At 38.0% G+C, this 60,948-nt stretch overlaps 4 protein-coding genes across 5 annotated transcripts; 1 reads left to right on the top strand and 3 right to left on the bottom strand.

The window, feature by feature from the left end:
* Window positions 1-758: 758 nt before the first annotated feature.
* On the bottom strand, window positions 759-3,511 carry LOC134804332 (uncharacterized). Its single transcript, XM_063777341.1, has 3 exons — window positions 3,326-3,511; window positions 2,980-3,147; window positions 759-2,704 (listed from the first exon to the last, which is right to left on the bottom strand). The coding sequence occupies exons 1-3, from the start codon at window positions 3,382-3,384 to the stop codon at window positions 1,447-1,449; spliced, it is 1,485 nt and encodes a 494-aa protein (XP_063633411.1). The 5' UTR covers window positions 3,385-3,511; the 3' UTR covers window positions 759-1,446.
* Window positions 3,512-4,020: 509 nt separating this feature from the next.
* On the top strand, window positions 4,021-13,115 carry LOC134804516 (cytoplasmic 60S subunit biogenesis factor ZNF622). Its single transcript, XM_063777599.1, has 6 exons — window positions 4,021-4,681; window positions 4,913-5,113; window positions 5,448-5,602; window positions 6,937-7,077; window positions 9,844-9,972; window positions 10,224-13,115. Exons 1-6 carry the CDS (start codon window positions 4,214-4,216, stop codon window positions 10,333-10,335), a joined length of 1,206 nt encoding a protein of 401 aa, XP_063633669.1. The 5' UTR covers window positions 4,021-4,213; the 3' UTR covers window positions 10,336-13,115.
* Window positions 13,116-18,469: 5,354 nt separating this feature from the next.
* LOC134805236 (arginase-1) lies at window positions 18,470-34,651 on the bottom strand. Of its 2 annotated transcripts, XM_063778543.1 has the most exons (7): window positions 34,498-34,651; window positions 33,469-33,620; window positions 32,270-32,473; window positions 31,772-31,958; window positions 30,213-30,323; window positions 25,551-25,678; window positions 18,470-20,166 (listed from the first exon to the last, which is right to left on the bottom strand). In XM_063778543.1, exons 2-7 carry the CDS (start codon window positions 33,602-33,604, stop codon window positions 19,925-19,927), a joined length of 1,008 nt encoding a protein of 335 aa, XP_063634613.1. In that variant the 5' UTR covers window positions 33,605-33,620; window positions 34,498-34,651; the 3' UTR covers window positions 18,470-19,924. The 2 variants fall into 2 exon arrangements, with proteins under 2 accessions (XP_063634613.1, XP_063634612.1); XM_063778542.1 differs by lacking the exon at window positions 34,498-34,651 and having other exon boundaries at window positions 33,469-33,634.
* A 4,727-nt stretch (window positions 34,652-39,378) lies between these two features.
* LOC134805044 (uncharacterized) lies at window positions 39,379-40,298 on the bottom strand. Its single transcript, XM_063778332.1, has one exon. It carries the CDS (start codon window positions 40,270-40,272, stop codon window positions 39,379-39,381), a length of 894 nt encoding a protein of 297 aa, XP_063634402.1. The 5' UTR covers window positions 40,273-40,298.
* Between the last annotated feature and the right edge of the window lie 20,650 nt (window positions 40,299-60,948).

Genomic DNA, 60,948 nt, shown 5'->3' with positions numbered 1-60,948 from the left:
AGACTTCCGCTTGTAAATTGTAACTTGTAGCTTTATAAAATAGGCCACTGGTGGCGGTTTCCGAAGGTTGCAGTTTACAATATACCACAAAGAGCGCAAAGAAATAGCGCCATATGGATCAGCTGATAAACACTTTTTTTCTTTAATTTATACTTTAATAACAATCAATAATATCAAGGACCACGATATCACGCATGTCACCCCGCACCTCAACATGCGCAAGCTACAACATGCACTAGACTAGGGGCCCATTTCTCAAAAGCTGGTAACTTGTAATCATAGAAGGTAGGATCGTATAGAAGTGGTATACGCGTGCCTCCGTGAGGGACAAAACATACGCAAATGCGACACTGTGATTGGTTGAATTCATTTGTTGCCTACCATAATCCATACAAAAAAACGGTGGGGAACAAATAAAATGTAAGACTGTCACAAGGACAAACAATAATAGCTCTTTTGCTGCTACTCCTACTGAAAGATACATAAGACTATCCTGTTCGGTCACTTCTCCCCATAGATTCATGCTTGTAATACAAGCGGAAGTCCCTTTCTAACAAAAGCTGTGAAAAAGTGCCTGCTGCTGCAGTTTGTTCATGACGGCCAAAGGGCCAATCCAAACACGACGATGCCTGGTTTACTTACCTCTAGTATAATTTATTTATATAATAACAATAAATCTGTATACATTTTAGTGGTAGGTTCATATCTAAACATAAAATAAGATTTCCAGTTTATTAATAAGCTATATAATTATAATTAATAAAACCCTTGTATACATGTTATTTCTTAGCCTAGTAGAGTTAACTTGGAATACTTATTGCTTATAGTTTCAGTGTTGCACTTCCCTATATTTGAATTATTATGAACTGTATTATTTATAATCTCATTTGGTCACGTTACTGCAAGTCATGTGTCACACCGTGAGTGTTTTTCTATGTGTGAGTATTCCTCCCATTAGACGGAGATGAAGGATGAAGTCTGGAAGGCACTGAGCAAACCATTGCCTTCAATTTTATGATTGACCGAAAACTATATTGGTGAAATAGTTATTTACGATACAAGTGGGGAAAAGAGGAAATTCGAAACGAGTAGCGATAAATTAATACACGTTTTAAATCGACACGAGTTGCGAATTACCTATTCGCACGTGTATCGTACAACGTTTTACAGTACATATGGCCCTTTAAACTTTTGACATACGCACGGAAAGTGCTGTTTCCCCCACTAGTGCGGGAAAGTAGGACCATATGTACTGTAAAATATACTTTTTAAGTTTTACAGTTTCTTTTATGTTTCGATCAAATCTATTACATTTCTTCAATCCTTTTGATTTGCAAGAGTGATAGAGAGAGAAATAGATGAATGAATGATGTTAATGTTGTGGTAAAGGTAGTCAGACTTAATTCTCAGTATACACCTTCATATAAAGCCAATTTCTATATTAGCTTAATTAACTCCTTTGTTAGAATTACTTGCATCATTGGAAAACAAATTTACTAATGAGTCAATTGTAATTTTTTTTATAACAGCTGCTAATATTCCTTTTACATAGTTCCCAGTATAATTAACTTCATTGTCAAAATTGCTGGCAAGTGAATGGAATGTATTGTTCATAAGAGTTTTAATCTTTCTGTTTATGAGCATATGCTCCTCATTGTCAAGAATCTTTGTATTCCTTTCCAAATCCTGGTTTGTTTTTTGTACTTGTTCATTCAAGTTATTTACACGGTCAGTTAATTCCTGTTTCACATTTTCAAGGTGCTTAATAGTTTCATCCTTTTCTCTAATCAACTGTTCCAAATCAGATATTTTCTTAAAAACTTGGTCACTTTGGGACTTTTCCATGTTTTGTGTATATTTCGTTTCCATTGTCCTTACAACACTCTTTAGATGAGTAAGTTTGTGTATGATGAGTTCTATTTCTGCACAAGTGTCATCACCATTAATATTATCTATGACAGGCACCTGCATATGCAATGGTACCATATATCCATTAACATAAGTAAATATTTGATTATTGACTAAAGGTACACTTGTTACTGTTATTTGACGACATTCATTCCTGTTGTTTGCTTCTGCATTATTTTGACCTGCCTGTACTGAAATACTTTTATTGATGTCTGGCATTGATATATTATTATGTTCTTTCCCAATGCTGACTTCTGGTAAAACTTTTGATTGATCTGCTGGACCATGCTGGTTGGGAGTGTTTGTTACTTCTATTGAAGTTGGTTTTTTTACAGGACTTCCTGGTAATGATGGTAATATTGCATGGCCTACATTAGCAATTCTGTTCAGAATGGAGGCTTTATCAATCTGTGATGTGGCAGACATGGCAGTGCTATCCTCAGTTGTACTGCTATTTCCAGTTTCATCAGTGGCTTCATCACTCTCAAGTATTTCTACCTCAGGTTTAAATTCAGGACTTATGTAAGGCTTTATAGCAACATTTTCTTTTTTAAATAGTTCTTTGACTCGTTCAATATTTTTGTCATTAAAACACAACCCCCAATATTTTTTATGATTGTCATAGTATGATATCATGGCCCCTGATGACATAGTTACTTCTAGCTGTGGTGTGATTGTTGTGCAGGATAGTGTAGATTTATCTGGGCTGTAAAGTATCATTTTACACAAACCACTTTTTACTATTTTCATCATAGCAAAACCAACCTTCCCTTTACATTTGTGGTTTCCTTGTACCCTGAAATAAACCATTTATATGATTGAAATGCTATTTTGATAATAGATAATTAACATTATGCCTGCTATTTTATTAATTCCAAGTCCTACAATGTCAGTGTTTTCATTGTACAATAAAATTAGCATTGGTGGCACATCAAAGTGTTAGAGTTAACTACTATTGTGTAACTAAAATCAATGTGTTTGTTGAGTTGCTAATTAATCATGAGGCGGGATGCGTGGCAGCCTTCTTCTATTGTTCATTATGTTGTAATAAAACCGAAAAAATCAACTCACCATTCATAAGCGATGATTGAGCATGAAAACACACATTGTGAAGTACTAGCATCATCAGGCTTACTACACTCTTCTGTCTTCTTTAGTTGAGGAGGTTTGTATTTGAGGGAAGGATTAACTGCTGCGTCATTACTGGAATCTTCTTTGAAAATGCTTGCCAGGGTAGTACTGCAGAAACAGGTATTCAAAATATTTAAATTAAGGCTTGATTATAGGTGACACACAAACTAAAAGCACTAGACATTCTAGTATCAATAATAATTAATACAGTCGGGGGGTGGATAGTGGATTGGTTGGATACTGTTGATTATAGAAACGAGTTATTATAAATTATAGTTGTGTTTACCTTGCGACTGGAGTAAAGTATCCATCGTCTACCTCGTCAGGTTCCAACATAATAGACATCTTCCTTTACGCTTGTAAAGTGCCAAAAAGTAAACAAATAACTTACGTTATTTTACAGTCATTATCAACTTTACGGTATTATCATCAACAGGATATTCAGAATATTGTGCATGTAGCAAGCAAATAGAAAATGTAATCAATGAAATGTCATTTTGCCAAAGACAATGGATTTTGACGTTTCTGACAGAACCAGAACTTCATAGAACAGAGGAAACCGCGTGCCTTGTTGGACGTGTTGCCTTCCTGTCACACTTAAGTACGACTTCATAAGTGCGACAGAGAGACTACACGTCGAACGTGGTTCGCGGTAGGCCCTCTGATGATACGTATATTATTATATCTATGGATGTTACCAACCCGACGTTTGGAATTTTCATTCGGTTTCCGAACGGAAATGACAGATGGCACTTGGATGGCACGGGACGTCGCTCTACAAATGCGTAATGCTGTCTCGCTTGCACATGTCATTCCGTACGGAAAATTCCGAACGTCTGCGGCCATTCGCCACTGTGTATAGCAAGTCTTTTGTACCCGTAGTACGTTATCAATATGTATGTCTCGTTCTATCATGCTAAAACCCCGTAAAAAGAAACGGTAACGATATATTAATGAATTACTAATTTTCTACGTTTTAGATTATTTTGTGGGCTACTGCACTGCTACTTGGTCTACTACGACATTGTACCGACCACGTTGACCTTATCATTCCATATGATAAGCGTGTTCCTATAGTTCCTTCGAAATAATTATTTTGCAAAACCTATAGAAATAATTTTCACTTGTACCCAAAAGTGTTCATAGAGCTGTGATCTTTCTTACCGTGATAACCATGCCTGATTCATTTTCGTGCATTACCTGCCAAGTGTTATTTAAAAGCCCAGAATTGCAGCGGGAGCATTACAAGTCTGACTGGCACCGATATAATTTGAAGAGGAAGGTTGCCGCGATTCCCTCTGTAACCTTGGAAGAGTTCGAAACGCGAGTGAAGGAACACAGGGAGCAAGCGCAGGACGAGAACCGTGATGATTCACATTATTGCAAGTGTTGCTCAAAGTTATTCAATACGACCAACGCTTACAACAACCACCTGAACAGCAAGAAGCACAAGTTAGCGCAAGAGAAAGCTCCGGAGGTGTCTGACCACAGTAACCACTCTGACACTGATAGTTTCGTAAAGGTAGATGCGCCGGAAGCTGCAGGAGCTGCTAAAAGCTCTGATGACAGGGTTAAGTTTACACTCGTCAATACCCGTGGGTCCGGAGACGAGGATGCCGAAACAGCGTCAGATATAGAGGAGGTATGCTCAAATTGTACAATAACAGCTTGATAGACTCTAAACAATAGCACCTTCAGATCATCAGGCATGGCAGGAATGTAGTCACAAAGCATAGTCAGGGCCGAGTCTGAATGAGATCCTAATCTAAATATTGGATATCCTATGCTAGTTTGGCCACACATCAGCTTTTTACAACAAAAAATCTAATTATTTTTAAGTTGTCCTTATTTTAATAATATTTTTTATTTTCAGCTTGATTCTGATGAGTGGGATGAATGCCGCATTAAAGGTAGTGATTCACTCATCAAGCCACAAGATTGTCTGTTTTGCTCTCACCACAGCAGGAGCATGGTGAAGAATTTAAAACACATGTCTGAGGCACATTCATTCTTCATTCCCGATGTGGAGTACTGTGTCGATGTCAGAGGTCTACTGCTGTACTTGGGAGAGAAGGTAACTCATTCAACATAAATTCATTTACATATTCTATACCTACATAAATACATATAGAGGTGTTGATTTATTTCGAAAAAATCACAAAATAAATTAGACATACACATGTAAAACACTACTATTCAGTTATCTATTATATCAAAGACTTAAATATAACTAGTTGCTTATTCATACAAGTTATAAATATAAATTTTTTAAATGTCTGATTTAGGGTGGATTGCATGTTTTTTTTACCATGGACAATTAACATTCTGATCAACATTAAATGGCAACCGGCCCTTACTGGTCCATGAACATGATTACATGTACAAATATATGTACTATATTATTTCAGATCTCTCAAGGATATATGTGCCTTTGGTGTAACGAGACTGGTCGTACATTCTACTCGATGGAAGCTGCCCGTGGACATATGGTGGACAAAGGCCACTGCAAGATGCTACATGAAGGTGTGGCTTTGGCAGAATACGCAGACTATTATGATTATAGGTAAGAATTGGCCTGTTCTCTTTTTTTTTCAAGATTAGGGATTAGTTCGCCCTTTTACTATATTTATGTTCTATCTGATGTACCGTTCTTCCTCTCTTCCATACAATAAAGTGTTTTACATAAGCGTCAAATCAACCAGATGTCATGGGATAAGATGACCCTACTGTAGAGTTGATCAAGTCTTTCCTTTTGATAATTTGGTTTGATAGGCTTAGAAAACCGAAAACCTGCTAATTCATGACACGTCTTAGAGAGGAAACCAATAAAAATGGACTCTCCTCCTCATATTATCGCACTTTCCTGAGTATACTAGATATGGTTATGTAAAATATCCTGTGGATGGTGGCTGGATGCCTTGACTGTCCAATGTTAAAATATTGGGTCAGTATTGTGACGGGTTGATTCTTTTTTGTTTTAATTATGTATTTACACATGTACTAACATCTAGTTCTTTAAGTTTCAATGTAAATAGACTCTCTTATTCATAAACGCGCTACAAGGTTGTCACTTTGAGTTATGTATTTGTAAGAAAGGGATCAAACAATTTAACTAAATCAGGCCTGTAAAGTTTTATGAATAAGGCTTGAATAAGGGGGTAACACCTTCGAGCAACACGGAAGGGAGGCGGCATTCGCACTATTTCCCCTCTGCCGAGGTACAAGATTAGCGCGTCAATCTAATCTACCGCGGGTAATAAAACTAGTTGCACTTGGATTTTTCACTAGACCGAGTCCAGACGCGCGCGTGAACACTGCTGCACAAAAATGCCTGTTTGCTCAGTTTTTTGTTATAAAAAGAGGTCGGGGACATCAAGTTTACAAAAAGAAAGTGTTACATTTCACATGTAATATTTTTTTTACATATCATACGTTTAATTACATTCAAACACAATTATTATATTTTAGTCTCATGATATTGTTGGATTTATCGATTTTGCTCGCTCAGTACAAATTGCGGATTGGTCGAGCGACAAATCCGACTTCTCATCTCTCAGAATACAATAACATACTTCAACGAAAATGTGTTAGTGTGCGTGTTGTGACACTTGTCACTCGTACACAAAAAGAGATCGAGGTTTGCAAGATTTGTCTTTGACGTGTGTCATTTTCCATGTATTTGTGTCGTCATTACAGATTGGATTTTGTATGTAAGTGTGTGAGAAGTGCGACTGTGTGCACCTTTCCCCCCGCGAAAAATGGCAGAAAGATTTGTACGGTGAGATATCGCTTGGGCCCCTCCCTTCCGATGTGTCGGAAGCCGGTGTTGCTCGAAGGGTAACACAATATGGATTTTAAAATCTGAAATAAACAATTTTTATTTAATTTTATTTTCAGTGCCTCTTACCCTGATCAGAAGGAAGGGGATGAAGACATGATTGTGGATGAGGAGGTGGAAGGCCCGGCGACACTGGAAGGTGACGATTTCCAGTTGGTGCTACCATCAGGTGTTACTGTTGGCCATCGGTCACTTATGAGGTATGATACAAAACATTTACGATATAAACACACTCTATTCTACTCTATTCTATTCTATTCTATTCTATTTACAATGCACATGCTTTAATAGTGCTTTATTATGAGTCTGCATAGGCACATAAAGTTCTAATACATTCCAACACAAGGTAGATGAGTTCTTTTGCTGCGGTGTGTGAGGAGGATACTTTAGGAGCACACCTGCTGCATTTAGAATTTCATTTTAGTAGCTTACATTTCAATCTTGTATAACAAGTGTATAACATATGACTAATTTGCTTTAGTTTTAAGTGCTTTTATACATGTGTCGTTCCATGCAAGAGTGTACAGTCAGCAAAGCCATTAGTTGAGCAGTAGTAGCTTATAGTAGGTTAGGGTAGTAGATTATTAATATTGCTAGTAAAAAAATTACATGTAAAAGTGCCTCTGTGGCCTATTTGCTGATTAAATGTTTGATGTTAGGATAATAGTTTGGCTGACTGTACATTATTATATTTATTATTGATGCCTCTAGTGCAGTGGTGGGCAAACTTTCTTCATGAGGGGCAAAAACCTGAAGGAATTTCAGAGGAGGGCCAGATTTACAGCAAAAATGTATTTTTATTATATTGCTGGCCATATTATACATTTTTTTAAATGACCGGCGGCGGGCCAGATAAAATCCTATCGCGGGCCGGACCTGGCCCGCGGGTCGTACTTTGCCCACCACTGCTCTAGTGCCAATTATCCTACAGTCCCCTAGGAACGATGCATATTAAAGTAGTAGCCACACTAGTCACAGTAGAGTGCACTTGAGCAGTAATTTATTGAACTCATTTTGTGCAATATTGAGTTTCTGTGTTGCAAAATGGCGAGACCAGTGAAGTGTTTCAAACAAAGCAGGCAATCAAAACGGTATTATAATTTTTCGTAATTTGACCATATGATCGTCATGCCTGCCTATTGGATAATAATATACTTATTAGGTATAATGTCGAATTGTCGATATTAAAATTCTTTTCTTGTTGTGTTATGCTGTCGATATTGGTTGCTATAATGTGTGCTTTGCTGCTTAGGTATAGAAATGAATGATTATGGTTGATCAATTGGCACAATCATTTTCTAAACTGCCGGCCTAGCCAAGGTTACAATCGCTATCGCTTCGACAACGAAAAGCTTTATGTCTCTCTATCACTCTTCCATATTAGTGCGACAGTGACAGTTGCGTTTCGATCACTACGGAGCGTAAGCGATTGGCATCTTGGCTACACGGCCTGGTACATACACAGTCAACATCAAAAGTAGAGTATGAAACAAGCCGCCAAAAGTATGCCACCCTGCCATCCCTGAAATGTATTTTAAATAAAGATAAATCTTTAAAGAGAGATATTTTTTTTGTTAAGCTTTTATATTTTGTCAGATACTTTAGACGCGTAAACTGATGCTTAAAAACCCACAATTTATAATGTCAGGAACATAAAAAAAGTCTGTTTGGATTTGGATCGATTGCAGCATCATCGCCGTTAAGCTTCGCGCGTTAATTCTCACTATTTCCTGTCGTCCCGAGTTCACACTTGGTACAAAAGCAACATTCCCGTTATATTTTTGCATGTCTTGATTTTCCTTGTAAACTCTCCTGCATTTGCGATTGGTCATTGGGGTTAAAAGATGGATGAAATAAGATTATAATTGGTTGCTACGCTCTTGTGTGTTCTTATCTTAATATAAAAAAATGTACCGCCAGCAAAGCTAATCTCTGCGATCCTCTGTATAAAACCCCTGTTTACCCAACCCACCTTTTGACGACGGGCGGTAAAAAAACTTTCAAGTACGCAAATCTCCGCTTGCATAATATATGTATGTACCCTTATTCAGCACTTTCTGTATGATTTTAGTATTTAATAGCTTAGGAAGAGGATGGATGTATGCGCAGTTGTGATTTTATGAAATCAGTGAAACAGTGCTCGCATACTCGTATAATGTGCATAATTTACGTTAAGTATGTAAAGACTGGTTTATGCTATTAATAATGAAATTTTATTTTTATGTTTATATTATAATTTATTAGTCCATATAATTAAGACAATATTGAAGTTAGACTTGATTAGATATTAGATATGGAAATCAAAATATTAATAACATTAATATAAATTAAGTTCAAGAAGTAATATTTGTATCAAAGTAGAATTTCATCAAAGATTGAAAGTAACCTCAAGTCACGGTATTAATAACCAAATTTTACTCAAGTGGTACCTTTTCCCTGTCACTGTCACAAATATATGACGCATTCACAAAATCACATGAACGCGACATTTCCAAGCTTTCCCTGGGCTACATTGACAGCTCGCTAGCAAATCAAAGGGCCTACCGTGAACACCGAAGTTCGCAAATTGCGGACTCTTTCTCTTTTACTCCAATTAGACGTAATAAAAGTGACAGAGAAAGATGTCCGCAATTTGCGAATTGCGATGTTCGTGGTAGGCCCCCAGGTAGCTTAATACTCGTATTAGGCTACCTATATGTAGCTTTTTAAGCGAGTGTGTTTTACTTGTTTACATAAAACTAAGTCTTAAAGAATAATAATGATTAAAGTAAACCCTTGGCAAGTGTTGACCACAGAGTACACAGACACCGCATTATGAAATGTTTACGAAAGGAGCGAGGTCTGCACATATGAATGCATTTTAATGGCTACTGACTTATAAGTAAATAAAGATACAGCTACTACTACTACGTCGAAAATTGTTTGTCTGTGTCAAACTAGAGTGGTAAGCAGAAAGCTTGTTTTAGGTACTACAAGCAAAACCTGACGCACAGCAGCGGGGCGCTGGTGAAGAAGTCGGACCGCAAGCTGCACCGGCTGCTGGGCGTGTACCGCGCGCTCGGCTGGGCGCCGCACGACCAGGCGCTCGCTGCCAAGTAAGTTACTACTTCATCGGTTAACACTTTAACTGCCAAAGACGTCTACTGACGCACAAGGTTACCGTTGAATAATATAAAATAACCTAATAACCAAATGTATGGCTGTCGCCGCTACAGGCGTAAGCGTAGATCAAATTATAGACGGTTATATAATCAATTCTGTAATTATTGAACTTTGTACTTGATACTATTTGGTATATTTTATTAGTAAGTTTGCTATAGTACAGATGGTTGTGGTGTTGTTGCAGGAACGCGCGCGACATCCATTTCATGAAGCGCGTGCAGGCCAAGTGGCAGATGAAGATGTCCCTCAAAAGCAACAAGTTCCAGAAACATTACCGCGCGCAAGTCAACTTCTAACCTGCCCCACTATCACCGTGTTTATATTATTTTACTGAGTACGACACAAATCCGTTGTTGTACAGATCAAAGTTTTCAACCACACCATAGTCTACCATAATAAATTCATACGAACACATTCATACGAAGTACATACCGTCAGGGGTGCGAAACTCCTCCCTTCGGGCAAACTAGGCTCTGTTCGGCTAATGCTGTAATATAACCCCAAAGGGTTACGCATGGAAACCATTTCGCCAAACCGGAAAGTTATTCGAAAACCGCAGTCCCGCTGTCCCTTGCTGGGATCATTCTCGTGTCATTCTAAAGAACGCGTTCAATAGGCAAGATGACTAATTTTCATTTAAGGTATCAATCAATCAGGTTTGTTTTTAGGATCAAATGTATATATTGGACCCATTGCATTAAAGCAATACAAAAGTCAGAAATGATAGTCAAAGTGCGACAGTCGTACTTCATTTCGCGAAACGCCCCGAACAAAACGATATGTGACCGTGACGTCAAGGTCATAGAGAGTCCATCTTGAAGTATGAACAAAACAAGAAAATTGCGATTTTGTCGGTGAAATATTGCGTTTATGTATATAGTTTCCATACAATATTTTTTCGGATAAAATGTGAGGAATCGAATGGTATCCTTATGTTTGTCGTTTTTGGAAGTTGAAAAAAAAAAAACTTATATTTTGAATCTTTCAGGTGCTGTACTTTTGTATTATTTCCAATATTTTTTTTTAATATCCACAATATTGTGATAAATTGCTCATTTGCTATCTATTTGACTAGATTTTGTTGTAAAATTCAACATGTGTCATCATCCCTATTATTACGGTTGACACATCTTGACGTCCCTTTGCATGCACGACCACAGATAACATAATGGCTTGAATTTTGAAAACCCTAAATAGCCCAAAGGGATAGTGCCATATCGTTAGGTTACAAGCAAAACTCACTAATTACCACCACAAGTTCATAGCCATAGTGAACCATATTAGTACTAAAAGAAGGTCGATTTTTGTTAAATTTTTTTTTAGTAAATAGTGACTTTTGCTTGTCACCTGACTATATATTAGAAAGGGATAGAACGATTCGACCCTGAACCGCTGTCAAGCTTCGGTTTTGTAGGAAGTTTCCTTTCTGTACGGTAGTACCTACTATTATTTATTCTGTGATACCGTCTCAGTTAAGCGGTACATCATTGCAACGGTTACTCACTGCGCATTTATGTGACGTGTGATGTGACGCGACGAACCGCTTGTAACGTTCCGTGTACATATATTTTCATATAGACTTAAATTTAGACCGTACCAATCATAGGAAAAAAATGAATATAGAGGAACATTAATAACCTCATTTTTTTTATCACAATCATCTTATGAAACCTGCGTATATTTTATACCAAATATTTATTGACTTGCAACGGCCTTCATTGTTCCATTTGGATGACACACGCTGTACGTTGTTTTAATTCATAATGCTTAATAAATAACTACCAAACGTATATTGTGAAGTTTCTGAACTGAACATGTATAAATGAATACTTGTGTTCTATAATGATGCAATAAATAATATGTAAGATAATTTTGATGTTATCAAATCGACCATAATGAAATAAATTATATACATATAGTTCCATGAAATTGTCTACCGTTTGTCCCGTACAAAAACGCGAATTTTCTGAAGATTTGCAAGTATGAGTTTCCTTTTCTATGACAAATGGTCAAAAATATGCACAGAAAAATAATCGCCTGCTTTAAATGCCGAAAAAAAAGTCGCAACACAGGAAATAAAATGCGTTTGTACGGGACAGCCCGTGGAATGCTCCATGTTCATCTCGATTGTGACCGTAGCACTCCATAAGACACGGTGTCGCTTCCAGTATGGATCACACGAAGGCCCATGTGGTTCAGTGACCTCGACCCCTTTCCTCTTAACCATGTAGACGTGTAACATTAGGTGCTCAATTTAACTTTATATGGACAAGTTGGTGGAAATTGTATTTTATAGACGCATTACCTTTGCTCCACGAGCACTTTAATAAACAAATTTATACCTACCTTGTTTTGGGATATATTTCTGCGAACGAAACATATCAAAGAATCTGAGCCCCACTGTCTTTGCGTACGTGCTGATTTGACAAATTAGTACGGAGTACGGACTCACACACGGTGAAGCCTTCGTGAAATAACACCCCATTGGTTTGATGTCTATGGAAACATTTAAGAGTCCCCACTGTCCCCAGCAAGCTCAGCATAATTTCACCTTCCCATAGAAACGGAGTTTCGTTCTCATTTTAAAACTACGTGTTAAATTGTAATGAAACTTTGCACATACAATGACGAGCTGTAATTTTTTGTATAGCTCCAGAATTTTTTGTATAGCTCCAGTTTAAAAAAACAGATGAAATAGAGCAAAAACAAGTTTTGTATGAAAACGTTAATTTCGTTGTATTTTTTTAACTATGGTATCTGAAGCTACATAAACTAATTACAGAACTAGGTATACCTTATCCTATTGTAAGTAAAAAGTTTCAGAGCAATCTAGCTAGTCGTTTTAAAATGAGAGCGTAACTACGTTTGTATGGAGAACCAAGCTTGCTGGGGACCGTTAATTTCAAATAGTAAAGTCTTGTTTCTTAAACAATGGCTTTAAATAAATATGCTGCACTGAATGTCCCTCACAACGGAATCCATAGCAAAATGTTATTCATATTTTATCGAAATATACGTTTTGTAGATAAACATGTAATGAACCACGAAATGTTCTAAATAGATCATAACTATCAAAGCTTGTTTTACTGACCACTTTTTTACCATATGCATGATATTTTATTTTATGAACTGGGGCGCATTTTATAAAAAAAATAATAATAATGCGTTTAATCTCAAGCTTACTTACAACTAAATACATTTTTACAAGTCTAAAGCGGCAACATTGGCCTAAACGCCGTCCGTCCGTCTCGGGCAAATGTATCGCAATACTCGCTTATTTTTGGGGTAAGAAAAGTGTGTTGCAGTCTGCAGGATTCAGGAAAGGTTCTCAATGATCTAATAAGGCTGGCGCCCAGCCCGTTATGAATTAAATGTTAATGGGGTTGGCCACTGTCAAAGGTTTGCATAGATGGCGCCATCATAGCTTGCCCCTTTTTCTATGAGATTTGACTTAAACGGCTGGCATCCAGGGTATTAAAAAAACTAAAAAATTGACACAATTCTAGGGATTGACAGGGCAAGCTATGATGGCGCCATCTGCTTAAAATTTCCACCGGCCAACCCCATTAAATAGTTCTTTGTGTTTCAAATGTGAAAAGGTGTTGTTTAACCCATCGTGCCAATATTGATACCTGAGCGAGCGAAAAATTCCAATTTCGACAACGTTGCGAGGCACAAAATTTTTCACCACACGAACGGAGTAAAATACTAACTGCAAAACATTACAAATCAAATCCAAATGAACGCTATTAAATATTTAATATTTAAATTCATCACTTAAAAATCAATTCTACCAGCCATCATGAGGGAACAACTCTAGATTAGAATCAAATTACTTTGCCACTCTTGTCGATAAAATGCAACTATCTCATCAGTTTTGAAGAATAAATAAAGATGCCCGTGCCCTTACGTACGTGTGGTGAAAAAATAAAAATAACCTGATTATTCTATAGGTTTCACGAATTTGGTCCTTAGTTATGTTTTCGTACCGTAAAATGTACATACTTTGCTTCAGAATTTGCGGTTTATTCCCATTTGTCCCCGCCCACGTGACCGCCGCCGCCGAACATAAGGCGGGGATAGATGGGAAAACCCCTATTCACACCTGTGCCCGGCGGAGACACGTTTTAAAATGATTATACTATCTTGGTAGGTAAGTTGATAATAGGGTTTCTGCTCGAGAATTCTCGAGGCGAGAAATCTCGAAAAATTTGTCCTAAGTCGAGACGGAAAAAAAACACTCCATGCCTCGAGAACTCGTGAAATAAATCTCATGTGAAAAGTAATAAGTTTTTGGCAAAAATTTCATTTTTGGTACAAGCTTTTATCGCTGACTGTACTTTTCTTTCCACAGGCAACTAATGCTCATCGAGACAATTCTAAAAACCCCAAACACAATTAGGTTTCGTTGTTTTATCACATAGTTCCTATGGCCACCTCCGGTCTCCATCATCAGATCAGTTCGATGACACCATAATATTGCATTGTCACCCGACTTACGTATGTATGCAAAACTTCAGCTCAATCGGACACCGGGAAGTGAATCAAATTTAACTTGCAAGATTTCATTACAGACAACGGTCAGGTGAAACTAAATAAAAGCTTGTAAAAAGAAAACACGCGTATAACACGTGATAAGTATGTCTAAAGTGTTATTCTTTAAATAAAAGTAAACAATGTTTTTTTTTTACATTTTCAGGTACTTGAAACATTTATTAGGTAGTTAACCAAACAAATATAAAAACTGCCTTGATCCGTCCCCTATCCTATCGTTTTGGCTTCAACCGATTTACATGTTTTAAAACTTATGAACTGTCACGACGTGTCTTTTTATTAAAAAAACGCTTTAAAAAAGATTATAACGTGTACCTACTTATGAAAGCAAAATAATGTAAACTATCGTATATGATTTGTAATTGTTACATATTTGCGGGGATTTAATTTTTAAAACTGTTTTTTCGATAAAAAGACTGTCATAATCACTTTCTTCTTTCTAATGCTAAAAACGAATTATAGGGCCATGTAAATAACAAATATACTAAATTACTATTGATAAATCAAATCATCTAATATATATTAGCAAAATATCACAATTTTAGCAGCTTCATTGTTACGTTGACTAGGTATTTCGTAGTAAAACTTCTGTAAGTTTGTCACATCGAGTTAAATTTGTTGACTTGAATATTATTTCCTAATAAAATACCACAGGTATTGTGGTTTGATTTCATTTTGTTAAATACCTAAATAAATACATTATAGCATATCACATCGCCGGTGCGCACGCCTGCACCTATAGTTTTTTTTGTTTGTTGTTGAATTTTTGATTATTAAGTGCAATTTATGGTAACTAAAAATTTACCCTATGTTTGATTATTGACCTCACCTACGATTCCTATGAGTCTGATTTGTAATAAAGCAAAAAATGAAAATAACATGGTGTTTTTTAAACTTCCAAAATTTCTCGAGAAATCTTGGTCGAGAATTCCCGTGCCTCGAGAAATTAAAAAGGTCGAGAAACCAGAAACCCTAGTTGATAATAATGCCGATTTTATTTACCATCACGTTGACAACACTCAAATGAGGTTGTGATATAGTTTTCATATAGGTTCATACATGGATAACTGATGGAGTGCAATATCCAGTGAGGGGCAAAATAGGCACGTTACGGTGCCAATTTTCACAATCTATTTCTGTAGCCTTACCACGACTGCCTTAGCAGTGTCAAATTGACATATTGGCTAACGTCTGCATAACTTACTTTCTATACATCTCGCTCGCACTAATAAGCGAGTACGAGCGAGATGCATAGAAAGTAAATTACGCACATGCTAGCGAATATATCAGTGTCAAACTGGTGGTAGCCGTACTTTCATTCGTCGTTTACGAAACATTGAAATTGGGTTGTGTCAAAAACCTTAGTATCAAACGTCGGCCGCGGCCGGCCGGTTTGAACAAAGCGTATCGTAACTCATCTCGTGCGTTGTGCCGGTTGAGCTGCGTCCGTATTGTTTTTATTTATTGTAGCTGTATTTGCGATTTAAAAATGTTTTATTGCTACATATTTGGTCACAACCGTTGCTTTCACGTACGTCCGAATCCAACAATATTTTATACTAGCTTCTTCCCGCGACTTCGTCTGCGTGTAATGATAATGATGAATGATAAAAATTACTCTGTCGTTCCCCGAGCCTCAAACTATCTCCATACCAAATTTCATCTAAATCACTTCAGCAGTTTAAGTGTGAAGAGGTAAGAGACAGACATACAGAGCTACTTTCACATTTATAATAGTCCCTACTATTTTAAATGTGAAAGTATTACTTTTCGGTGAAGGAAAACATCGTGAGGAAACCGGACTAATCCCAATAAGGCCTAGTTTCCCCTCTGGATTGGAAGGTTGGATGGCAGTCGCTATCGTAAAACGAGTGCCTACTAGGGATGTACCGACTAGTCGCCGACTAGTAGGGAAAGCCGACTATCCGGCCACATTTGTAGTCGGCGATTAGTCGGCGACTAGTCGGCAAAAATGGCCGATTAGTCGGCACTTTATTAGTGAAAGAAAAACAGGAAAAAAAGATATCAAGAGTCAATATTTACCATATGTTTTATGTTTTATGTCTATTTTACTAAAATACCTATTCAGGATGCATACAAAAACTTTTGTTCATATAATTGACCGTTTGATCGTTATCGTTATGTTGGTGGCCTGGGCTGGTGTTTTCCTCTACAGGTCGATCTCCACTGATTCTCGTGTAATTTCATGGCCAAGTTCGATAGTTACTTAAATGTTTTTTTTTTAATGGTGGAGCCATGGGAAACTTTTAATGTTATTGCAAAATTTAGAGACTTAGCCACAGGGTACGTTGTTCGTAAAGACGCTGACCACAGGAGATAGGTCATAACTGGCGACTATGTACGGGAAAGAGAGCCTTGGAAATACCTCCTACAAGCTGTACTGACGGTCTGCTCAGGATCGCAAATAAAAGAAAGACAGAAATTGAACGAGGATTCTTGTGATAGGTCTTTGAACCTGTAGATAACACCTTTTAGCTAAGCTAATATGAAGAATAGCGCAACCAAAGGAGCAAAACTATTGATTTTCACCTGAACTATATCACCATATAGATAGACTTGTTTAAATCGTATAAAACTGTAAATAAGTATGTCCCTACCTACTATTGTGTGCCCTTACAGGGTGTCATGAACTGGCCTTTTAAATTGTAACACCTTATTATATAGGTACATGACAAATGACAATGCAATATTGAATAAATTACTAAATGACTAAACTTATACACCATCTGGCCGACTAGCCGACTAGTCGGCCGACTAATCGGCCATTCGAGCGCCGATTAGTCGGCTAGTCGGCTAGTCGGCCAAATCAATAGTCGGTACATCACTAGAGGCACTGCCTACGTCAATTCTTGGGATTAGTTGTCAAGCGGACCCCAGGCTCCCATGAGCCGTGGCAAAATGCCGGGATAACGCAAGGAAGAAGATGAGAGGTACGTATCAACATTATCAACAATGGCTATTAAAAGCTGTATATTCCTGCCGGCCTAGCCAAGGTTACAATCGCTATCGCTTCGACAACGAAAAGCTTTATGTCTCTCTATCACTCTTCCATATTAGTGCGAAAGTGACAGTTGCGTTTCGATCGCTACGGAGCGTAAGCGATTGGCATCTTGGCTACGCGGCCTGTACCGTCTAAACTAATCGCAGGTAAAGTTATGGTAAAACAAACTAGAATAACTAGACTAGAGGATCCTGCGAAGTAAGGTCGAGCTTCAGTAATCTGCTTACCGAATGCGGATGCAGCTGCCCCTGTAGATAATAAAATTTGTAACTAAATGTATGCAGGCCCCCCTTCCCCTGGGCCATCGGTAACGCGTGACAAGAAAAAAAATACTGTCATGATATTTTAACACCATTTTATTGGGTATTTCGCGTAAGATTACGTTCCGGAGGCGGTTGATCCAATCCACGTACGTACTTGTACTCGATTTTAGCTCTATGGAGAGGTTTTCCAACTTTGTTCATTGCTCCTTGCCCCACAGTCCATGGTATCTTTACAGGTGTGCGATCTATCTTCACTGACATTTTGAATAAAGGTAACACGCTTATTTTGTCTTGGAAATATTTTGATATCGATTTAGACAATCCTTCGTTGAGGACGTATTTGGATTCAATGTCAGGTATTCTATCGAGGTGTCTGTGAAGTATTCTTAGAATTTCTGATTCCGTATTATTTCGTGTTTCCAAGGCATTCGTATAGATTATCAAAGAAAATACCTGAGAAAATGATTAGGCAGTGGTTATATTAAGTTGGCATTGGCAATGATTGGCGTGGCATTTTAGCTGGTATTATTACATATTCTGATTTACCTACTCACCAGAATGATGTACATTGTTGACTTGATCACCACATCAATATACACAGGGTATGACGGAGCGTGCACAAAGCACCTGTTTACGTAATATAATTGGAAACCGATAAGTCGCTACAGTAGGTACCTTCTATTCAATCAAGGAAATTCTATTACCCACTGCTATTCGGCCCGTTACGCCAATTTACCGATTTCTTGGAGGTTATAGTTGTATTAGTATGGAATTAGATAATATAATAATGTAGGTACATATATTATTTGATATATAGGGTTATCGCAAGAGACACGGCGATTTGCGGTTACTTCATTTAGATGTATGTCACTAGTACCTACAGCCGGCATCAAGTATATAGTGACGGCGAACGTGGATAAATATATCGTAAGGCCGAACACACATTTGTTACCATAGAACGCCGTCACTATCTATTTGATAATGACTGTACCTGGTATAGGCAGGTATTTTAATTGGTATAATAATGTATACAATTATTCCATAAATAAATAGGTACCTAATACCTTAATGCAACCTAAAATACAAAATGTTTTTTTTTCACAGAACTGGTTTTACAATATCAAGATTCCAATCGTTCGCTCCGTAGCGAACGATACGGTTATCTCTTTCTCTCTATCACTCTATTAGTACGACAGAGTGGCGTTTCGTTCGCTACGGAGCGTAAACGATTGGCATTTTGGCTAGGCACCCAGTACACTATACGTGAGAGACCAAACTGGGCCCGTACCTACCTATCTTTGCCATCTGCGAGTAGGTACCTACGGCTACGGTTTACGATTGACAATGAAAATTAAACAGAAAAGGAGAACAAGTCAAAAACATTGTTAGTAGGTTAAACTAGGTACCTTATTGTCGGCACCCCGCCAATAATGAACACCATATCAGTCAGCAGTGGCGACTTTTCCATTACCTAATCGCATTAGTAAAGCCGGAGCAGCTAACAACTCTCGTACTAATTTTCAGTGCAAAAATGGTAATTCTTGTATGTTACCTATAACTCCAAATGTTAAATGTACCTATACCAAACTTACTACTTAATACATCATAAACCATATTATTATTCTCGATTTGTGCAGTATACCTAAGCGATTAGGGAAATGAAAGACAACAAAGATGTGCGTAGCTTCCAAATAAATAATGGTTAAGGAAAAAGCGTCATTATTGTAATTATATTTAATTTTTTTTCAAATTAAATATTCTTCAGTTCCTCAGTTAATTACCGTTCAGATCAGTCGAAAAAATTGCGTTGTACGATGTCCGAACAAATATTTTGAATTCGTAAAATCCAATAACAGAGAAAATATATTTGTGACTTTAATGTTTTTTTTACTTCGTAGTCGGCATAGTTAGTCAACATATAAATGAGGCCCCGCAATGGGTCCGGGATCGGAAAATAAAACTTAAAATTACTTCAATTTTACGCTTAAACGTTATATAGGTGAGTGCACTGGATTGGCATGTTTTTAATAGTTTAGGGCACGACTTTTACTTGTGGGGTGCTGGGGTTTGTATGGGCAGGTCAAGCTTGTCCCGGGGCGCGGTGCCGCGCCTGGAGAAGCCTAGCGCGGCGCGCAGCACCGCAACGCCAGCCTCGAGCGTGCGGTCGCGGTCGGCGCCGCTGCCCAGCGCCGGGTTGATTTCCACGAGGTCCACGGCGCGCAGCCGCCCCGTCGCGTGTATGAGCTCCATCAATGTGATGCCCTCACGAAGCGTGAGTCCGCCGCGCACTGAAAACAATAACACATTTGTTGCTAGCGGTAGGTTGTAATATTTATATAATGCATTGTCTATAAACTTGGGTATGCTCTGTGAAATTTATATAGTTTAGTAATAGAAGTCAAATTGTGGATCACCCTGCAAAAGTTTCGTTTTCTTCACAACAGAGTGATTTTGTTATACATGTCTGACCATAATACCTAATTATGAAGGGCAACCTGAACAACTTTTACTATGAGGCCAATACATTCTCATACATTTCGGCGAATCACATGTGAATGTTTTCTATGGAACAACAGAATATTTTTGCGATTACGGGGTTGGCTCTGTAGTACAGTCGCTATCAGATATGTAGGTATATCGGAGCGGCCAAAGTGATCAAAAATATCTGAATATGCAGTTCAACGTGTTTATATAATAGAGGTTTCGATCAGATATTTGTGACCACATTGGCAGCTCCGGTATATTTGATGGCGACTGTAGGTACAAATTGTTCAGCGTGACCTATATATTCACCCCTCAGATGCTAATTTCCAACTGACTTAATTTTTAATGCGGTTACCGGATCAGAGGTTTATTGATCTTTAGCAGTAATGTCCATCGGATGTCATAACCACAGCTCTGTAGATATTGCGAATCTTCTTATAAACCTAAACATTTTATATTACAAGTCAGCATCATGCCAAGAACATTAAAAACGATTCGGAAAGGGAGGGTTCGGAAAATAACCGAACTATGTCCTAGCACCGAACAGCCTTGAAATTACACTTTAAAATAATTGGCGGAAAACTGGTTAGATAACTGGAGCTTATGATAAATATAAATGACGGAAAAATATGGCAAAAAAACGTGGTATTGGTAAGAAATAAAAGGAAACGTTAATTTTTTAATGTCATATAATCTCAGGCAAAAATATATGTACTACTGTAAACAAAGTCAATTCTTACTGAACGATCTTAGACTTATTTGCCACTTACAAAACAACCTAAATACCTACCCGCGTTTAGGTTTCCTTCACACACATAGCCATCTATCGATTGGCAGTCGACTAGAATGACTCAAACACCACCGAAAACACAAAAACCATTTCGAGGCTCTCGTAATTCCACTAGTAACGGGTAGTTGTTATATTCTCTTTGAGTAGGGGAGACCGAGGTGAGTTGTGACAGAGGAGAGTTGTGACATCGTCGATTTATTGGAATCTACATATTAACTAGAAACTAGGTCGCAATAACGCGCGTTTGTTAGTTCACTAGCGAGCTCACTAACAGTTAAATTAGATTCCAAAAAATCGACAATGTCACAACTCTCCTCTGTCACAACTCATCTCGGTCGCCCCTAACGGTGTTCAGCCTCTAAAGCGACGTACCTACTACGTACGTGTCGGCACCGAACATAACGAAGCGGTCAAAGTGCTCAACAACAACGTTTATTTTTGTAGAGGTTATGTGTAGGTACTTACCTACCGATGACTGACCCTTGAACAACTTTTTTCACATCAAAATTGATTAAATCTAACATGAATAATTTAACACATTCATTGCCACTAAGTGCTACGGGTTACGCTCGTAGCGCGTAGCCACGGTTTCGCCGTATGGAGCGCGTAGTCGCTACGAACAGTGTAGGTACCTGACAGTCGGTTCTTGGCCTTGAATGTGTTAAGTAACCACAAGAGAAAACGATATTTTACTAACCTGTAGAATAATAGTTTTCAAGACTATTTTGAATAGAGGTATTCATTAAGCGTTCCTCTACCCTTGCTATAAAAAGTTCGTAAAAAAGTCCATTTTATTCGGCTAACACTGTGCTTTTACTGGTAGGTGAGGAGTTGAGTATTATGCAGGTCAAGTTATCACGTTCTTGGGAATGTTATTGATGTAACAAAAATAACTTTTAAACAAATAAATGCTCATTACATGTGGATCTAAATCGGTTCTGGTGATACGATGACCACAGCCAGAAATACACAAACACACACGGTTAACTTAACAAAAGCTCCTTTGCTCCTTGCGTCGGGGATTATAAATTACGTTACATGTATTCGTTGCGATTAGTTGCCGCGAAACCGACGCTAAAGTGATCCCCTTTACGACTGTAACTCGCAGGTACAAAGCTTTTACCGCTCTAATCACTCGTGTAGGTAAGTACACTTAACCTATCAAATATGTAATCAATAATCATAATCCAGCATTCCGGAATCATACACGGTCGCCTACGTTATAGGATTACCCACGGATTACCTGATAGTTTAAATATTATTATGTGCGTGTAGTGGTACTGGTATAGCATAGGTACCTACCTTACACTATACAGTTTAGTTTACAAAACGTCTTTCTGTCATTACATTTATCACAGTCACAAATAAGTCCAAGTACAATTTAAACTTATGCTAAAAACAAAACCTACACAATAAATATACCTAAGTAACAAGTGAGATAACATGAAATATCAACAATTTTAAGTTCTGGTGGAATTAAATTTAAGTACGTAATGATTTTGAATGATGAATATTTAATAGCGTTGAATATTAGGTAGGTAATATTATTTTCACTTCTCATGCTCAAAAAGTGAACCTTTATTTCGTGCGTAGACGACATAAAATCGCATTTTATGCTCTAGAGCATAAAAGTAATTTTTTTTCTAAGACTAAGGTAATCGGTCTCAACAGCCAAACAGTTAAAACATATTACACAATTTTACTGAGCAATAAAATTGTGTAGATGACAAAACTTGTTATATTATTTTATTTTTGCTACAATTTATTAGAAATCCGTATTTTCTGTCATTAAATTTAGTAAATCACATAAAATAGGAGTCGATTATCGTTCAAAAATGCTCCGAAATGTTTGACTTGGCAGAAAACCAAGCGTCTGAAACTCTGATTACAGTGATCACATGTTGAAAATTAAAAAGTTCGTTGGCGGGAATTGGTTACCTATGTATTATGTTCTTTCGCTTTACGACAATTTCGTGGTGTAAATTGCCGTGAAAAATATAATTTATTTTTCCTCGCAATCGAAGTGAAAAGCGGAGTGTACTACAAGGGCATAAATGTCCATTTTTACCCTCGTCTACTACTTTGGTCTTCGCTTCGCTCAGACTAAAAAATTGCCTCGGGTAAAAATGTGTCACTTTATGCCCTTGTTGTACAATCTACTATAGTGACAGTTAGTATGTTCCTCGTGTTGGTATTGTGAAAAAGGTGTGTTTAGTGTTTTAAATACTCGGTAGCAAAGTACAAATGTCTCTATATGTAGAACAATTAGATTATGATACATAGGTAATTTTGGACGCAAACTGTAGAGATATATCCCTTTTCCTACATCCGCTTATATTGCTGACTGTACAAATAACTATTGGCAATACCTGGTTATTTGTGCAAAAAGCAGAGCAAACTTCGTTTTTGTAGGTATCGAAAGCTATTTAAGAATGACAAGAAAGATAAAAATTCTTTAGGATTATCATATTTCAGAATTGAATTATGAGCGTAGCGATGGACTCAAAAACACGAGTTGTAAATAATTTTGTTTTCACGTTGCACATAAAATTCCTCGGTAGAGGCAAAATTCCGGCCTAGGAATGAAAGCTAAGTCGATGTAGAGTCCCGAAATTCCCGACCTAGGTATCTTAGAGTACTAGATTATTTTTTATGTTGAATCCCGGACCCTCGCAGACCCGGATTACATGAGTTCCATAGTCCCGGGTGTCATGGAATTTCGGCATCACGGTTAGTATAAACATTTTACGACGCCGCAGGGCACAATAATTAAATTAATCTCCTTTGATTATATGAGTCTTTACGAAAACGAGCTGGAGCAAAAATAATCTTAAAATATAAATTGGCTGCCATTTTAATGGAAATGAAAATAACAGGGCTTTGTTTTCACGAGAAGTTTATGAAAAGATTAAAAAATTCATGAGTGAATAAATTGAGCCGGAAAAAAGGTGATTAAAATGCCAATGTTCTGTAGGTAGGTACATGCGCGTTTGTGCTTGCTCGCAAATTGAACGCTATTAGCTTTCAAGACTTCATATTAGCAATCAATTAGCAATCAATCATATTTTGTAAGGTAAACGTACTGGTGCTCGACGCGGTCCCAGTACATGTCATCTTGAAACTGAAGTCATTGTCAATAGAGGTGACAGCAAGGTGTCATCTATTGGGAATTAGCATGTCGGGCACTAGTACGTTTACCTTACACAATATTATTTAATTTAAGAGTTACACGAACCTAGCCGACGCCATACAATTAATTACGCTCTCATTTTAAAACGATATTCTGAAATATCACTCTGGAATAAATTTTATATTTTCTAATAAAGGGAGGGAAAGTACTCTAAATAATGGAGGTAGCAAATTTCAATAAGGACAATCGTGCATTGGTCATTACACACATCGGCTTTCTTATTGCGCACAATATCACCTCGTGTGTAATGAGACTAATGAGCAACGTAGCACACCTGTACATATCTCACAATGTACTAGTTTAGGTAATTTTAGTACCTACCAATTTTTATCGGAGTTTTTATGCTACAATTTTATAATGGACGGCTACGTTAATGGAGCTATTTACGGACTAGATAGGTACGAGATTTTATGCGACAATTGAGAAAACTTTTAATAGAATGCCAAATGAAGGTTTTTACGAGTTTCCAGTTTATTATCTCATCTCTCATTTCGAGATGAAACCGCGTATTGACACTGGGTCAACAGATTCGTAATTTCGGTGACAATAATATGTATTATCAAGCGAGTAATATCATGTAGATCGAAGGAATACATAGGAAGTCCGTAATAAACGTAAACCTTATTGAGTTTTTTCACGAGCAGTGCCAAAGTCTGATTTATTTTTGTACGTTTATGACGGGGTCCAATAGCTGGCAGGTTTCATTGAATTTATTTTATTTGATTCTTAAGGGGAATTGGACTGATTGATACCGTACAAAAATATGCGTTGTTTTAATCAAATTTTTTCCTCATTGTATAGCCTCAGTAAATAGCTACGTAATCTTTAAAATAATCGTTTTTTTAATTGCTTGATATTTTTAATTGAAATCTGTTGCTGTTGCCTAGGACTAGTAGGAACTAGGAAGTAAGGTACCTACCGTAAAATCAGGTACTTAACTTTAGTCCACAGCTTACGACTATGGTCCAAATTCAAGTTCCAGTAAAATATGTACGACTATACCTAAGTATTTTTCAAATGAAGTTGAGTGTATAATATGGAAAGAGCATTAGTATATCTAAGCTCCAAAATAAATGTAGGTAACGAGTATATATCATAAAGGCTCGTTAAAAATCAACGTTAAAAACTGGACCATAGGTGAACTTAAGGACTATAGTTACCTAATTTTACGGTAACAACAGTTACCGAAAGCAACTGAGAGGAGTTACCTGGAGTCCCGGTGCTGGGAGCCTCAAGCGCGTCCAGCGCGTCGATGTCGAAGCTGACATGGATGGGGCGCTTCTGCTCCGGGTCCAGCACTTGCAGCACGTGCTGTATGGAGTTCACTATTCCGTGCCTGGAATAATAAGGACCAATTGGGCGTACCGCATTTGACTCTGACGACGAAGCAATATGAGCGACGTAGGTCACGTCGGTCAAGCAAGAATTGATTAAATATAATTTTTAAGAAAAAAAAACCGACTTCTATGGAGGCCGGTGAAAGATTATTGTAGATGGTGCACTATGTAGAAAAGGAGGTAAAACCACCCACTTTTCAAGTAGCATTTCGTTTCTGTAAGGCTCGCAGTTCTAACCTAACCTAACCCTTGTTCGGTTCTGTGAGGATCGCAGTTCAAACCTAACCTAACCCACATAACGGCGCATGCGGTGCGGTGTACGGGGGTTTGAGCGGGAGGGGCTAGTAAGATTGGCATCATCATACGTTATACCTACATTTTATGGTAGGTAATCATAGTGGTTTATTTAGTTAAGGTATCATAGTGGTTTTCCGGGTCAAGATCCGGGTCCGAGTCCGAGTCCGTGTCCGATTCCGGGTCCGAGTTCGGTTCCGAGTCCGGGTCCGCGTCCGGGTTGGAGTCCTGGTCCGAGTCCAGGTCCGAGTCCGGTTTCGAGTCCGGGTCCGAGTCCGGGTCCGACTTCGGGTCCGAGTCCGCGTCCGAGTCCGTGTCCGAGTCCGTGTCCGAGTCCGCCGGGTCCGAGTTCGGATCCGAGTCCGGGTCCGAGTCCGGGTCCGAGTCCAGGTCCGGGTCCGGGTCCGAACCGGATCCGGGTATGAGTCCGGTTCTGGGTCCGAGTCCGGGTCGCAGTCCAAGTCAAAATCGAAAACGAAATCGCCAAACGTGTACACTGAGAGAAAAATCACCACCAGGAATTAATAAACAGTTCTGTACTGGGGGAAAAAATGAAGTTTTAGTAGTAACCATGGAAGTTTCACTATTTCTGTAAAATTTATTTATTTCTACAAACAGCTCAGTAATACTAAATCTAATTTCAGCAAACAGACTTTAGTAAATGGAGCATTAAACAAAGTTCAGTATTTGTTACAATCCATTTTTATTACTACTAAAATTCTTCGATTTTTACTAGTAAAGTTTGTGATTTTTGGAAAAAAGCATCTGTGATTTCAAGTTATGATTTTAGTAAATGTCTCACTTACATAGTTTTGTAATATCTAAAAAACGAGTTCGCGGGAATAACATTACCCCATTTAAAATAACAATTCAGTTGTTACTATAGCGACATTACAAAGTTTACTGGTATTTAGTAGATAGACTTGTTGTGTTTATGTTCATTGTTGTACCAATCACTAAACGAGTTTTGTAATACCAACACAGCTACTTGCTACGTTCATTTGGTTAGAGTTAGTATTGTGTCGGATGTCGGGCGGGCGTGTCTCGTGTCTTCTTTGTTTAAAACATACTTAAGTTAAATAATAAATTTAGGATATATTGTGGGCCATGGACATATTAACCCGCGACCTACTGTGTAGTTGGGGTCTACAGGAATATATTGTTCTGCAACTTCGAGCTAGCTGTTGTTATTCTAGTGATAATGACATCAAAGGTAAATCTAAACTGTTTGCAATTCCAACCTCCCTAGCACAGGTGCGCCGCGAGAGCATGTTGCGCGCGTAATAACTACTAGTCTCTTTCTGACTGTATGAATAAGAAAGGAATGGGTAGAATATCTCGACAGGCTTTTATAGTGCCTCTTTAGTACAGAGATATACTACCAAATGCTTTTTTATTCATACAGACAGAAATAGAGACGGGTAGCTACCACGCGCGCGACATGCTCTCGCGGCGCCCGTTTCTAGGGGCGGAGGAATTGCAAACAGTTTAGTTTTTGCCTGTGACGTCATTATCTCTAGAATAACAACAGCTAGCTTGGAATCGCAGTACAGTTTAGTAAAACCTATGACGTCATCGTCTCCGATATTGCTAAAGCACGCTTAGAATTACAAAACGGTTAGTTTTCACCCATGACGTCATCACCTCCGATATTGCTAAAGCACCTCTCGGAATAACAAAACCAAATTTCTGAAATTACTCTAGCATACTTCAAATTACAAATATAGAAGTTGTATTTCCTACTAAATGGAAATTGCAAAAGTCAATTTGTTCCTATTAGTTGACTCTCCTTGTCCCCGGATTAAGTTTTATTTTTGTCATTCTAAGTGTGTTTTTGTTAGTTTTTTCTCTCAGTGTACTATGCATTGTTGAAGAGTTCTGTTCTGGTCATCATCAGCAGTTCCACTTCATCAAATGCGACAGTTTTTAATGTAAATGCTTGATTTTATGATGAAAATACAAAAAAACCTATACGTATGCCTTTAATATTTGAGGAGCTCCCTCGATTCCTTATGGATCCCATCATCAGAACTCGAGCTTGACAAAAATGTGGCTGAAAAACTTAACTTGCTTAACAAACATAAGGGTCAATTTTCAAATTGGCATTTTTTGCTGTCCCACGGCTAAAACTCGTAGTCCATAGGACTAAAAGACTGGGTATGTATGTATATATTTTCTTTCAATGTATTATAAGCTTTAAAAAAAATGTAAAACTGTACCTTAAATATAATTTGTTTCTGACACAATCGCATTTGAAGTTCCAAAAACGGCGAAATTTGCCGTTTTTCGCGTGTCCCAGTGGCGGCAGAGCCCAATAAAAAAAAACATAACTTTGGATGTACGCAACGTATGACGAATAACTTTGTATTTTTATAAAGAGCATTTTCTAGAGAATTGATTTAATCCTTTCGATAAATTAATGCGTTATTTCATAAAACTAGGGAAGCCTTTTTATCGTTGTCCCGCGCGGCACTTGTTTTGTTATGACTTAAAGATACCCCCCAAAATCTTCTTTGTCTATTGAATAACGGTTAGATTAAATTTATGACGCAATAGTGCGGTTAGTTGAGCGTCGATTGACATCGAGTGTGGACGCGAAAACAATTTAATTAATATAAAAACAAGTAAGAATCTCTTTCGATATATTTTGGTACGACTACAATGACATTTGTATGGACGCTTAATATGTTGGTACACAGTCGAAATAAAAATGTGTATTTTATAATAATAGTTGTAAATATAGTGTTAAAATATATAGTAAAATATATAAGTGAATCGCTTGTATTGTGTAAGAAATTTCGCTAAAAAATATTACTGTCGACATTTGTAAGGCGACATTTATACGCCTATTTTGACCTCACAAATGTCGATTGTGGCATACAAATGTCGACACAGTGCCATACAAATGTCGAAAAGGTGCCATACAAATGTCGCTAGGGTCTTATAAATGCCACAAAAATAATAAATAGTACCATAAAAAATTAGATACTGCCATACAATGTCGAAAAAATGCCATATACATGTCAAAAGCGCCTTACAAATGGCTAAATAGTGCCATACAAATGTCAATCTTTAAACGTCCATATCTAACTAACTATAAAAAGTAGAGTGGTGCCTCGTAAAGTATATTTTTTGTTGTTAAGAACCCTTCCTGAAACTACGATTATAAATCAGATTTTCCAATAATAAAAATTGCCATACAAATGTCGAAAAAACACCCTCTTCAAAAATTGACCCATAACGAAGAGGAAACATCGCCAAACGTGAACTATGCGTCGTTGAAGAGTTCTGTTCTGGTCATCATGAGCAGTTCCACTTCATCAAATGCTACAGTTTTTAATGAAAATGCTTGATTTTCTGATGTAAATACAAAAATCTCTATACGCATGCCTTTAAGATTTGAGGAGTTCCCTCGATTCCTCATGGATGCCATCATCAGAACTCGAGCTTGACAAAAATGTGGCTTAAAAACTTAACTTGCTTAACAAACATAACGAAGACGACAAATCGCCAAACGTGAACTATGCGTCGTTGAAGAGTTCCGTTCTGATCATCATCAGCAGTTCCACTTCATCAAATGTCACATTTTTGGATGTATATGCTTTAATTTGTTGATAAAAACCCAAAAATCACTATATGTATGCCTTTAAGATTTGAGGAGTTCCCTCGATTCCTCATGGATCCCATCATTAGAACTGGGTTTTGACAAAAAACGGGACCAATCTGTATGCATATACATACAATCAAAAAAAGAATTTTCAAAATCGGTCCAGTAATGACGGAGATATGGAGTAACAAACATAAAAAAAAACATACAACCGAATTGATAACCTCCTTCTTTGTTTGAGATTTGGAAGTCGGTTAAAAAGGAAAAAGAAAATCAATGAAGCGGGACCACATGGCAAAATTTCTATTTTGCCAAGCATTTGATCTATTATATTTACCAATAATTTTGAGCCATAGCCTACTCTGCAGATGACTGTAGGTACTTCGAAACCATTTCATTTTCGTACTTTCCTTAATTAATATACTACCCTGGAAAAATATATGTAACATATAATTGTGTCCGCTTATCGTCAGATAAGCCGTACGCTTATTTGTCACTGTAGAGGTAAATGTAAGCTGTAGACTACCTCCTCAAAATACCTTCTTTAGTCGCTGCAATTATCATCTGCAAAGATGTTGTGGCCAATGATAATGATGAGAGGTATTACTATTGTAAACCTTACTCTGACTTACTTGTCAATATCTTCCATTGCAAATGTGGGGACGTTGTATTTTTCTATCGCCAACCTCTCGTAGCTGTCTACGGACCGCAAGCCGATGTAACCGAGGCTTTTGATTGAAAATCTGTAAATTCAAACTTAATGTATGTATAGGTATTATGATACAGCCTCTCAAGGGCTGAATAGACGGATGGTGTAGGATTAGTAACTTTGGGAACGCAACAAATAACAGCCGGAAGTACGATACGAAATATGGTTACAGTGAGAATGGACAGGTGACAAAGCCGCTAGGGATATTATCTCATACTATTGTAACTGGGCCAGAGCGGTCGCTGAAGATAGGAAGGAGTGGCGCGAGCTTGTGAAGGCCCTTTGCACCTTTGGGGTACCATAGGACAACAACAACAACAACAACATTGTAACTGTGACAAGGTACGAAATGGTACTGAAATTATATTCCTTGACCGAAACTGATTTATTTAGCCAAATATGGAACTAATTAAATTATTTTATGTAATATATTTTGCTGTTTTTTTTTAAGTGGTCACACTGATATGTGTATATTAAACTGAAATAGATATCATATACATACACTAAAGAAAAAGTTACCAAGTCCACCGATGGCCGAGGCGGGAATCGAACCCGAAGAGAATTTGGGACGGGTATGCCGGCCGTGACCGGGTGGTTTAGTGGTCAGGACGTTAGCCGCGTAAGCTGAAGACGCGGGTTAAATTTCCCCCTCGGCCACCGGTAGACTTTGATCACTTTTTAGTGTTTGATAAATTGTTAATTGATATCTACTCGTATTTCAGTTTATGATTTCTTTAGCTTTACGTATGGCAGCAAACTTAAATAAATGTAATGGAATATTTTAAAGGAAGGCTTGAGCAGAACTCGTTCTGTTGGTTCGGCAAACTCGACGGTGCTCGACGCGGTGCAGAATAACAAGTGCTTTTTCAGTTTCTACGTTTACAACCACCATCATCAGTATAAACATCAGTCTCTCAAACAATTGCAGTTATTTATTTTAATAAATGTTATATTTATTTAACTTAATATTAAATGATGTGATATGGGCGTGGTCATAGTACAGATATGCAAAATTTTGTATATGTGTATATGGTTATTCCCAGCTGTTACCATTACCACCAAGTTGTTACCAGTGCTTACTTGAGTAACATCCATCAGAGATTATAGCTAAATAGTAGAAGTTTACATACAAAACTCCTATTCGCTCTATTTTTTACGAATAACAGTTTCTAGGTATAATTGAGGAGTGTCTTTTCAAAAGGACTTATTTTTGTATGGTGTTCATAAAGAAATAAGTCTTTTTGAAAAGACTCTCCTCAATTATGTTACGTCAATGTTCAAGATACGTTTTATCATTTATGTAATTAATGCATTTTCACGATGTATTGTCTGCTGATGTTCCGAAAAAAAGCATGTCGTTTTCAAATGAGAGCGTTAACTGCGATTATACGACAGGGCTTTTTGACGGCGGGTTCGTGTGAACCTTACTTAGGCATAATGATATAAATGATTAAAGATAGTTCAGAGTAATTAACATTTTACTTTGGCACTTGCCAGTCCATCGTAGGAAGATACGGCCAGTAGTCCGAGAGTTCCTTGACTAGGAGAGCTACTGGCATGCCGTGGACAGACCCTGAGCCTGACGTCTTGTTGGTATTCAAGTCGGCGTGTGCATCCACCCATATTAGAATCATATCCTCATTTACACTGTAGTGGCCATCCACCGTACCTGCAAAAAGAAATTAATAAGTAGAAGACGTTGTTCGTATCGGGAGTACGGTACCTATTCTGTATTTTATATGCGAATCTGTATTAAAACCAACGACAAAATAAGGTATTGAGTATTTTAAATCTAGAAATACCCTTTATTGCAAGTCTGTTACAAAAACAACCTATACATCACTCGGGCTTCACTCGGGTGATGAAGACGAATAGAATATCGGCTCAGCATGAGTTATGCGCGAGCGCCATATGTCTGAAATAAGAAATAAGTATGTGGTTCTGTTTGACACCCTCCGGGTACGTAGCCCTGAAGCTTACCGACTCCAATAGAATGATCACCACCAATAGTCACCGCTATTCTTTCGTCTCGAAGCACTTGCGAGACTTTCTCAGAGAGCCGCTTGTTGCATGCTGACACCAGCGCTAGGTCTGACATGTTTTCTATATTGTTCATTGCTTTTTGGCTAACTTCGATGTCCGCGTGGGTGTTGACGTCCCCGTAGTCCTTAACATCCAGACCATCTGGAAATAATAAATATTTATTCTTAGGCAAGTCTTTTTATATGTTTTGTTTTAAGTACTTTATTTATTTAATTTCACTCAAGTCAAAGTTGTAGTAGGCATGAGGTAAGGAGTCAATATTTGACACACTAATTCCGGCAATTACCCTTCCTTTACTTATATACACCGTGTTATTATTGAATTCCGTTAACTTCGGGGTGTGGTTAAGTACGTTTAAGAGAACTAAATGGCATAGCTAAATTAAAAAAAAAAAAAATTTTGCGTTTTAATTAAAAAATAATAAGTTTAAAAAGTAATTAAATGTAGCATGTAGCGTTGTTGTAACACGAGCATTACATTTAACTCAACCAAACAATTGAAATCTGTGACATATCAATGTCATTTCGAACGTCGATCGACCGAGATTGTACTTAAGTTTACTAGCAAATGTATGAACTCATTCTAAACACTAATCAATATGTAAACCGGCCCTAAGGCAAGTGTACACGCTTGTAGAGGCCTTATAGGAAAAAAATAAATTATTGATTATCTCCGAAATGGAGTTAATTAGAATATAGGTGTCTTTGAGAAAGTTACTTGATTTAAGCTCAGGAATGCACCCTTGAAATTAACGGAAATCAAAAAAAAACACGGTGTATATGTAAGTACATTATATTGCTAGACTTAAAATAGAATGTGCCAACTATTAGTAGGTACACATGATTACAATTTGCAATTTTGTAGTATTTACTATTTTAACTCTGCTAGTTCAATTATATTCTAGATAAATATATAAACGAAACCATAAGCTGAGTTCGGCTTTAGAAAATGTTTCCGCTGCCATATATTGGTCTAACTTCTCTTACTTGTTTGATAAAACGCTAAAAGCTTGGCAGCGCTTTGAGATCGAACTTTTAGGCCTCCGTGCTCAAAAGTTGGAACAATTTATGTTGGACATGGAAATAAAATTTAACCTATTTTATACACAGAATACTAATAAGACAAGGCATACGTACCAATTTCTTTGAGTTTGTGAAGCAAGCCAGCGTACCTCATTGCCGCAGGGGCAACGCTCACGCCATACTTCTTCTGGCCCTTCTCGAAAGGAACCCCGATGATGCCCACTTTCTTAATCGGCTTCATCTGGCTCATGTTTCGAATGAAAATCCTAATAACATTCATTTATATAATGTTAATACGCTAGTTTATTAAAATAATCGAATGCGACCTGATCCTCCGGCGGATCATAACAACTGACGCGGGAATAGTACTCGTTATCTTTTAAGAGGGCAAAGTTGAACATATTTTGTTTAAATAATTTAATGATGTAAGTAATGTTAATGTAACGACGTGTTTATAGCTATAGCGTGTTTATATAGTGACAATTCAATGGTGTTTGTATCCGTTACAGAACTTAATCAATAAAATATTTTTCACCACACCAGCTCAGAAAGGCTTACTTTGCACTTCAAAAACGGATAGCAAAGTTGCACTTTGCTATCAGTAATTCATATGTGAGGCAAAGTAATCAAATGCACATTTTGAGTTATTTTCTTATGTTTGCTGGTTGAACATAGGTATAATTGACTTTTAAATGATGATTTTGGATGATAAATAATTTATAACATTCATTTGAATTTGATTTGGTTTGATTTTGTTTGATATTTTACATTTAATATTTGCTTCGGGTGGGTGCGGTGAAAAATTTTGTGTTTTACTCGGGGGCAAATTTTGTTTAACCCTCGTGCTTTGAAACCCTCGCAACGCTGAAGATTCCATTTTTCGAATCACTCGCTACGCTCGTGGTTTCTATTTTGGAATCTTTCGCTTGCTCGGGTATCAATATTAGCACGAGCGGTTAAATAACAACTTTGAACCCTTGTAACACAAATAACTATTGTAAACACAATACAATGGCTTTTAAAAAATTTAATTTCAATTATTGAATCGTTTGGTTTCTGAATAAAATAAAAAAAGAATAAATATGCTCATGAGGTGGCTGGTATACATTTATGTGCTAAACATTCCGAAAGCTGATCACGAACCTTGTTCAACCCGTAGGAGATAGCGCGGCTAGATGTGCGGCTTATAAAGTGTTTAAATACTAAATAATAATAAGTATTACTATTGGTTAGCAGAATAATACCTAAGCAATTGGAGTTTGTTAACGCTCTTCTGTTTTATATCGTTCTAATATCATTACATTACCTACACATTAAGTTACGCTGACTGGAAATGATTACTTTTAACTGACTTCAAGAAAAGGAGGAGGTAATCAATACGACCGTATTTTTTTGTATGTTTGTTACCTCAGAACTCTGTCAGTAATAAATCTTTGAAAAAAGAAAAACCGACTTTATAATGGATCAAACAATTATTATCCTTTTTATATACAACTGCAATACTTGTACTGATAAAATTAAGTGATACACGTAGGTACACATTGGAACTGTTGGACTTCCCCGATACCATAGAATTTCAATTATTTTTGTACTTTATGAGTTTTATGACGAGTTCGTACTCTAGTCTCTACAAATATTGAATATCTTATGCCAAGTCGAGGGAACTCTCAAGTAGAGGCGTGCTCCCATAAGCAAAATTGTATTCTACTTAGCTTCTCGCCACCTGAGTTCCGAAGTTCGCGACTCGCCGATCGAGCGTAAATGCAGATTTTCCGATACTTTCATTTTATAGTGAGACAAGTGGATAAAGGCGTTTGTACATATAATAAATAACTCAGCCTATATCGTCCCACTGCTGGGTACAGGCCTCCTCTCATGCGAGAGAGGGCTTGGGCTATACCCAAGTAACACACAAGCAGGATAATAGAGTAAAATTATCATCTTATTCAAATTATGATTGCATACATTTTGTGTATTAGGTCATTACCTATGAAATTGGCGTTTTGTTCGGAGAATTTCAACGAAACACGAATTTCCATACAATTAATTTTGCGGATATTTTTTTGATGGCTAATTCAAACCAAACAAAATTTTTCCAGTAATTTTTGACACCTTTAAGGTATGTTTTCAATATCTCCATTTCTTGAAAATTGGTACCATTAGAAAAATATAAGTAATTTTAATACTCGAACCGACAGCACATGAAAAGACCTATTTTCAAGGCTTAATTCTGAACACTTAACAATAAAAAATAACAATTAATTGTATGTAAAATCGTTGTTTATTGAGTGCACTGTAGTTTTATTGTAATTGTGTATGTACTTTTGTAAAAAAAAAAAACTAGGATCAGACTTATATCTATGAACAAAAACGCCAATTTCATAGGTAAGGACCCAATATAAGCGGTGGAAATTACTAAATTCGGAATAAAGAAATATGTGGGCCTAGTGGGGCCTATATACCAATTAATGCTGAATAAATTTTGCATAGTATCGGTTTTGCATATTAAAACTGAATATTACTTATTTCTTACACAGTTAGATGGACATTATTCAGCTTAAAACATTTGTGGTTACTAAAAGCTTAATAATAGCGGCATTAGCAGCAATTAGCTGTATATATTCTGTGTTGTGAGATATTAAGCAGACAATATTAAGAAAAATGTGATAGTGGCTACTAAATGCTGAAAAGAAGCGTCGGTGGAGACTTTCAACTGTATAAAAGCGGTTGCAGTTTCTGTTTTAATGCTAGTTTTTGAATAAAGGTGGACGCTATTACTGGAAGCTGTAATGAAATCCAAATCTTATTAATTATGGCTTTTATAGACATAACGTCTGAATAATAAATACTAAAACAACACTTATACTTAAGTTATAGCGATTTTAGTACACATGTACTATCTTTTCTTGCTAAAAGCTGCAAAATGAACGCAATGACAAGCGCTATTCAAACTACTGCTTAGTATCAACAAGTGCGCGGTGGAGAGGGTTCCGTAGCTTTATACACGGTCAACGGTGCTACTTGAGCCTGATTGCCTTGAGCTTGAGCTTGTTTTTATTTTATTTTGAACGCATCTTGCGTATTTATTCTTTAATCCAATCATTATTAAAAAACTCGAGGTTTAGTTTTCTTAACAATTCTTTTCGATTGGTTATTTTACGTAAACAATTACTAGCTTCCATCGTAAACACTGTTAACGGACCATTTGCATACCTTACTGCAACGAGATAATGTTTACCAACAAGGTGTCAAATGCTAGTTATTGATATTGTTGCATTAAAAACTTGTAGACTGGACTGGGTATGTGAAAAATAAAATAATCACCCCCATTAAAATATAGCAAAATCGGTTCTCCTGTCGATTTTGAACGGACTGTTTTTAGGTTTCAAGTGGTTCTACTCATACCCATCCCACACTATACTCGTACTCATACCTAAACAATACTGCCCATACCAAACTATACTTGTACTCATACCCGTGATACCCGTTACTTTTATACCCGCACCTTCGCACCTATACCATATTCATATTCATACCATACTCGTAACCATACCATACTCATACTATATACATCTTCGTACTCACGTCGTACATCTTTGCGTGTACCTTTACCTACTACATATTTGTCGGAACTGATAACGGAAAAAATAACTGTGTAATCTGCCGTGCCCCCAGATTTATCATATAACTTAAATATTATCTAACATGTAGCTTAGTAACGCGAATAATGTGAATGCCTATTCAGAAATTTAGCACATAATAGCTGTGGCAGCAGCTTATATTCAGCACAGTCGGACGCCATTACGGTTGCTCATATTCTAACCTCTACAATTAAATAGGAATTTAAAATGAACTGAAAAACCCATTTATATTAATTTATAAAACTAGTTTTATCGTAGCTTGTTAAAGTACATTTTCTATCACTAAAACATCTAAACACCGCAAAAAAATTACAAATTTAAAAGTGGAGTACTAAATTTTCTATATTTACTTTCTAAACAGTGCATTATTTACGCGGCGCTATAAAATTTTAAATAAAATGTATATATATATTTACAGTAAAGTCGCATGCGCAATGAAATTGATGTTATGTAAACATCAAATCAATATATGGGTAATGTCCTCCTTATTTTGTATTCACTTCAGAAACTACACTTTGACACGAGTTCACAAATTAAAATGGAAGACAAATCATACACAAATAGCTGAATATATTTTCTGTAACAATGCACTTTTGAACCAAAAGCTGCATAACGTGTGACTAACTGAGTCATTCTATACAAAGCTGGATAACTTTGGTTTAAAAGCGGTATAGAAGCTTTTGACAGCCTCTATACAAGTGTTATTCAGCGGTCCAATGTGTGGGCACACACTTATACAGCTATTACATTACTGTTATTCAGTTTTAAGCGGCGTGGGCATGCCCACTTTGCGCCCAAACCTTCTGTATAACGTCTGTATTAGCGCTTATACAGAAGATATACAGCTACCTTATTCAGCATTCAGTACGGCATGCTCTATTATTCAAACAATATTCAGCTAATTTTGTGTTACTTGGGTAGTCCCCACGCTAGCCCAATGCGGATTGGGGACTTCACATACACCTTTGAATTTCTTCGCAGATGTATGCAAGTTTCCTCACGATGTTTTTCCTTAACCGAAAAGCTAGTGGTAAATATCAAATGATATTTCGTACATAAGTTCCGAAAAACTCATTGGTATAGTTCGTAGGCAACCGCCTGCATAAAAACCTGCGTAATTCGGTTACTGAGTGCCGGCGAGTCGAACACTACAGAACCAGTCTAAAATGTGTCATCGAGATGCGTAACAAAGGCGCGTTATCGGAGAGCGCACCTACACTGGTTTTTTGAGCGTTGGACTAGCCCGCGCTCAGGTGCAAAATAGAATAAGTATGACCCTTTTTTGCAGGTAAGTAGCACGTGCGGTTTTACTTAACAATAGACAATAGGATTAGCCTCCGGGCTCTGTTACAAAGCTACGAACTATACTAGCCAGGATTTGAACCCGCGACCTCCGGATTGAAAGTCGGGCGTCATATCCACTCGGCTACCACCGGTTTAGTAGGTAGCTACAAAGATTTAACAATTAAGGTTCGTGTTAGAATCCTTTGATTACACAACCCTGAAACTCAATATGCTACTCATAAGAAACAATGTATTGTTGTCAGTTCTGCTATTTACGCTTATAGTAACTTACAATATTAAATAGGTACATAAGATTAGGTTCACATTTATAAGAAAAAACACCAGTTGTTGCCTACTGTTTCGTCCATAGATATTGCTATTTGCACTAGGTATAAATTTTCATTTTTAAGATATAGTACAGTTTTTTTAAATATAAAAATGAGTTATTATTATTAACACGTTCACTATCCCCTTACAAAATAATATGACAGAGTCACACGTTCAAGTGTGCTTCCACTTTGAAGTCGAAGTGAACAAATAGTGGAAGCAAGGTCTCCTGAAAAAAGCTTTTCCCTGTTCGGGCGTCCGGTCCCAATCTGAGGTCATCTCAGATTGGGACCGGACGCCCGAACAGGGAAAGTGTTAAAGGATTAGGTTAGGAGGAAGGATTAGGTCAGCATAATTGTAACGATAATATTGAGATAGTTTTTCTCACTCAATATAAGTGTGATAGATTAAAATCTGGAATGAATAAGTAGCATTATAAGCAAACATAGATATGTAGTTATTACAAAACGATGCGCCGAATGACTATAGTATTTAATGTTTTCAGTTTCACGAAAATTCATGTAACTAATGTGAATTTATTTGAGATTTAATTGAACACTTGGATACATCGATAATTAATGCGACAGTGTTCAGTTGTTACCGGCGTGATCCGTCCGCGCTCAATAATTAGCTCCAGTAACCACGAATGTTAATTTCCGTCCAATTATCGGTTACCGTTCCTGAGCAATATAACAATGTTCGCTCGCATTAAGCACATCTAATTATATTATACCTGATAAGTTAATATCAATCAAAGCAAAATTCGCGATAATTATTTTATTAAATTAGCAGCAAATAACAGTGTAATAATGTATATGACAACGGCGGCAGTACTACTACAATTATTAAATGTATATTCAAAAGATTTCAGATCGAGTATTTTAGGTTCAATAGTGGTGTTGTCCAGGTTATTCCTTATCCAAGAGTTATATTCCATTGCGACGGTGAAAATGTTGTATTTTACGCTCGTGTGTGGGATAAACAGTGCGCCGCATGGTGCTCCCGCTATAGCTACTACTTTGCCACTCAGTAAAACAGGACCGCCTTCTCCAAATTGATTTTCGTATGTCGTTTCTTTTGATTCTACTCCGCATACACAGTAAAACCACTGAGGATTCACGCACGTCTTTTGTATATAGACTTGTCGCTGCAGCACTACTGTGCCAGCATCGGTCTCACCGAAGCCAATGACAGTCAACGTCTGCTTTCGTAATTGAAATGGACTAAAATCTCCGATTGCGGCTGCACTGGTGAAATAGTCCAATTTATGGTTAACGACGTAAATGAGGGCAACGTTACTATTCATTATGGTCTCGCTTGGTTGTGTTTGACTTACGTAGCAGGTGAAAGCCTTGTGCACCCTTGTGTGTGAAACTCGTAATATGTTTTTACCGATGGCGTCATCGCCCAACACTGCGGATATCGCGACGGCGGCAGGCGGTACAGTCAGACAACTACCGGCAGTAACCACTGTTAGATCTGTTATAGAAAATCCCGAACAGATGTATTCATGTTTGGCATCTAATACTGCCACTACATACGGATGGATTTCTGCCAATTTTTCTACTTCATTCCAGTCTGTAAAATATGGCGAATACGAGTATGTTGCAGTCCAAAAAGACACTATCATTACAATTTGGATTAAAATGTGCCATGTGGAAATCATAGAAACATGCAAGCACACCTGTCATGCTATGTCAACTGTGTCATAGTCCTATAATTACTCATTTTGACAATGGCAAAAGAATCAAACTCAGTGAAAGTCACCAGTGTTTGTGTAATTTGTATTATAATATATAAATAGTCAGAGTTTTTAGCAAGGCCTATTGACTTCCTTGGAATGACGTGACCCTTCATAATTGTACATGTGTGCTCCGTTCCTAGAGGAAGATTGCCAGTAATTTCCAATTTAAATATTTTACTACAGCAACATTGCTAGAACTGGCTTTGTCTATACGATTTCTAGTAGCTGGTTTGTTACTGCACACCGTTGTATGGGGACCTTGCACTTTGAGACTATGCGCTGAAACTTGGCACAGTTGATTGTTAGCTGGTCTTGAGCAGAAACAGACCGGGAGCCGTCGAGAGCCACCTCTCATTTAGTGAGGGGGGAGGGGGGAAGTTCGACGCTGCCGCGCTTCACTTGGAGCAATATTTCTCTAAAACTATACCTATTAGGGCATGTAATATATCATTTTCGGATAAATTAAAGATGAGGAATCTAGTTTTGGAACAAAAACAATGCACTTTCTAACAAAAAAAAAGCATAAAGTAGAAAAGACTAAAAAACGTATTTTAGATTTTTTCATAATTATCAATTTTTTTTTAAAGTGTAGCAGGAATCTGAAAACAAAAAATAGACTCGTAAAGCTACACTTATTACGTTTAAGAAAATATATAGTTTATTATACAAAACTGTTGATAAATGGGAGATAAAAAATAATATTAAGCGTGGGTCAGATTGATCTCAATACAAAATATTATGAAGGTGGGAAAGTTACTTATAATTTGTTCTATAATCGTTTATTTTTCTTGTTTTTCGTAAATAACTCGTAAACGGTAGCCCACAGCAAAAAAATATCTTTTACGTAAATAATCTGTTTCAGATTTCTTATAAAATAAGTGCTACTTTTTTTCGCTACCATCAATATTAAAAAAAAATATTGAAGGGAGAAAATAAATACTTAGGTCTCCTTTTTTAGTAATTCGTAAATAACTCGTAAACGATGGCCAATAGCAAAAAATGTTTTATTACATGAATAATTTACATAAATTTTCCTACAAAAAAGGTTATACAAACTTTTTCGCTAGGGTCAATATTTAAAAAGAGGACCTTAGAATTTATTTTCTCTCTTTAATATCGTTTTTATTATTGACCCTAGCGAAAAAGTTTAAATAATCTTTTTTGTAGGAAATTTTATGTAAATTATTCATGTAATAAAAAATTTTGTGCTATTGGCCATCGTTTACGAGTTATTTACGAATGACTAAAAAAGGGGACCTTACAATTTATTTTCTCCCTTCAATTTTTTTTTAAATATTCATCCTAGCGAAAAAAAGTAGCACTTATTTTATAAGAAATCTGAAACAGATTATTTACGTAAAAGATATTTTTTTGCTGTGGGCTACCGTTTACGAGTTATTAATGAAAAACTAAAAAAAACAAACGATTGTAGAACAGGTTATAAGTAACTTTCCCACCTTAATAATATTTTGTATTGAGATCACTCTGACCCACGCTTAATATTATTTTTTATCTCCCATTTATCAATAGTTTTGTATAATAAACTATATATTTTCTTAAACGTAATAAGTGTATCCTTACAACTATATTTTTTGTTTTCAGATTCCTGCTACACTTTAAAAAAAATTTGGTAATTATGAAAAATTCAAAAACAGGTATTTAGTCTTTTATACTTTATGCTTTTTTTTGTTAGAAAGTGCATTGTTTTTGTTCCAAAAGTAGATTCCTCATCCTTAATTTATCCGAAAATGGTATATCACATGCCCTAATAGGTATAGTTTTAGAGAAATGTTGCTCCAAGTGAAGCGCGGCGGCGTCGAACTTCCCCCCTCCACCCCACTAAATGAGACGTGGTTCTTGATGTCTACCGGTCTGTTTCTGCTCAAGACCAGCTAACAATCAACTGTGCCAAGTGCAATGTAGGCTGTCTACGTATAGAAAAATAAACTGTCTGTCAATCGGAAGTCGTCAATATATTCACATTGGCTATTTTACATTCGTGCTTATTTCAGTAGTTAAATCCCTATTTTACACTGGCGACGAAAGGAAATAAGGAAAAGCGTGCTTGCGGTAATTTATTCTCACCATACATATATAAAATAGGGCAAGAAAATGCCGATTGGTAAAATAAAAGAGTTTGACGTTAAAAACGCAACATGGTCGGCTTACATTGAAAGAATGGAAATGTATTTTAAGGTAAATGATATCAAACCGGAGAATCAACTGCCTACATTGATAGCTACAGTCGGGGACGAGGCGTATGAGCTGATAACGAACCTCGCGAGTCCGAAGAATCCATCGGAGCTAACATACGATGCAGTTGTCAAATTAGTCAAAGATCATTTACAACCGACTCCGTCAGTTTTAGCGGAACGTTACAGATTTAGGCAAAAGAGACAGGGCACGGAATGTATCAGCGATTATGTGGCGGAGTTGAAGAAGGCAGCCCGGTTTTGTAAATTTGCGACTAATCTAAACACTGATCTGCGGGACCAGTTCGTATGTGGTATCAGAAGCGATCAGATTAGAGAACGTTTGTTTGCCGAAGATGAAGGTTTGACCTTCTCGGACGCGGTTAAGAAAGCGACGACTTTAGAGGCCGCAATCAAAGATTCGGCTGCGGTTGACGGTTCGGCGGGAGCGGTTAACGGCGAGGGTGCTGGGGCGGGAGCGGACCCAGTACACGCTATAACCGCGGCATACGGTCGGCGTATCAACGCTGGCGGCCACGGAGGACGTGGCGGGACGCGCGGATCGCGCGGACATGGTGGTTCACCAGGGCGGAGTTCGGGCGGAGGCACCCACCACTGCGGCGGGTGCGGTGCGAACAGCCATACTTACCAGACTTGCAGGTTCCGGAGTTACGAGTGCAGCCGGTGCCGGCGCATTGGCCATTTGCGTCGCGTCTGTCCAGAACTGACAACGGAGGGGTCGCGCGAAAGACGGACTAATCTACATCAACTATGCGGGAAAACGGAAGATGACGGAGAAGAGCATCGCACGTTGGAGGCCCTGCAGGAGGAAGATTTTCATCACTTATGCTTAAGTGACTATCCACCGGTGAGATTACCTGTTTCCATAAATAATCATTCACTGACTATGGAAGTCGACACGGGTGCGGCTGCGACCTGCATAAGTAGTGAGACATACCACACCTATTTCAAGGATATTCCTTTACAACCACCAGGTGCTTCTTTTACGTCTTACAACGGAACACCACTGACTCCTTCCGGAATGATAAAGCCCAAGGTTCGTTATGGTGCTACAGAGAAAGAGTTAGAGTTGTTTGTGATTAAGGGTGGTAAAACCCCATTAATAGGTCGACATTGGTTAGTGGAATTAAAAACAGGCATTCCGATTTTTGATAACTGTCATCATGTAGGTGGAAATAATGAAAATCCTAAATTAACTGATAACATTAAAACTTTATGTGACAGGTATAAGGAGTTGTTTCAAGGCGGATTAGGGCGGTACACGGGCGGTAAAGCGACGTTGCAGTTGCGGCCCGGCGCGGTCCCGGTATTCCACCGTGCGCGTCCGCTGCCGTACGCGTTACGCGCACGCGTCGACGCCGAGCTGGACGCCATGCTACGCGACGGCATCATCGAGCCCGTCGACTGTTCCGACTGGGCCTCTCCATTGGTACCGGTAAACAAACCAGACGGCTCCTTAAGGATTTGTGCGGATTACAAGGCGACTGTTAATCCGGCATTATTAGTAGACCGCTATCCACTACCAAAGATTGACGATTTAATTGTTCGATTGGGCGAATCACGTTTCTTTTCAAAGATCGATTTATCACAAGCGTACAATCAAATAGTGTTGGATTCGTCTAACAACTGCACGGTTATAAATACTCATCGTGGTTTATTCAAATACAACAGGCTTGTTTTCGGTCTTGCTTCTAGCCCAGGTATTTTCCAACGAATTATGTGTACTGTGTTAGGCGGAATTCCCAACGTCGAAGTGTTTTTGGACGACGTAGTAATTGGGGGCAAGAATGTGTCGGAGCATCTACAAGCGTTAGAGAAAGTTTTCAGTCGGTTACGTCAAAACGGGTTAAGATTGAAGGCTGCGAAATGTGTATTCCTAGTTAGCGAGATTAAATATTTGGGGTATGTTCTAAGTAAGGACGGGGTCAAGACGGACCCGGATAAAATAGAAGCAATCACCAAGATACCCCGACCGGGTAATATCACAGAGTTGCGGTCATTTCTTGGGTTGATTAACTTTTATGCAAAGTTTGTTAGGCACTTAAGTGGACGGCTCGTACCACTGTATGATTTACTAAAGAAGAACGTTGAATGGCACTGGTCGAAAGATTGTGAGCAGGCGTTCGTAGAAATTAAAACAGTGTTATCCACTGCGCCGGTTTTAGCCTACTATGACCCAGATCGTCCTCTGAGTTTGACTTGTGATGCGTCAGCACGGGGAATTGGTGGAGTTTTGTCGCAACCAAACCAGAGTGGAGGGGGTGAACGTCCAGTCGCTTACATTTCTAGGACGCTAACGGACGCAGAGAAAAATTACTCTCAAATACACCGTGAAGCGTTGGCAATAATTTTTTGCGTCAATAAGTTCCATCAGTACCTATATGGTAGGCATTTCACACTTAGGACTGATCACAAACCGTTGGTATCCATTTTCGGGCCGCACACAGGAATACCAGCTATGGCCGCTAGTCGCATGGAACGCTGGGCTCTGATTTTATCAGCATATACGTACACTATCGAGTATGTTCGTACAAACGAAAATGGAGCAGACGGGTTGTCTCGGTTACCGATAGTCCAGTGCGGAGAAACGAGCCCGACAGCGCCCGAGCAGACATACTTGCATTTTATTCAGCAGGCTCTGTTGCTCAACTATGGTGAGGTTTGTTCACAGACTGCTCGGGATCCCATAATGGCACGGGTTTTAAGGTACATTAGAGAGGGTTGGCCCGCAGATTGTGACATAATTGGGCTACAACCATTTTTTAATAGGAAGGTCGAACTATACGAAGAGCTGGGTTGCGTTATGTGGGGTTACAGGTTAGTGATTCCGGAGTCATGCAGGGATCGGGTATTACGGATGCTCCACGAGCCTCACATGGGTATAGTGAAGTCTAAAGCTTTAGCTAGGAGTTATGTCTGGTGGCCCGGGGTCGACGAGGCAGTAGAACGCATGTGCCGCGAGTGCGACGCGTGTGCAGTACAAGCGGATGCTCCACCAAAGCAAGCGCCTTGCATGTGGCCTTGGCCGGATCGGCAATGGTCTAGAATTCATCTCGACTTTATGGGTCCAATTGCCGGAAAGACTTATCTTGTAGTAATTGACGCGATGTCCAAATGGGTGGAAATATTCCACATGATTAGTACCACAGCTACTGCTGTAATTGCCATTTTGTGCGAATTATTTAGCAGGTGGGGGTTACCCAAACAAATAGTTTCAGATAATGGGCCACCTTTCTCTAGTACCGAAATGCGAAATTTCAGCCAGGGACTCGGTATCGAACATATTTTTTCTGCACCTTATCATCCCGCTTCAAACGGTCTGGCTGAAGTTACGGTAAAAACTCTAAAGAGAGTAATCAAAAAAGCAATTTATGAAAAAAATGATGTAAATAAGGCTCTATGGACTTATTTGTTATATTATAGAAATACGGTTCACCCCACTACCGGCCAGAGTCCAGCCATATTACTTCAGGGTAGGAGTCTTCGTACCAAGCTCGACACTTTGAAGCCCGACACTAGGGCCGTGGTCCGTCTGGCGCAGCAACGGCAGAAGTTAGCTGCGGGAGGAGCACATAGGGAACTAGGGTTACAAGAAGAGGTTTGGTATAGGCAATACCTTAAGGGGGAAAAATGGGCTCCAGGTCAAATAGTGCATAGAACCGGGTCGGGTGATTATAGCGTCAAGGGGGCTGATGGGTCAGTGGTACATAGACATGTCGATCAATTGAAGTGGCGATCGGGTAGACAGTCTCTTGTATATCCCGTTCCAGAAACTTTGGAACCTGATATCCGTACAAATCCTGATAATGAAAGAGTTCGTAAACTTAATGTAACAAATAACCCTGACGGAATGGAAATGGAGACCCGGACGGACTCAGTCACGCGGTCGGCGGGATCGACGTCAGACATGGTGGTGTTTCCGGAGCATGCGTCTCAACCGAGCATTTCTCCCTCTAAGTCACCACCTGGGTCGCCTATTTTTCAAGATGCTTTACCTAGCGCGCCTCCGTCGCCAAATGTTTCTTTACCGAACACACCGTCACCGCCCCAGGCTCGTCCTTTTAGGCAATGCCGCCTTAAGGGAATTACTAGGTTAGATCTATAGTTTTGTTGTTGTACTCATTAAGGGAGTCCTTTTAGTTTGATGTGTTATTAATAATTTATCGTGGAGGAGTGCAATGTAGGCTGTCTACGTATAGAAAAATAAACTGTCTGTCAATCGGAAGTCGTCAATATATTCACATTGGCTATTTTACATTCGTGCTTATTTCAGTAGTTAAATCCCTATTTTACACCAAGTTTCAGCGCATAGTCACAAAGTGCAAGGTGTCGTGCACTAACAAACCAGGTATAGGAACAAATCCAATTATTTTATCAAATATATTTTATGAAGTAGTCGAAGTCATCTGTAAATTATTATCTATTTCTGTTTGTCTTTGTCTATGTTCATAAAATCTATGAAGGGTAGACGTGCCTCTACCCTCCATGATACAATTAAAAAAAATCTTTGTCAATGGGCCTCTTTGATAGGCCTTGATTTGGGTCTGGCCGGTAAGAACATAGGCAAGACAAAAGTCTGTAATGTCAATGCTGTCATTAAAGTCATTTAACGCAAAAATATCAGTTTTCATATAAAACGATTTATTCACTTGAAATATAATATTTATTTACCTATTAATTTTAAAAATAAAAACTATTCATATATACGAGCAACACATCTAAATGCGCCTTCGCACAGACTTAGTTAAATTTAAACCGTTGTAGTAAACCAGAAACAGCGATAATTTCAAGGTAAGAAATACATATGTCGAATACCGAAGGTCTCATAGGCGGTGGGCGCGTGGGGGTAGTACCTAAATGTATTACTTCACAGCTAAACCAGTATGCTACCATGCTACCAGTGCATGAAATAAACATTCGGACTCGTTAACCATACTAGTGCCTACTATACTTCAGTACTAAATGTTTAAAAGAACTAATTGGTATTTTTAACTCAAGGGAGCGATATGAAAGTAAAAAGAAACCGTTTAAATCTTTATTCAAGTCAAACTAGGCCGACTTCAACCCTACATATCTGACCTGAGAAGATTTAGCCCTATATGGGACCTGCAACAAACTCAGAGGGACAAATCTTTTCAAAACAAGTTAAAACAACACATAACACATCATTTCTTTATTTCACAAAAGTAAGCTTCTAATGAAACATAAGAAATCAAAATAACACTTGAAATAAAACACTTAGCTAAATGGTTAAAGAACGCGGGATTCTGTAAGCTATCAGAATAATCCTTCAGGTATAAACCTTCAGGAACGTAGCGAGTTAGGCACGAGGTTGGCTAACGAGTACGTCCGATGTCTAGCGCGGTCCGATCAAGAAGAACTACCAGCGGCGGAGCCTCTCCGCTCCCGCCTCAGTCAAGTTGGCAAACCTGCTCGACCAGTCTACCAACATACCGACAAAAACGCCAACTCGTGCCTACGCTCACTCGAGAGAAACCTCTCGACGTTCCAAAGCCTTCTACCTGTTATCTCAGTTCAACAACACGCCAATAGATGGCGTTACTCTCTACGCAACTTTATTTCAACAATGCGCCAATAGACGGAGTTACTCTCTACACAACTTTATTTATTTTGTTACAACCAAATAATACGTAGCTCAACATTGCTAATCGATTTTATACAGGCGTCTAAAATAATGAACTATAACGCTGCAATACGTCTTTCTGGTGTCAGGGTCCGACACATATATTAATCTTTAAATAAAAATGAGCGTACTAATTGCCAAATTCAAATATAATAATTTAATCTTACTATCCCCGTAAGTCCCGCGGACGCTATATCGCGTCCGAAATTTTAATCAAAATTCATCATATATGTAAAACCTCACATTGTTTAAGCTGGTAAATTTAGACCCGATAGCAATTCGCGACGTTAGTAATTAGGCAGTTAGATTATATTGTTTAATTTGTGACTGTTTTATTTTAGAGAGTGAATCAGCAGATGGCTTGAGCGTGAGATAACAATATAATCCTGGGCCGTCATATGATTTCTTGGAAAAAGCTCAAAGGGCACGTATCTGCCGCATATCCAGACTAGTATCCCGGTGACCAAGAACGCTGCGCGGAGCTGTGAAGCAGAAAATGTCCGATAACCGGATAGATGTAATAACAACTTGTAACCATTTGCCATATCAATGTATGTATTCATATGTATTGCTCCTAACATATGTACAGTAATCCTAATAGGAATGAAAATATTTATATCTCAATATACTTTTTTGTTACCTTTTATATTTGACAAATTTCTAAATATAGTACCTGGCTAATCATTACCTTTGAACGTATTTTTTTATTTATTTGTGATATACTAATTTAAGAGCCCATCAACGTGGATACTAGCGCCGCTGTTATATAATCGTGATTATTTAAATTTGATGACAGGTATTTAAAAAAGGGGGCCGCTACGGACTGTATTATGTATTTAAGTACCTTTTGAATACATCAAACTAGTTTTTATGTTACTGGATTCGTTAATCTACGCGTCCAAAGTTAAAACGGTTGTTTTTGGTTTGAGCTCATAGATCGACGAATCCAGCAACATAAAAACTAGTTTGGTGTATTCAAAAGGTACTTAAATACACAATACAGTCAGTAGCGGCCCCCTTTTTGAAATACCTGTCGCTAAATTTAAATAATCACGATTATTTAGCAGTGGCGCTAGTTTGCACGTTGATGGACTCTTAAATACCTGACCCCAACAAAAAAGAAAAAATACAAAAAAAAAAATCCCTCTCCGGGATTCGAACCCAGGACCATTAGCTTCCTGAACAGGATTACTGCCAATATCCGCTAGGCTAAACGGGTTGTCAATTCTAATTACAATGGTATCCTACCAGAGCGCTAGTAGTATAAACGAACTTTTGAAAGGGACGTTTTTTTGTATGGAGTTATCGTTCTTCTCATAGTGAGTATTATATTCTTTGGTTTTTAGTGTAATTCTATACCTATGTTATTCTACCTACTTTTAACCGCACAGTTTCGTATTTGTTCGAGTGGTGAGAGAGATGACGCGAATATAGCAAGCGTTCTGCTGCCAGAGTGCAGCACTAGCGCCTATCGTAAACCATAGACATCCATAGAGTAACATATACATACTGTGCCATAAACTGTTTTTTGACAAGTTTTCATAGATAATAAAATATGACATTGATGCATCAAGGCGGTTTGTTTACAAAGGGCCTACCAGGAAACGCGAAATTATAAATCTAGTTATCTGCCTCTTTATCGCTCGAATATGCAAGAGTGATAGAGAGGTTAGATAATGTAATTAATTGATTTTCTTATTTCGCGGTAGACCCTACGTAGAGTTTCGCGTAATATTCCCTATTCTTATTTCTGGATTTTCTTAGGTCATCCGGTTGGGAGTTTCTTAAATCCCAACGCTAGTAAGGCTATCGCATTAAGGCCCATGTACACAATGGGCCAGCGTGGGCCAGTCTGGGGGACGCATTTATTTATGCGTTAGAGGGAGCAAGTGATATTGCTATCTCATTCTACCGCATGGCTGCCTCCCTTGTATTGGCCGGCGCTGGCCCATTGTGTACAGGGGCCTTTAAGGTTAGGTAGGAGTTAGGATGCCAGCAGGCGTATGGCTTTATCCACGAGACAAAATAACCGTCACTATTTTAACACCGCGGGATTGAAAGTGACGGAAATCGTTTTATCACGCTGACACGTAGACAAGAACGACCATCATAATATCCGTACTGATCATCTTCTGACAGTACAATTTTCTGTAACACTATTTACAGTACTACAGTGGTGCTAGCCGGAGTGCAGGCAGACCGAAAAGGAGATGGCGGGACGACTTGTACGCATTTTATCCGGATTGGCGGGAAACTACAAAAGACAGGGTTGAGTGGAGGAAGCGAGCTTGCCCAGCAGTGGGACACTTAATCAGGCTAATAAAAAAAAAACTATTTACAGTACATAATTATGGTGCTACTTTACCGCCCTAGAGCGGGATTAACGGGATTAAGGACAATACGTGCCTATGTCAAAAATTTTAAGGGCCAGATATCATCATCATCTCAGCCATAAGACGTCCACTGCTGAACATAGGCCTCCCCCTTGGACCTCCATACGTGCCGGTTGGAAGCGACCCGCATCCAGCGTCTTCCGGCGACCTTAACAAGATCGTCTGTCCATCTTGTGGGTGGACGTCCTACGCTGCGCTTGCTAGTCCGTGGTCTCCACTCGAGCACTTTTCGACCCCATCGGCCATCTTCTCTGCGTGCAATGTGGCCTGCCCATTGCCACTTCAGCTTGCTAATCCGGTGGGCTATGTCGGTGACTTTAGTTCGTCTACGGATCTCCTCATTTCTGATTCGATCACGTAGAGAAACTCCGAGCATAGCCCTCTCCATAGCTCGTTGAGCGACTTTGAGTTTTGAGATGAGGCCGATAGTGAAAGACCACGTTTCGGAGCCGTAAGTCATCACTGGTAACACACATTGATTAAAGACTTTCGTCTTGAGGCACTGAGGTATGTCGGACGAAAAGACATTACGTAGTTTCCCGAACGCTGCCCAACCGAGTTGGATTCGGCGGTTGACCTCTTTCTCGAAGTTGGACCTACCTAATTGGACTACTTGTCCTAGGTAGATGTACGAGTCAACAACTTCGAGTACCGAGTTCCCAACAGAGACTGGGATGGGCACAACATTGGCATTTGACATAAGTTTCGTCTTGTCCATGTTCATTTTCAAGCCCACCCGTTGTGAAACTCGGTTGAGGTCATCGAGCATCATGCTGAGTTCCTCCATCGACTTTGCCATGACTACGATATCGTCGGCAAACCGAAGGTGAGTGATGTATTCGCCGTTGATGTTGATGCCAAGTCCTTCCCATTCCAGGAGCTTGAAGGCGTCTTCCATTACGGCAGTAAACAGTTTCGGAGAGATAACGTCTCCCTGCCTTACGCCTCTTCGCAATGGAATCGCCCTCGTGCTCTGCTCCTGTACTCGGACCGACATGGTGGCGTTACTATACAAACACTTCAACACTTCGATGTACCGATAGTCAATATGGCATCGCTGAAGAGACTCAAGCACCGCCCATGTTGCCACCGAATCGAAGGCTTTCTCATAGTCCACAAACGCTAAGCATAATGGCAAGTTATACTCTTCGGTCTTCTGTATAACTTGCCGCAGCGTATGGATGTGGTCTATGGTACTATAGCCTTTTCGGAAACCGGCTTGTTCGGGAGGCTGGAAGTCATCAAGTCTGTGTTCGAGACGGTTCGTGATGACCCTTGAAAACAGCTTATAGACATGGCTCAGAAGCGTGATGGGTCTGTAGTTCTTCAATAGGTTGTTATCACCTTTTTTGAAGAACAGCACCACCTCGCCTCTACTCCATGTTTCAGGCGTTATGCCCTCGGACAAGACGGAATTAAAGAGCTTCTGGAGGACTTTAAGTACCGGTGTTCCACCCGCTCTCAGAAGCTCTGAAGTGATTCCGTCTTTGCCCGGCGCCTTGTTGTTCTTAAGCTGCTTCAGGGCCATCCTAATCTCGTACAGACTGATGTCCGGGATATCTTCGGTATAATGTCGGGACAGCTTGGCTCTTGGATCTCCTACCAAGCTGTCAACGGGCTTTGCGATCGAAGTGTATAACTGTCCATAGAACCTCTCGATCTCACCTAAAACCTCCGCTTTGCTCGACGCTATGCTGCCATCTTCCCGTTTCAGCTTTGTCAGCTGGCTTTGCCCAATAGACTTGTCCTTTGCGAACACTTTGGAGCCTTGGTTTCGCTCAATAGTCTCTTTAATACGGTTAGTATTAAAGAGACGCAGATCATGTCGCAGGGACTTAGATATACGTCTATTGAGCTGCCTATATGACTCCGCGTCATCGGGAGACTGCAACTGTAGCGAGCGTCGTTCAGCCATGAGGTTCAAGGTTTGCTCGGTCAATTTCTGAGGTCTATCTTTACGGCGGGATCTAAAAAACTTAGACCCTACTGTGTGGACAGTTTCCACTAGCCCGTCGTTGATTTCGTCCACTGAAGCCAAGTTCTCTAGGCAAGCAAAGCGGTTAGAGAGCTCGAGTTGAAAGCTTTCGGGGTTTTGAACATAGGCTCGAGTAGGTCGGAGCGTAGACTTCATCAGGCTGGACCTTTCAAGTTTAATATTGATATTCAGTGTGCCTCTTACGATTCGGTGATCACTACCGGTCTTTACCCTGTTGATCACAGAGACATCACTGAATATCCGTTTCTTGTCGGTCATGATGAAGTCTATCTCGTTTCTCGTGGAACCGTCAGGACTCATCCAGGTCCATTTCCTGTGAGGCGGCTTCTGGAAGAAAGAGTTCATCATGAAGAGTTCCTCTCTCTCCAGAAAGTCGGCCAGCCTCTGACCCCTAGGGTTCCGTTGCCCATACCCAAATTGCCCCACTCTCAACTCATCCCCGCTTCTCTTGCCCAACTTTGCGTTGAAGTCCCCCATAACAACAGTAAAGTAGGTTTTAGAAGTATGTATGGCCCTACTTACGTCCTCATACATAGCTTCTACTTCATCATCGGAGTGTGACATCGGAGGGCCAGATATGTAGGTACTGTAAACCGTTGTAAAATACACGTGCGAAAAGGTAATTCGCAACTCGTGTCGATTTAAAACACTCCCTTCGGGCGTGTTTTAATTTATCGCCACTATCTAGTTGCGAATTTCCTACTTTTCGCACTTGTATCGTAATGTAGGTACTATTTTATTTCTCTGTTATAACCATACCTAGTATGTGCTTACCAACGTCGTCGTCCATAACCGCCTGTTATAAATACAAAAAATATAAGTAAAAATGTAAGTACTTACTCGTTTGAATTCGGCCGAGATCAAAGCACCTATTTACTCACTGGGTTTTGGTTCAATTTAGCAAAACGCGATACCAGTAGAGAAATATTAGAAGATTGCGGATATTTCATGGTTCATAAATAAATGATTTTTAAATAAAAAATACCTACTTTTTTTAGAAACGAAAAAATTTTTTTTTATTGAATTATTCTTGATTACAATCACGGACCTGTTTGGATCCAACCAAATCTATAGTTAGTTTTTTTTAGCATTAGATAAAAGGTAAACAATCTTTATGAGTCTTTTAATTGAAAAACACGTTTTAAAAATAAGTCACGGCAAATATGTAACAATTATGAATCTAATACGATCATTTATATTCTTCTGCTTTCATAAGTAATAGTTACTGATTTTTAAAATGCGTTTTTCAATTAAAAGACTTGTCAAGATCGCTTACCTTCTTTCTAATGCTAAAAAAAACGAACTATAAATCATTATAATTAAATATTTTCATTTAAGAATTGACTTCAGGATCGGTGTGTTCAGATATGTACGTTTAATAAAAGCTGTCAAGGTATTGCAAAACTTATAAATGAATACCAACTGGCAAGATTGAAGTGTTATTTAAATTAAAAATAACAAAGAGGGCTGCAGGCCGAGCTCAAGGAACGTCTACTCAACGCCAATTCGGTGTGCTTTATCGCTTCGATCTCGTGTACGAGCTTTAACGTTTCGGCATCGCTTTCATTCATTTAATTTTTAACCGAATTCAAAAAAGGCATTTCGACCGTTTTATAGTATAAGTATTAACATATTTATCCCTCTGAGGTAACCCTCAGAACTCTGTCATTTCTGAACCAGGGTTGTATTATATTAAAATTTTTGGTCACCGTATTATTTTCGTAGTCGTTTGGCTTAATTAAAACCAAAAATACTACTTTGCTAATCCGCGAAAAGATAACGTGCTAGTCAATCAGTGCTAACCCGTTATACTTAATTGTGTATTTCTTCGGTCCGGTTCCGTTGCCGGGCGTCAGCCCGTCAACATCTCCTGAGGATGCCTCGTAGAGAGGCGAAACACGTGTCGAGTATTGTTCTTTTAGTGGTGGTTTGTTATATTTATTTGTGTATTTATTTTTGCGGTGGGAGGGTGGGAACATTAATTGCATGTAAAAAATACACAATTAAGTATAACGGGTTAGCACTGATTGACTAGCACGTTATCTTTTCGCGGATTAGCAAAGTAGTATTTTTGGTTTTAATTAATATGGATTTCCGCAAAGTAACGCCTGATTCTATTCACTATTCGTTTGGCTTAGTTATGTTGTTGTAAATGAAAAACCTAGAAATACTCAAGACCTAAGTATTGTTTTCAATTGAAGCTCCTAGCACTCCTTACTCGCCATAATCATACCACATACATCCATATGCTATACGTATACACAAAGTACAAGATAAAAACTGAATGCATTGTACTTACCTAATGTAACTTACCTACTTTAAAGAGTTTTAAGTAACTTCATTATATTTACCTATAAGTTATTCGAAATCATGTTTAATGATTTATTTATTCTGCCTTAACCTCTTCTTTTGGAAATCTATGTTGTAAGTTTTTCAAACTTATACAAAAGAGAGTATGTAGGTGAGGTACTGAAGGTACTACACAATACAGGGTAAATATGGACTTTAAAAGTACCTTTTACCTACTTAGGTACTTACAAATGGTGGAGAGCTTTTATAAAATATTTTAAGGAAATTTTAAGTATTCAAAGGGTCTCTTTGAATTAAGAAAACACTTAACGAGCTTTAAAGAGGAGGAAAGAAAATTTTTGCTAATTCTTTCTGTCTGGTTGCTTCCCTCCATTAAATTATTTTATTAAATTGTTTATTTTCATCAAATGCGAAAAGTGTTTATTATTTTATTTTGCAGTACCAACTTTGCCACAATCACCTTTTACTTGCGTATTAGGTAGGTACCTATTTAGTAGCTACTAAATAAATAGTTGACAAAAGCGTTCGTAGGATGATCGATATCTATTTGCAGTTCGTAGGATGATAGATCTAGAAAAACAATGCCATCTTGCACAAATGGAGATATGAAGTAGTAGTAAATAGACATATCGTCGCCCCTTCCCTACTCCCCTCTTATGTACCTTAGTTTATTACATTGGGCAAAATAGACGCCCAATGACTAGACTTGTTTTATAGTGCCAATCATTGGGTAGTTTTATGCCATGCCAACTTCTCGTGCGACTGATTGGTTATATAAACTTAGTCGCTTTCGTAATAATTTTACGGATGATAATCGAGAAACACGTCTTTCCACACCGACGCTCTAAACTAAAATCGCAGTTGTGTGCTCAATGATAATAAATGACAAACTAACAGATTCAGACAATCTTAGGTAACCAAATGTGTCTAGTAAAAAAGGCATTAAAACGACCACACCCGCGACAACCGCCATACAAAATACTTCTTACCCAATTTTCCAAACAAAAAGTGACTAGTGAAACATGGGCCGTGTACTTTCAGTAGTATGTAAAAAAAATTGTACGCATTGTCAGAAAGAGTTAAGTGATTATAAAACAATACCTATGTTGCATATCTACAATAGTTAAAGAGATTGTAGGAACTTTCAGTATGACCAAATATATATATAATATAATATTCCGGGTGGGCTCTGTAACACGAGCAAATAATTAAAACATAGATTGTAGTCCTCAAACGATGACACTCTGGTTCATTGACTTTTAAAAATTATGAAGTCTTTAGATATCTTATTTTTCATACAAATTAAATAATGTCTTCAATGTACGCCATCATCTTTATAATTGATTGTGCGCTATAAACATGACAAAATTTGCAATACATTGTTAGCTTCTTACAATAAACTTAAAAGTGTACTAAAAATCAAAACACAAGTTTTTTAAAGTCGCTGAGCAAATGTTGGTCAATTTGAGGAGTACAGTACCTACAGTTTAATTTTCTGCTTATGTTATAGGCTCCACCAGGTTATATTACATAAATGTATTCACGTCAACGTCAATGTATTCACGTCAGGTGTTTGGAATACTCTGGGAGTTGGCGGAAGATAATTGTATTATATAGGAAGCTAAAGCGCCTACTTTTATAAGCCTTTAATTAAAACAGCACGAAATCGCGAACAAAGTTTTAATCAAAGGGTTTATCGTTACCTACTTAATTTGTTCAGTAAGTAGGTATATTAAATAAAATTATTGTCAAAGGAATGTTCCGTTTTTGGTTGAAGAAAGAATTATAATGTACATATTTGCAGAGGAAATGGGACGACCGCTTCTTCATACAAACGTCCCCGTTTTCCTCTCTAGATATTGACATTACGTCGGGTGAGAATACGTTTGTGCCATTGGCCACTTACATTGGTTTACAGGAGAGCGAAAAGTAGCAAAAAAAATAATTGTCGACAACTTTTACATTTAGGAAATCTTGAACTTATTTATCATTTAGGCACATATGTTTACTATTTATAGTACCATACAAATATTGTAAATATAGTGGTAACCATAAAATAAAAGCATTTATAATATTCCCATATCCGTTTTTGATGAGAAAATGTTAAACGTACAATGTTATGATATGACACAAACGTTTTGGATAAATATGTCACACTTTTGTGATAATTTTCTGTTATAAGAGTGTAATTATCCTATAGCAAAATACGGATATGGCACAACATTTTCCAAAAATAGTTTTTTACAAAAACTGATTACTGACAATTATAGCAAATTTTTTGTTATTTTAGGAATCATTAAAAAACGATTTTGCCAAAAATGGATATGGCACAAACGTATTCTCAACCGACGATTATGGAAAAAAATTGACATAAATTGATGTATATTAATCATAGCTATGCCCCTGCGTTTGTCTATTTTCGATTTTTTTATTATTATAAGAATTAGATAATAACTATAATTCGAAAAAACAAACGGATAAATTTTATGGCGCCAAACACGACTGCACTTGGTTAATGTACCATTATCCATCCATTTACCTGCCGTACATCAATAGTCCTTCCCTGATCTTTGGAATAGTCCACAGATTTTTAAAAATCGGTAGGAGTTGGTGGGCAGATTTTGGTATCTGAAATCTGATGTCTGATATTTCGTATCTAAATTCACTTCCAGTTCGTCCTGTTTTTCTTGAAATTTGAATAATTTCGTCGAATTAATGAATAATCATAAAACATTTAATTGCTATTTTATTTTATGATTTAGATACTTACAGACACACCACACCAGTGACATTTTATTATATTTCGCATTTAACAGTTTTGAATAAATCTCAGTATCAGCTTTCATTAGTCCCAATCTATTTTACTTATTTTTAAGGATCGTTATAAAACTACAAAGCTTGTCTGAATTGAAATAGGAAGTATGTACACCTGCTATCTAAACTAATGGTTTTGGGTCAACTGATGGACGTGGGGAAGTCTTTTATAATAAAATCCGCATTGTGCCCTAAATCAGACTCGCGCGTAAGGAAGGACAGACACTCAATCCGTCCCCCGGGTGGCCTGCGTTTTGCTAGGGCCACATTTTATAATGTGCATTTCACGTGTGAAAATGACATCGAAAACGTATTGCTTGCATTTGATCTCTCGCATCGACGCACTGATATCAATAAGAAATCGGAATTACATTAATATTGAGTTTTCGTTTCGGAATATGAGCCAGTCTTTATTTGCCCTCCGATCCCGGGAGGCGAGCTTTCATTTCGATGGCTCTTCACATTATAATAACTTTCGTGGGCGCTTTGTACTATTATGTTCTGAAGTATAACAACAGACCTATATGAAAATGTGGGGAACGCAAATGGGTTTTAACAGTCCAAGGGAAAGCAGCATTTCTTTATGTTTAGGTATGAATGGGATTTACTTAGGGACTGTATAAAATAATAGCTTGCAAATGTGATGAATGGGTTACGTTCCTACCTAACAGAGTAGAAATGTGTAGAACCTACTCGTAAAACATCTCTCGTACCCATGCTTTTGATCCTACAGACGACGAAGAAAGGGTAATATTTTCAAGAGTAGGTATACTATGTCTATTAGTTAATTAATACTTTGGTTGTGCAATCTGAACTTTTGATCAGGTTTATGGTAAGTTGGTAACGCAGTTTATCAAGGTGTTGTTAGGGATGTTGATGCTGATGAGAGTGGTTTAATGTTAATGAGTTGCTTTTTACAAGCTTTTATTTATCTTGCCCTGATGTTAGTTAGTGTGGGACAGATATTGGAAGCTAAATTAGACTCTGTGCTCAGCAGTGGGCGACTGAAGGCTAGAATGATGATGATGATGAAATTAGACCCACTTCTCGATTCCCAATTGAGTTGTGATTTTACATGTAAATCGGATGACAATGCAATATGGAGCTGATCTGATGATGGGGACAGGAGGTGGCCATGGGAACTCTGTGATAAAACAACTAATACCTACTAATTGTGTTTGGGGCTGTTAGAATTGTCTCGATGAGTATTTGTTGCCTGTGGAAAGTTAAGAACATGTAAACGTACGTAGCGTCGACGATAAAAGCTTGTACCGTGGACAAATATTTTTTTTTTCAAAAAAATATTTTATTTATATGAAAGCTACCATTATCAATTAATATTTACAAGCCGACGGTCCCAAGTGGTTTCTTTTCGGGAAAGGTTAACAATTTATTCCAACAAATAAATTAATATACGTTAATTTAGTGTTCGCTGTTGGGCTTTTATGTAATAACTTTAAAAAAATCTTTTGAAAACCAAATAAACTGTTGGTTTGATATTATGCTTATTTTAACCTTTTAGTCATGAAATAGAAAATAAAATTGATAACCAAAGTAACTATTATTTGTAATCAACATGAAGTACAAAAAATCTAATTCTTTTTTCAAGTAATGCTATCTTGGAAAATATAGGACCTCTTTACAATCTACTAGGTTCTGCCCGCAACCTCGTCTGCGTGGAATGATCATGATGATTGAAAATAATTACCCTAGGTTAATGTTACCCTATCTCCTTTTTGAGTTTTATACTAGCTAAAGTGGTAACAGAAAGAGACGGTCAGAGAGGCAGACAGAGTTACTTTCGTGTCTTATAATTAAATGGATTATATGTAAGGATCTAATTATAGATAAGAAAGAAGTACCTAATGATATCGATAAGGGATGTTTACAAACTTTAGTGGTAGTAGTGGTAGTAGTAGCAGTAATCACCAGAGTTCGGACAATTTATCGCAAAAATTAATATAGTATGGAACATGATACAATTTTTTTAACAATTTTGAACTGCAGTTATTGAGTATAATCTGGAAATTTATAAAGATACTGTGTACATAATATGAGTTTAATAAATCTTGTCCTATTTTGAGATATAAATGATTTTTGATGGTTTTGCGACGATTTGTAATCACTTGATTGTACACAACACGGGTTTACAAAAATAAATTACAGTAATGGAAGTAGGTACAAAGGCGAACTTATCCCTATAAGGGATCTCTTCCAGCTAGATCTCTTCGAGTAGATGAGAGGAAAAGTCCAGTCAGGGCAGATAGACAAACTTACGGGAAGTAACTGTAACGTTGAATATCAAAAAGGCGCCTTTGCTGACCCGACTATGTTACTTGGGACAGCTTAAGTACTTATATTTAACTTTATACGACCGCCGTACGAAGTCTTTTCCAGCTCGGCTTATATTGGACAAAATTATCTATAGAATGCCTATACCAGCCAGCGCCGGCAGCGTTCAGTGTTCCGCACACGTTCTATTTTGTATGATTTACATGTAGGCCAGTGGGATTTGTGTACATTTGAACAAGAGGGCCTTTTCATTCGGCAAGTGAACGGGATCATGGTATCGACAGCTAATTTAACCGGCTTCTATATATCATATATTGATAAAATTTTAGAATATATAGAAAATAAATGACGAAACTAAAAGGTGGGTTTTTGGATTGTATAAAACAAATTAAATTACAATAGGTAAATAATAGACGTAAATTAAATTAAAAATAATTAGAAAAACTAAATACCTATAAAACATCTCACCAATGAAGATAAATAAAATTGGTGTTCACAATTATTTGTATAAAAAGTAGTGTAGGTACTTTTCTAATCTTCGTGAACGTTGTTAAATGTTCCTACCTACATAATGGGATAATGCTATTAAAGCTTAAAGTGCTGCAGATCAAAGAAAAGAAGTTCTGTTAAAGTTACATAATTGATCCATGAATAAATTAATCTAAGATACGGGTATTACGGCTCGGGAGGAATTCAATAGAAGGTCGATATCCAGGCCGCGTAGCCAAGATGCCAATCGCTTACGCTCCGTAGCGATCGAAACGCAACTGTCACTGTCGCACTAATATGGAAGAGTGATAGAGAGACATAAAGCTTTTCGTTGTCGAAGCGATAGCGATTGTAACCTTGCCTAGGCCGGCAGGACCCCTATTCGACTAGCGATAGCTGACGTATCAAGTTGATTTCCCGTTGATGTGGGAAAAATTGTGAGTTGTC

The sequence above is a fragment of the Cydia splendana genome, chromosome Z, assembly GCF_910591565.1.
Source record: "Cydia splendana chromosome Z, ilCydSple1.2, whole genome shotgun sequence".
Taxonomy (NCBI): Eukaryota; Metazoa; Arthropoda; class Insecta; order Lepidoptera; family Tortricidae; genus Cydia; species Cydia splendana.
The sequence above is the reverse complement of the archived record's forward strand: the minus strand, read 5'-3'. Positions and strand labels throughout refer to the sequence as shown.

What these genes read in the sequence shown, in the direction of transcription:
- LOC134804332 (XM_063777341.1), bottom strand. Translation starts at nt 3,384, where the DNA reads ATGTCTATTATGTTGGAACCTGACGAGGTAGACGATGGATACTTTACT. An exon ending in TACTTTACTCCAGTCGCAAG is followed by an intron (nt 3,148 to 3,325) that starts GTAAACACAACT and finishes CTGTTTCTGCAG; the next exon opens with TACTACCCTGGCAAGCATTT. An exon ending in TCAATCATCGCTTATGAATG is followed by an intron (nt 2,705 to 2,979) that starts GTGAGTTGATTT and finishes GGTTTATTTCAG; the next exon opens with GGTACAAGGAAACCACAAAT.
- LOC134804516 (XM_063777599.1), top strand. Translation starts at nt 4,214, where the DNA reads ATGCCTGATTCATTTTCGTGCATTACCTGCCAAGTGTTATTTAAAAGC. An exon ending in GCAGACTATTATGATTATAG is followed by an intron (nt 5,603 to 6,936) that starts GTAAGAATTGGC and finishes TTTTATTTTCAG; the next exon opens with TGCCTCTTACCCTGATCAGA. An exon ending in GACCAGGCGCTCGCTGCCAA is followed by an intron (nt 9,973 to 10,223) that starts GTAAGTTACTAC and finishes GTGTTGTTGCAG; the next exon opens with GAACGCGCGCGACATCCATT.
- LOC134805236 (XM_063778542.1), bottom strand. Translation starts at nt 33,634, where the DNA reads ATGAATGTTATTAGGATTTTCATTCGAAACATGAGCCAGATGAAGCCG. An exon ending in TGATCATTCTATTGGAGTCG is followed by an intron (nt 31,959 to 32,269) that starts GTAAGCTTCAGG and finishes TTCTTTTTGCAG; the next exon opens with GTACGGTGGATGGCCACTAC. An exon ending in ATGGACTGGCAAGTGCCAAA is followed by an intron (nt 30,324 to 31,771) that starts GTAAAATGTTAA and finishes TTGAATTTACAG; the next exon opens with ATTTTCAATCAAAAGCCTCG.
- LOC134805044 (XM_063778332.1), bottom strand. Translation starts at nt 40,272, where the DNA reads ATGATTTCCACATGGCACATTTTAATCCAAATTGTAATGATAGTGTCT.